Raw genomic sequence first — 72,089 nt, forward strand, 5'->3', positions numbered from 1 at the left:
CAGCACTGCTATAGATAGATTGAAAAACAATCAAGCTTCTTCTGGTTTCTAAACCAGCAAAATACATCTAACATATACTAAAAAATATGTTTACCAGCCAATGCGCAATGGCCAAAAAAGGGTCCCTGCAAAATTATTACAGGTAAAATGTATAGACATAGAGCAGTTAGGGAGGTTACAAGCCTATTGGCCTTGAGTATGTATGTATGTATAGATGTCTAGTAACACAAACAATCAAATGTTATCTGTTTTTTCTAGCTGCGTTCAATCTCATTGGTTATGTTTGGTAACTGGACTCCACACGCCAACTTAACCCCTAACAAACAGATCAGAACTAGAATGCAGAGTATGTCCCAGTGTGTCCCTTTCATTCATTGTTATCATATAGCTGACTTTTCAGTATGTACAACTGATCAATATCTTCTTTTATTGAGTCTTATAAAAACATACAGTACTTCCTTCCCAGAATTCCTTCAGCTTTGCATATGTATGAGAAAGGCATCTCCTCAACCATAATGCTTTTCTTCCAGCTAATAAACACAAGAGTACACAAGTGCCAAAAATTTGATTTTTTTTCAATTACTTTTAATGAATGAATGTTTTTAGAAAGCAACAAAAGAAATGCAAAATCAACAAGTCTTGTTTCACAGCTGAAGTTACAAAGCAAAAATTGAGTACATAGCACATTAGTCATGTATAGCGGCTGTGTGTATCAAGAAGAAGGGGCTAGGGTGGAAGAGTTAGGGGGGTGTAAGAATGAGGCAGCAAGGGAAGGGTAGGTGGTCTGAGTGGGGCAGGTGAAAATGGGGGTTGTAATGATAACATCACTCCCAGATGCACGTGACCAAAAATTAAAACATAAAAAGAGTGTAACTATCTGTTATTTATATACCTGCAAATGTACAGCCCAACAATATATACTGTCAGCAGTGTGTAAAAAAATTAAGCAAAGGGTGGGTTTTCTTGTTTTATGATTTATGTTTAATTATATATTACACTTGAGATCCCCCTTATATTATGACAGCAGTGAAATATCAATACATCTCTTCCTTTTATACATAAGACATAGCATTTACATGGGATAATCTAAGGTCATACATACCGAACTACAGGAGTCCTAAATTACTCTTCCACCGTACTTTTTATGTGGCTATGAAAAATGCTCCAAGTTGCCCATTCCAAACCAAATGTTTTTGCTTTTGGGCACAGACAAAACATGATGATGTCCAAAAATATGAGTTTCATGTTGATTTAAGCACATCAACAAATTGAAGGGACTTGGTAAAACTAAATGTAAAGAAAGATAAAAAGCTTTGCAGAATGTCTTGCATTAAGCTTTTAAGTACTAATCCAGGTACAATGACAGGTATGCTGACTTGCATTTTATCCCTAGTTTTTTCATTCCTTAACTAATCATGCCACTACTCTTCACAAATCCATTTTCTTTTTTCTTACTTCATGTTATGTTGCATTGAAGTAAGCAAAATTCATATAGAGACCCCATTCCAAATAACAGATCTCATACCTGTACTACCTAGGAGTCTGTAAACTTTTTTCCATCCCTCACACTCAAACTTACTTTAGATTCCTGTAATTTTTTAGATGTGGAAGATGTAGAAGTAAATCGGGGATATCACAACGTGCGTAAGTGTTTCTACTGTTTCCTTTAGTGTTCTTTCAATGTTATCAGAGAGAAGCAGTTACAACAATATAATACACAAGAGCTGTGACTATCCTTTAAATTATATACTTATAAATGGTGCTTAGTGATGTTGTCAGTTATAATCGGTGCACAGTAATTGCGGTCACATGACTCACTGAAACTTGTGTATTATAATTTATAATGCACCACTTGTTGCGGAGGTTATTAGAATGACATCGGAGTTCCATGACCTGTATGAAAGTCACTTGGCCTTTGGCCTTCTGCTTTTATAGGGTCATGGAACTCCTCTGTCACTTATACAATCCATTTGTATCTGGCTTACTTTACTTTTACAGTCCAGTTTGGCTCAGACTGTAAGTGAAGAAATATATTGAGGTGGGGAGAAGTGAAGGGCTTTGAAAGTTAGAAAAAGGCAAAGACACCTATAGAATGGCTATGCCTTACCTTTCTCTTTTTACTGTCAATTAGATAAAGGGGATATACACCTTTATAAAAAAAAATAAAGTGGTTGTTTTGCTTAATTGGGGGTTATTATGCTAAATTAAGCCTAATCGTGTCTATGTGCAACAATTAAAACTTCTTTGTCTGCTTTCAACTTCAGACTACATCTGTTTTAGTTTGATTACCTTGTTTGATGAAAAATGAAAAAGACAATAGACCCTGTGCGAGTGCAAAAATCCAAAGTTATTTATTGACAAACATATTACTGCTTCAGGATTCATAATGGTATTATATAATATAAAAGATATAAAAATAAATTAGCATTTGAAAAAAAAATTTACATTCTGTATAAAAGGACGTAGCGAATCCATTAAGCACATCGCTTGACATCAGTGAAAAATTCAGCTTGTTTACCATAATGATCAAACCTACAGTGTTTCCTGAAATGCCCTGGAGTATTTTCTAATGCTGTAATCCAGGTACTTCAAATCTGGTGTCTTCTTGCAAGTTTTTTAACTGAACAACAGCTAGAAGGCTCTAATTTTATAAACGCATTCCTGTAACAAAGTGCTGTGGTATAAAATTACATGCGCGCCCATCACTGAGTGCTGTTTTTTTTGTTATGTTATAAGCCACTTGACTTTTGAGATAGATCAATGTAGGGGTAGAAGCTTCCCTTTTAGTTCTATGTGGAGATGTAACAGAACTGGGTTTCACACTATATTATATGTGCCCCGAAAATAAACTTGCTCCCAAGCCACTCTATTGCATTTGCAAAAGAAGTCCCATAGGTTACGGGCAATACCTTTATCAAAAGGATTTGTATCTGAGTCATAGTGCTTTAGGTACGAGATCCGATGGTGTGACATGAACTCCCAGGTAGTGACATTGCAGGAGATAAGGTAACAGTGGCAGCCAAGTAACAGTGCTACCACAAAGGTGAAAATGCCAGTCAAGATGAAGGCCAACAGTAGAAAGATATTAACTTTAAGCCACTCTGTCCATGAAGCTTCAAACTGAAAGCCAGACCTGCAGATTGATAATTTAAAACACCTTACTGTGAAAGGATAAACATGTTACTGCATTCATTATAAACAACTATTTATTTCAGCCACTTTTCTTACAGACATAACTTACTGGAGTCTATTGCTGAGGTCATTTAAAAGGGCTCATCTACAAATGCCATCCGTAGTGCAAAGTAAGCTATTTTTTTTAAGCCTTTTGCCATGTTTTTTTCCCACAATGCTGTATTTTTCCAGCATTATTGCACATGTATACGAATTTGCATTGATAACAACAAGTGAATGAAGTACCAACATGGAAGAATTTATCGTTTTTCTCAACTCACTTGAAAGTTGCTATTAATGCAGTATATGTATGATTTATGTTAAAAAGGCATCAGGTGCAAGGTGTATGGCTCAGCTTGTAAATGAGTTCTGACTTCTACTTTATTACCAAAGTAAAAAGTGATACAGGTATGGGATCTGTTATTCAGGAACATGGATATGTATATTAACTAACGCAGTCACTAGGAGAGAAAGTGGAATAATTTAGTGCATCTTTCATCCCCATTGAAGAAATTAAGAACCTTTGTGCTTTGAGTGCTGATTTCATTACATAGGAATAGAACTGGTGTAAGAGGTGGACTAAATCATTTGGTCTTCTTCTTATACCAGCTTTGCAAGGTTTTACAGAGGGAATTTGTTTGAATTAAACTTTTTTAAAGCTGAAATATTTCAAAGGCAATTACCAATCGATAACATATAGTAATAAAGCATTACTGGCACAAGCTCTTTTTTTAAACTTACATGTCTGTGACTTGTTTACTGGCCAGTTACACCAAAAATGAAAGGTTGTGCACCTATGAAAATATATTTTATGAAAGGCAGTAAGGACAAGCCTAGAATGTGCATGGAAGTACTGCACTTTACAATTCATTTTTATTTTGGCCTAAAGCTGGCCATACACGTGGCGATCCGACGATGTTTCGTACGACCATCGGTCGCACGAAACATCGTCAGATCCGCCACACACCATTCAGGGTTGAATCGGCAGGTAAGGAGGTAGAAACAATAGGATTTCTACCTCCTTCTGCCGATTCAGCTCTGAAGGGAGAATTTTGGTCAGGCGCCTTCTATGGCGCCCGATCAAAATTTTCTAACCTGGCCGATCGACGAGCCGACCGATTTCAGCAGCTTCCTGCGACATCGGTCGGCTCGCTGACATACCATACACGCACCGATTATCGTACGAAACGAGGTTTCGTACGATAATATCGGTGCGTGTATGGCCACCTTAAGGTGCACAGAACAGATGAGCTCCAGATGCAAGTTCTTGTAAATGAGCACAGTTTCAAATTCTATTTTACTGAGCATTTTAAGTAAGACTATTCTTACCAGGTTAAGCGAAAGGCCCAAAGAAGCACTAGAAATTGGACACCCAGGTAAAGCATGAAGAGAGGATGGTTTCTTTCTCCAACACAGTTCTCAATCCAAGGACAATGATGGTCAAACCTTCGCACACAATGATGGCAGGTTTTGCAGTGCCGTGCCCTTATTGGCTGCTAAATAATAATACACATAAAGTCTGTAAGAAAACAATGGCTTAGTTCAACATCCTTAAATATTATCATTCCTGACATTTATAGGAAAGAAAATTCATGCTAACAACCTAAGAACAAAATATCTTGGAACATGTCTATTGCTTTTAATTATCACAGGTTTTTTTTTTAGCAGAAAGGAAGGCCCTTTCTTGTTCTAGCACGATAATGCCCCCATGGTTGCAAAAAGTGAGGTCTGCTTTGCACAGAACCCTGACTTCAACCCAACTAAACCCCTTTGGGATAAACTGGAATATCTGTAGGTCTGTGTGGGGCTTTTTGAGCTTCTTTGTACTTGAGAAGCCAGGGCCTATTTTAAATCCCAGTTCAGGCCAGCCACCCCAACATCATGAATAGTAAGAAATCCTTACAAACAATATTGAAATCCTTTGTACAACAGTAAAGGGCAAAGGTTGTTTTAGCAGAAAAGAATGGACACATTTTATATTATTACCCTTGGTTTTAAAATGGGAATTTTGACAGGCAGGTGTACACATTTAATTTTGCAGTACAGAATATGTTAAATATTGTGCTTCATTAAAAGTGAAATGATTTCCTATTTATTAGAGATATCTAAGTAACCTATGAATCCATAACTGTGTGCAAGAAAATTCCTAATTCCCATTGGTTTTTTTATGATACGGAGTATGGTACTTTCTATAGGCTCTATAAAGGAGCAGCATCTACTGCCATGGATGGAAAGCAAAAAGTTCAACTGGGCTTAATTTACTGGGTCAAAATACAGGCCATGAAGTCAGAAGACTAATGGAAGCGTCAGCAAATGGTGCAGGGGTCTTTTAACACTAATACAATTACAGGGAAGTTCTGATGGAGGAGGTTTGGACTCAATCTATGGTTATAGGACAACTGCATAGATGGTATGCCTTATTTTAATCAATTTTGAAATAAAAACTCAAGCAAACATCATGACCAGTGCATACTTACCTGCAATAAACAATATCCACAACGCCTCAAACGCATACCACTGGGTGCCTCTGGTATCATCACCCCCTGCTCTAAATATGTGGGCAGGGGCTTAAAGACAAAAATGTTAAATCAGAGAGTATAATGTATATACGTTCTTTCAGTCATTCTAATAAGCATAAAAGGATATGTGTTACCTTTTTGTTACAGTCAGACAGTACATAGCCTGGGTCCATAAGTGACACTGCAAAGTATAGCAGAACAGAGCACAGAACCAACAGACCAAATGACAATGGTTGTAACAGCTTCCACTGATTTTCTTGGTGATACAGATCTGAATGGCATATGAAGAAAATGTCTAATGAGAACACAAAATAAATACTGTATGAGTAAAGCTGGCCATAAACAGACATTAGCTGCTGATTCTGTCCGTGTATAGGCCCTCTCTGAAAGCTATCTGGCAAAAAAATACATTGTTCATCGTGACAGCAATTAATTGATCTTAAAAAAGAGTAATTGATAACTGTAATACCACATTATTTAATAACCTTTTAAAAGCTAGGTCTGTCATTGTAAAAAAACCTTGCATGGGAATTGCAGTAAGCTGTGTGGTGGCACCTCTTAATGCTCTAAGGGCCCCATAACTGACCAATAGGACTTTGAATTACATGCTCTACTCCCTTCAGAAGAAGTTAAGCCCTGCAAGACTGAGGCTTGTGGGAAGGACAGTAACTGATATGAATGCAGTTCATTTGCTATTGCAAACAAACATTGACAACACATGCTTTAGCGGCATCGAAAGTCATGCAATACAGCTATTGGTAACGTTAACTCTAATGAATGACCATTTGCACATATGCAGAGATGTATGCAGATACTGCTTAGAAATAAACAGGGTGGTTTCCCAGAGATCCTCATAACAATCAGAATATCCAAGGCTATTGTGATACTAATATCTACAGTTAGTATTAGTGGATGTATTTATAGTTTATGTATGTGAGTGTATAGATTGGTAGGTGTGGGTTGTGTGTGCTGGGTTTACTTGGATGGGTTGAACTTGATGGACTCTGGTCTTTTTTCAACCCTATGTAACTATGTAACTATGTTTGCCTACACTGGACTGGAACATACAAAGGGAAAAACAGCTGCATGGGTTGTGTGAGGCAACACACTAATACTAAGAAGGGCTGAAACAGCACAGACAATCTAAAAGCAGAAAGATTTATACTTTTCATGAATTTTTTGCCAGAGTGCCCTGTGCAGTGGCTAAACTAGCTATACAGCAAACCCCATTAGCAGAATAATGTAAACTCTCCTCCTTATATTAATCACCTACCTTATGCTTCTTTAGGAGCAGATGTAAGGCAACATAAATGTATTTGCAATTACATTTACAAATCACTGTAAATATTTGTTAAAACCACTGAAACTATTTCATGCATTATGGAAAGTTGCTTAGAACTGTATTTTTTGTGCAAAGATTGTAGCTCGGTTGTGAGAGTAGTCGATAGCGTATCACAGGCATGCTGTATATATTCACAAACAGGGGAAAACTACTCTAACCCACTGGCGGGGACGTTGCCTGCTTCTCACCGGTGTCATGAAGGAAAAGCACCAAAGTGACCCCCCAGGTCAGCACTGTATGCACTGTCCTCACTAGGAACCCAGCACTGAGAACACAGCGGAACATTATGGCGCTATGTCAGTAAACATCGGCCCTTCTGCCCTGCCGCCAGCTATCACTCTATCAGTCGAGACCGTCAATGACATAGCGGAACGCGGAAGTTCCGACAGACTGCTACTTTATCCAGCTCCCGAAACCTGTCCATGCGTTCCAAACCTCGAAACGCCTCCGTGCCCCACCTCTACTCCAAATACTTTCTTCCCAAAACAGAAACTAGACACAGCAGGCCGGATGTGACGTTCCACACTAGCGTGCAGTTACCATGGAGACCGCTGTAGCTTAGGAAGGGGGCGCTCATGAAAAGACTGAGAAGAAGTAGCACGGGGAGTTGCTATAGAAACAGTGCGCTGCCAGCTGAGCCGTATTAGACAGACACCATCTTAACATTGTGTAGTATGGAGAGGCAAGAGTTACAAGTGTAACAGCCAGCAGGGGTAGGGACAGACTGGCAGCCAGCGGGCACTGACTCTTACCACCCCAGTGCTCTCAGTTTCTACCTCAGCTGCCCCATAACTCGAGTATGAAACATGTTGCCCGGCAAATATCGCGGGAGGCTGGTGCCTAATGCTGTGAGTAGGCTCCCTTTCATTGTGTTGTTGTTTCACAGCTCCAGTTGTAACCACAAAGCATGTTCATCTCTGGCTGTCTTGTCCTATTGAACTGTAACTCTCTCCATTCCAGCTTTGTTGCCTTTGTGCTTGATACAGTGTCATTATAATGATGTGTATGTGTCCATTTCACTTCCAGAATTACATAGCTTCTATGGACTGCTCCTTCTGTGCTACAGAGGGCTTTATGGAGTATTAATTGGGCATTTCCCATGCACCCCCATACCCCACACTACCTCCCTAGAGAGAATTAATCTAAGGGGCACATTTACTAATCCATGAATGTCTGAAAGCGTCCAAATGCAGTTTTTTCATAATGATCAGTATTTTTGCGTTTTTTCCGTCGCCACCGCGATTTTTTCGTATTTTGCGCAACTTTTTCGTCGCCGTTACGACTTTAACGTATATTTTTTGCGTCTTTTTTGTCGCCGTCGCGCAAAATTCGGATTGGTTTTTCCGCTGTCTTCAATTGCTCAATACGAAAAAATCACGCAAAATCCAATAAAGTCGTGACGGCGATGAAAAAGTCGTGCAAAATACGAAGCAATCGCGACGGCGACGAAAAAATCGGAAAATTTTCATTTCCAATCCAATTTTTTGCCATTCGGGATTCGGATTCGAAGATTAGTAAATGTGCCCCTAAGTATTAAAGAGTGTGTGTGTTAAAACATACAAAGTTTGGTATTTTTTCAGAAAAGGTGGCAACCCTACATGTGCTCGAATGTGTTGCTTCTGAATGTAGGGGCAGTCATTTTAATATAAATGCCCATATTGGTATTTTTATACTTTTAGCTACCACATAGGAAACTTTTAGGCTGTTATTTGTGTTGTTGGATATTAGTGTTAGATGAAAGGGTTGACTTAAAAGTGGCGTAGGTGTATATTCATAAACTGTACACAACTGTAAAATTGGAACATAGATATGTGCATGTATTGATATGGTAACCCATTGCTATTATTATTACATTCATTTATAAAGCACCAACATAAGGGTACATTGCTTACAAACAAATTGATACATTAGGCAATGAGAGCCCTGCCCACAGGCTTGCCATCTTCAGTTATAAATATAATACAATTAAAAGAAGTGTTAAATATGTTAAACTATATATCCATGTAAAGTCTTAAAGGCAATTTAAATAGGCACATTTACAATGTTTAGAATGTGTGCTGAATAATGTCATTCATAGGTGTCTAAAAGTTGTTGCACATTACAGTCAGCCTGAAAAAGTGTAAAAAAAAAAATATATTCATATAGATAGAAATTCTGTTGTATGCCCGGAAAACTGTGAAGTCTTTACCACCCTCACTACATGCCCTGCTTTTATGACGTAGCATTCTGCACTGGAGGCAAAAGGGGGGGTTATAGACCCTCTGTTGAGCAGTGCCCCAATATCAATATCAGCATTGAAGCAATTTTATAGATAAATTGCGAGCAAGGTACAATTTATTTTTAAAAAGGTATACATTGCAAAAAGGTGGCAAATGTAAAACACTGTTCCTAAAATGCAACTTCTAGAAAGGTAAATGGTACTGGTCCTAGTACACGTGTATATATAAGTATAAGAATTGGGATGAATAAACTTGAATTATTGTTGCAGCTAGTTGAAATGTTTTCAAGATAGATACACTTTTAAAACTAAGAAGGTATTACATCCTTGATTAATTTCTTGTTTCATGTTGCAGGTTAATGAATGTGGACTTCATCTCGTTCTGCAAACAAATCCTGTAACTTACAAAAACAAACCGGTAATTCCAACTAAATTATATATAATTCCAGTACTTTTAGCAATAGCATACTTACATTTATTATAAAGGGATTTTACATCAATATGCTGGCTGTGAAGGAGTGTAAAATGGAGTTCACAAATTTTTATACAGGGATATATGGGATCTCTTATCTGGAAATCTAATATACAGAAAGAATGAATTAAAGAAAGGCCAGCTTCAATTTTAAGGGACATGTCAAGCCAATACATTTACAAATAACTTCATATTGGATATATGGTATATATATTTTTTTTTTTTTAAAAACTCTTTATTTAAGTTTTCCATCATTGCATCAAAATTCAGTATTGAGACAATACAAATACTGAGCATTACTTATGCAGTTTATACAAGAAAAAATGTTGGTAGCATGAACCGGGGGTTTGTGGTATAATTTTTATTTCTAAATTACACTGTTTACATACCAAATAATTCACCATTTAAAATATTATTCTTGAACCAACAAATGTATTTTTTTTGCTGTAATATTGGTGTGTAGGCAGCCATCTCAGTGCATTGTGCCTGATTCTGAGCTTTCAAAAGGAGCCAGCTCTACATATGCTTTCAGATAACTTATTGTTTCTCCTGCTCTATGGGGTTTATCTAATGTTTTTAAGGGTTCTGGCACACGGGGAGATTAGTCGCCCGCGACTATTGAAGTTATATTGTCATATATTCATCTTACTGAATGTGTAAGCTGCAGGAATCATGTTTCAAAACAGATCTACTTTAAAGAAAGTAATGGGTAGATCCCATACTCTATTTTTAGTCCTTATTTTTTTTTTATTCATCCCCATAGAGGCTTACACACCAGGCAGCTTGTTTAAGGAATGAAAGATTTTTTTTGAGTGTGGAGTTGAGAGTTGTTCCTCAACCTTTTATTATAAAAGAACTCAACCAATTTGATTAGTAATTTGACATTACAGTTAGGGTTACAAGCCTATGCCCAGGGTACAAGGACTTGCAATTTACAGATTACTTGCTTCCCACAAGTGCTGACACAAGTCCTTTTTATTAATGGCATTCATTCACATCCATTTTAGCAGCCCACACTTGTGGCTGCATATGTAATTGAGTCCTTGAGTCCACTGGAACATCACCAGATTTCTACTCATTGGTTGTTATTGGCTGTTAGAACTTAATCTTATTTATTAAAAGGAGAAGAGAAATATCTCCACAAAATGCTAAAAGAATTGGTGTCTCGCTCTGATTAACTGTAGAAGTAATATTTTTTTTTATTGTAATGAGTTACATACATAAACTGAATGTTTTTGTTTTACTTTCTTGTTTGTTAGTTTGAATTTAGACTAAGTAAGGAAGCCTCTCTTGGCAACAGAATACATCCTCACGATGCAGAAAAGAACAGCAGCAGCAAGAAGGGTATTGGACCTTTTTTAATATTTTTTATAACTCAATTTATAAACAAATAACAGCTCTAGAAATATTTTTAGCTTTCTACCTCTCAACTGAAACTTTGGTTTTGCAGTACCACAAGTATCTAAACAGTGCAAATAGCATCTTTGAAAAATACTTTATTGCTTAATTTAAATACTAATATTTTGGTTGTGTGTCCTCTCATCTGTTACTTTTTTAGTATATCACTAATTAACCAAATGTAATATGAAGTATTAAAGGCTAATTTATTTTTTTCTGAAAATTTTTATGATTTAGGGTTGTCCTGTTAAAACATTGTTGCATTTAAAACATCAATGTTATTATACAATGTTATTGTATAATTTATATAATATATTTTTTTACATTATGCTTGGGTAAAAAATACAGATGGGTAGTAAATCAGCCCCATAGTCTGTGAATTTACTTTTTTTGTATCCTTTATTCAGATGGAAGGCACTCAAGCCCTATGGTTGGAAATAAACAGACTTGCATCCCTTTAACAGCTAATGTGACTGAGGTGTTTGGCTCTGCTTCAAGATATGGAAGAGAGTCCCTTTCGCTGGCAGCCTTTACAGAACTTCCTATTCACTTATCAACAAAAACTAGGCCCAGAGCACGATCTCACTGTGGTACCCCAAACAACAACTGTGAGGATACACATCCATCAAAAGGTATTGAAAATATGAGGGATATTGTTTTAGAGGATGTTTTCATTAACTGTAGAGATTTTTATCTATACGCTATAGTTTTAAATGATTTGTATTTGACAATATAAATAGGCACATAGCCAGATAAGTGTATTTAAAGTGTGTTCTTCTGGCTATGTGATCAATTGAAAAAAGGTAGTAGTTCCTGGAACATGTTGTGATACACACCAGTAAATGGGGAATTGCAGATTTAAACACTGACATTTTATGGCTTGTTTCTATATTTATATTATGATATTTTTACCACACTGTGAATGGTGTGTGTTCTGAGACAACAGAAATGTGAACTCCCTTGATCTCCACTCTAACTGTTAGTGTTTGATGATTGGTATTTGAGTAAATGCCCTATATTGCAGTGAGCCTTTTTGCTTTGTTTTATAAAAAAATTGCACTTTTCACCACTTTGTGGTTGCGGTATTAAATTACCTCTATTACTTCAAGATATATATTTATTTATTGTGTTTATTAGTACATTTTAATTTCTTTTGTGCCACCTTAGTCTTTTTTGTGTTATTTTGCTACCAGTGTAGCTCACTCAATAAATTTATATATTGTTTATTGTTACAGACAATTTGAATTTTTTAAGGCAGTTGTCAAGATTGGAACCAGGAATATCTGTTATACGGCGAACTGCAGAAGAGAAAGCTGCCAGCCCAGACAAGCTCAGTTTAGAAAGGTAATCATTTAATAGTGACCATTATGATATTAACCAACTATGAATAACATGTTTACAGTAGAAAATGTAGCACAGAAAATTCTAGTTTAGCTTTTTAAAAAAACTACTTAAACACCTGGTTGAAAACTCAATGAATAAATTAAATCTTGCATTCCTTGTATGTTTTTACATTATTAATAAATGAGTACTTAAGCATAGAGTTTTAGACTTCACAAACACAAAGTGCCGGGCTTAGATTCAGCAGATAGGTTGGGCACTATGTGGTTGAGGGAGTATTGTTTCCTTTAAAACAGATAACAGAAACAGACTGTTAAATGCGGCCAGCTGATTGGTTGCTATGTCCCTAGATCTGATGCAGACATATCAACATTTCTTACATTAACTGGTATTTTGAACCAAAAGCTTCCCTATTAAAAAATAACCAAAAAATGGAAACAGAAGTCACAGTTGTTTTGTGACTTTTTATTCAGCACCACGGACAGGGTGCATTTATTTATAGGCAGCACAACTACATTTTACCAGCCTCACTGGCTACTTTGCTGCTTTTAGCTTTAGTGTTGTTTAGTAATTTATACACAGGAAGCTCATACACTAAGGGGCTGATTTACTAACCCACGAATCCGACCCGAATTGGAAAAGTTCCGACTTGAAAACGAACATTTTGCAACTTTTTTGTATGTTTTGCGATTTTTTCGGATTCTTTACGAATTTTTCGTTACCAATACGATTTTTGCGTAAAAACGCGAGTTTTTCGTATCCATTACGAAAGTTGCGTAAAAAGTTGCACATTTTTCGTAGCGTTAAAACTTACGCGAAAAGTTGCGCATTTTTCGCGTAAGTTTTAACGCTACGAAAAATGCGCAACTTTTCGCGTAAGTTTTAACGCTACGAAAAATGCGCAACTTTTTACGCAACTTTCGTAATGGATACGAAAAACTTGCGTTTTTACGCAAAAATCGTATTGGTAACGAAAAATTCGTAAAGAATCCGAAAAAATCGCAAAACATACGAAAAAATCGCAAAATACCGATCATTACGAAAAAAACGCAATCGGACTCATTTCGACCCGTTCGTGGGTAAGTAAATCAGCCCCTTACAGTTCTAAATATATAGTTACTTATTATAACATGTTTGTCTGCTGCTGAAATAGTGATGATACAGAAGAAAATAAATACAAGCACACTGATGGAAAAACGTGGGTTGTATTCCAGACAGTAAATGGAAACAATGGTATTTAGCAAAGATAGCTTTACAGGAACAGATGCAAATACAACATTTTTATGCTGTTCACAATGGAATAAACGCAGCTACAATCCTGGATCTCTTCCAAAATTGTCTGCTATTTCAAGACTCCCTATAATGGTGCTGAATGGGTTATCTTTTTTTTGAGTACAGGTTTAGGACCCATTATCCAGAATGCTCGGGACCAAGGGTATTCCGGATAAGGGGTCTTTCCGTAATTTGGATCTCCATACCTTAAGTCTACTAAAAAATCAATAAACATTAATTAAACCCATTAGGATTGTTTTGCATCCAATAAGGATTATTTATATCTTAGTTGGGATCAATTACAAGGTACTGTTTTATTTCTACAGAGAAAAAGGAAATCAGTTTTAAAAATCTGAATTATTTGATTAAAATGGAGTCTATGGGAGATGGGCTTTCCGTAATTCGGAGCTTTCTGGATAATGGGTTTCCGGATAAGGGATGCCATACATGTACTATTTAATGCTGTAACAACATTTTGAAAAGTGTAATATAGGCTTGTGAATGTAACGTAGCTATTAAAGTAATCTTTCTATAATTTTGAAAACACTATTATCCTCTCCAGATAAATTATTTTTGTAACTTGTATTTTTTATTATTTTTATTGTGTTTTTCAAAACTGAAATCTTTTTATGCACTTATCTGTTATATTATCTTCATCCCTTTTAGATACAGTAGAACCCCCAATTTACATCCCCGGATTTTAAGTTTTCCCGCTTTTTACACCGTTTTTTTGTGGTCCCACCAATTTTAATGCATTCCTATGGGCTCTATTCCCAGATTTTACATATGAATTTCCCGCATTTTACACTGTTTTTATCAGGCCTCTCCCTAGCAAATCGCTTAGTTTTAAGGTAAAAATACAGCTTACTTTAGGAATTAAAGTTTCCCCCATGTCTTGCGATCACAGACGCCATCTTAGGAAGGTCAGCGGCACCACTAACGCCTCATATCTCATACTGCGCATGCGTACCTATCCGGGAGCGTACAAAATACAGCGAGAGTTGCACAAGTATGGGGAACAGCTGTACAAGGTGCAGATTTTTAAAAGAGTACAGATTTTTGTTTCAGTGCTGTACAGTATTCTTTTCCGCATCTTATTAATTTATAGTGATATTCAAACTTTTAGCAAACACGTGCATTAAATGCAAAATGTTTTACAGTACTGTAAAAAGTTGTTTCAGTACTTCTGCTAAAACCTGGGAAATAACTCAGTAAAGGAACTGTGTTGCAAATAAAAAATTATTCCTGTACTTATTTCCTTTAAATCATTGACATTTATGTGTCCTTAACACATTTCCCTGATTTTACATTTTCCCTGATTTTACATCTTTTTTTTCATGGTCCCCTGAAAAACGTAAAATGGGGGTTCTACTGTATATCCACAAGGTTTGACCAGTAGGGTATTGGTATCATCAAGATGGTTGGTCCTAAATAGGAGCTATGTAATAATAGTTTTTGTCACGTTTGTGGCATTGCCACATTATATGTAGATAGATGCCCTGTTTGCCACATTTCCTCCAGTGTTATGTTTTGGTAAAATTAAGTTTCACATACCAATATACAGTTGTTTTACGTTGGTGATTAATGATGTTTTTAAAAAAAAAAAAAAAAAAACCCAAAACAGGATTATTAGTTGTATGCTTATTTTTCAGGCAAAATTTAACTGTTTGTCCCATAATTGAGGGTGAGGAACAGCTGCGACTTCTCTATTTGCATCATAACTCTATAACAAGAATACAGAATCTTTCAAGTCTACAGCACCTTATTTTCCTTGATTTGTATGACAATAATATAGAGGAAATAAGTGGACTTTCATCTCTCAGATCCCTGCGTGTCCTTATGCTGGGAAAAAACAGGTACTATTTATTATGTTCTCTTATACTGGAACTTAAAGCTACTTGGATGTAAGAGAGGCTAAAAAATAGAAATATTCTGCTAAGTAGGTCATTTTTCCATTTAAAATAATACGAAAGGGTTAATCTGCCACTCTGCCAACTCTGTTTTTGATTTTTGTTTTTGTAACAATGTCTATCATTTTATTACCTTTTATCTACATGTGTTTTGATGGAGAAATATAGTATTCAATAGTATTGTAGGGCATATGGAACTGTAACTGCCCACTGTACAATATCAGCCCCTTTACTTATGGGCCAAAGAACTGGACCAGCCATAGTATATAAATGACAGTTAAGTGATAATTGGTCCTCTCAGATTTCTAATATGTGAGATCTCTCTCAGATCTCATTTTAATGTGATAATGCAGGAGTAATCATGGCTGCAAGATTGGAGGATATACTGTACCTTTATTTAGGATTTAGCTACATACAAGCATAGCTTCTATTGAAGTATTGTTAGATTCTTACAATTGAACCTTACAGGCATACATTGTCAAAGAAAGTTTTTTGGTTAATAAGGGGTAAAAATAATACCACTAACAACAGACCCATTCATTCAACATTTATGTGTTTTAGAATTCAGAAAATCTCAAACCTGGAAAACCTAAAAAACCTTGATGTCTTGGATCTACATGGAAATCAGGTATTATAAAGAAAATGTACTTCTTTGTCATTGTGTAGAGACAAAAAAAATTAAAAAACACTGATTCATTTGAAAATCCCAGGTAGACAGTGGACAGTGGTTACACTTATGTAATGTAATGTATTTGCTTAAGAATGGAAAAGTATTTTATAGGGAATTTCAACATCCACCACACAAGATAAAAGACTCATAATGTGTCTCTGCTTTGTAACCTGTGCCTCTTCTCCTTTTTTCAATTTCAATAGCTACGCCCATGGTTACAGAGCAGCTTTGTTTATATAAACTATAGTAGGGTTTCTGAAGCAAAGTAGGATTGAAGTAACTACAGACTTGCTACAATTTAATTTTTTTCGTGTTACTGTTCCTTTAAGCTACTCTTTAGTTTGTCCTTTAAAATATATAGTAAAGTTGCATAGAATTTTGTTTTTTTTCATTATGTAAAAAACAGTTTTAGATCTGCTTTTGTGATATTATAGACATACTGTTAGCATAAACTATTCAAACCTAGGTATGTATAGAGATAAATATTTAATTTTTCCTTCTCATTTTTGTCACATAATCGTCATACTCTGTGCTGAGTTGAAGTGAGTGGATTTTAAACATCTCATATAAAGACATGCGGTATGAGATACTCTTGTTTAGATAACTGTGTAAACCAAGGGCCCCCATTAGGGGGATGGAGAGGGGGGACTGTTCTTCCAGGACCCATTAGATCCAAACCTGAACTGGGGTCCAGCTGCATAGCGCAGTTATGTAAATTGCATAACTTCCAAACTTGTTTGTGTAACTTCCATAGTTTGCCTAGAAACTTACGTAATTTCAGCTTAGCAAAAAAATCAATCCGCACGACCCTTACCCACAAAACCTTAACCAGCACCCAACCCTAACCTGCAAAATGTTGCCATTGTAGGACCCACATCCAACCCGTACTTATCTATGACAGCAGAGAAACAGTGTACATCCCCAGTCTGATCTGCACCCAATCCAGACCCACAATGGTCTCCTAAATTTCAACCTGAACCCGCCGACCCGCAAACTTTGGGTCAGCCCGCATATCAGTAACTTAGAAGCTTACATAACTTGATATCAAGCAATAGAAATGCAGATCAGCATGACAGAGGCTGGCTACTAATTATAGAGTAATCATATGAGCTATCTTTTACATTAACTTTGCAGCAGAGTAGTAACTAGTTATTGGCCCCCATGTCTAGCTGTTGGCCCCTAAACTTTGGGAACAAGACATTTTGCAGCTGCTTATCATTTAGTGCCCCAGTGGGTCCCTATAGTTTCTGTGCCGCCAGCAGTAGAACAATATGTTTCTGCTTTAGTTATGCTGTGCTTTTCAATAAAATGATTTGTGAGTTTGTATTATACTCAACCTTTTCTCCCATCAAAACCTAACTGCTAGTTGATCGTTTGTGTAGTGCACAGTGTATGTGTAGGGGTGTGTCCAAAAATGTTGGTACAGGTATGGGATCCCTTATCTGGAAACCCTTTATCCAGAAAGTTCCGAATTACGGAAAGGCCATCTCCCATAGACTCCATTATAAGCAAATAATTCAAATTTTTAAAATTGATTTCCTTTTTCTCTGTAATAATAAAACTGTACCTTGTACTTAATCCCAACTAAAATATAATTAATCCTTACTAGAGCCAAAACAAGCCTATTGGGTTTATTCAATATATAAATTACTTTTAGCCGACTTAAGTTAAGAAGATCCAAATTACCGAAAGATCCCTTATCCAGAAAACACGTGTGTACTACACACGTGTTCATAGAGGGAAGTGGGCAGAAAAATATCCTGTATGGGACCACAAAGTTTATGCAGATGGCCCTGCGTAAATAAACAACAAAAGAGTACAAGGTAAAAGCATTCCTGTCAAAATATCCTTTGTATATTCATTTGTAATTACATTGCATTAGTATAGTTCAAAAGAATTACAGCAGTCTCACATTTTGTATGTAATGCATTAATTGATATTCAAAGCTATGTTTCCTTACAGATTGCAAAAATAGAAAATGTAAGTCATTTGAGAGAATTGAGAGTGTTAAACCTTGCTAGGAATCAAATAAACCAAGTCGAAAACATTAATGGCCTAGATTCATTAAAAGAACTTAACCTTCGAGACAACAAAATCACTTTTTTGGTAAGTGAGATATGGAATTGTCAAAAAGTCTGACTGAACCATCCTAGTCCCTCCTTGCTTATTCCATCCTTGTTTATACCACTCAAAAAGTTTTTAGGATGGAACTGTGACTTCTTCTTATAACTAAACCATTATGTTCTACTTTCCTAGTAAAATAATCTGTGCCTCCTTTTCTACTTTTGTTCATTGTGCTTGCCATGTTTTATTTACTGACAATGCAGTTTTCCTGAATCCCATTGTAATTGCTGGCACCCACTAAGTTGATGTACCGCTATTCACTTGTGTTTAATCAACTTAATGTATTCAACTGCTCAGCTTTACTGCATCCAGGCTCAATGCATAAATCCCTCGTTTGCGTCTTAGTACATTGTAAATGAAAAGGAGAGCACTGTCATGCAGATTCACTGCTTTGAAAAAGTAATGTTCTGGGCATTATGTTAGACATCTGCTCGCTCCAGCCTTTATAGGTTAAAATTTTGCCTAACTATATTACAAATATTTTTTATTTTGTCTATCAGTCTATCCATTTTACCCAGTTTCATTGTTACACTGAACTGTTTGTAAGTGAGCCTTTGTGGTCAAAAACTACAGTAAACTACTGTGAGACATATTTCAATAATTACAGCAGGAATCACAGCGGCAGAGAATAAACTAACGCACTTGGCCAAACAGTGGCTCAATTCTCCATGTAATCTGGGAGACAGTGGTCCAATTGTACCATTTTACAGCTGTTACTTCACCTTACACCAAATAATTGCATATATTAAAGGAGAAGGAAAGGCTAATAAAGTGTTAATCTCAAGTTACAGGCATACCTTCAGTTCTCTCAATAGTGCCCTTAAGTCTCCCCATATTTCACCTGTTCAGATGATCAGAAGCCTCATAGTAAAAAAACCACTGAGCTCTGTAAACAAAATTCCCATAATGCCACACTCCTGCATCAAGACCGAGACCCCTGTACAGGCACAGTTTGTAAGACCACCAGGAAGCTTCCTGCTGTATGGCTCAGATAACACATTCCTAAGGGGGTAGCAGGAGAGAGGAGAGAGCTGCGCAGACTCTGGCACAGGAAAAAAAGGAGACAAGAAATCCTGTGTTTCTTTTGATAGAGGGCTTCAGTTCAGCTTTTTTGTGAGTGCTTATGGCTGTATTTACATAGACCTTTCTGATAAAGCTTACTTAGTTTTTTACATTTAAAGCAATAAATGTTTAACAAATGTCAAACAAGTGATGCCAAGGAGTTAGTTGAGACCTTTGAAAACAATATATTTCTGCACTTCCATCATAGCAGAGATAAGAGATAAGATCAGTGAAATTATTAAGCAGGGGAGAAATTGCACAAATCTCTAGACTTTCAACCTACAGACAATTCTGTCTTGTATAAGCTCTCTAATTGTTTAATATTTAAAATGCCTTTATTTACATCTAGTGCATGATCATTTAAATATGCAACCTTTTGAGCATTATGCTATTAAGAGACATGTGACTTGAAGTGTTGGTTATATAATTCTTCCATTAGAGGCACATACCATACTTGAGTAAACAACCCTAGAAGCTCCCTCTGCTTGTTTAAGATAGCAGCTGCCATTTTAGCTTTGTCTCCGTAGCTTTGGTGCTGCAGCTCTGGCTGCTGGTAGCTCAGAATGCACAGCACAGTTGGGAGGGGGAGCGAGAGATGATGGGAGGGGGAGAGAGGAGCAAACTGAGCAGACTTGTTCCGTTCAGATCAGGAAGTCTGACCCAGAAGAACATGTATGTACAAAAGAAGAAAATAAATCCTGTGTTTCTTTTGATAGAGGACTATCTGTTTTCTGTGAGTATTTAAGGCTTTATTTATGTATACCTTTCTTTTAAACCTTACTTAGTTTTTACCTTTCCTTCTCTTTTAAAAATGTAATACTAGTTTAAATCAGGTAAACTGTTAAGTTTTCTTTTTGTAACTTAAATTTTTATTAGGGTATTTAAAAGAAAAAAGAACATAGCATTAAATGTAAAATGCACCATTACATGATATCAGAGCCAGTTACACGGTAATAAAGTGATGATTCAGATTTGGTTATCAGAGCTTGCCCAGTTTTAGACAACTTAGTAGAGGCTTGCCCAGGAGGAAAATACATTAGTCAAGTGGTATTTGTCATGCCAATAAATGGCTTAGCAGTTCTGCCATTTCAGTTCATTAGGGTTGGATGCTCGGGCATTCCCAGAAGATGTGTTTGAGTGTGTCTTGTGATCCACAATTTCTCCAGCGTAAGGGAGAGTGTTTGGAAAGAGTTTATGTAATCTGACTGGAGTGTAGTGAAAAAAAGTCAGGACTTTATAAATGTATTCCTTCTGCCTGGTGCTTTTTACCATTTTCCTAGAGCTTTCCCAAAAATGTACCCAATTGTCCATATGCAAAGGTTGTGAGAGGACACTGTCCCATGTATACATATAGCTCAGTTTATATTGTAAAGAATCTGGTGGAAAAGTAAGTATATTATACATTTTAGATACAAGCCCCTTTTGGGGTAAGCCAGAGATGCCAGAGTTTCAAACTCTTTAGGAGGGTTCGACTTAGCGTAGGAGGCACATGGTTCTCTAAAGTGACGAACTTGGAGGTATTCAAACAGCTTTATAATAGAAAGTATTAATTGGATAATATTAAAAAGCAGTGCCTATAAAACTATGCAGTTTAAAGGATAAGTTCAGTGTAAAAATAAAAAAGGGCAAAATAGACAGACTGTGCAAAATAAAATATGTTTTCAATAAAGTTAGTTAGGCAAAAATGTAAGCAGTGAGCAGATGTCTAACATAATGGGCATAACACTACTTTCTCAATCAGTGACTTGAGGGGGGCCATATGGGTCATAACTTTTCTGTTAGTTTGCATTTGAATCTGACCTGCATGCTCACAAACTAACTGAACATTTATGTCCCATGTGCCCCCACCCCTAAAATCACACTGGCTAAGTAAGAGGTTAAAGAGCTAAAAGAAGTAGAGTTCTGGTTATTATGTTAAACTTCTGCTCACTCCAGCTTTTATAGATTACATTTTGCCTAACTAACTAAATGCCAAATATTGTTTATTTTGCGCAGTCTATCTATTTTACCCAGTTTCATTTTTACACTGAACTAAAGCATTTTTTGTTATTACCTATGCCTTATAGCTAAAATAGCCTTGCCTCCTCAGCCCGTTGGGCCGTGGCAGACAAAGAGATTAGTCGCTGATATGCCATCCCACCGGCTTGAATGCAAATCGCCAGTGGGATGGCATATGCGGTGCCGCGATTTCCCGAAATCATGGAAGTTGCCTGCCATTTCCATTTGTTTTTCTTGTCTCCAGCCCAAGTATATACCTCCCTACCCGTCTTCTCTCCTTGTGTCTAACTTTGGTATCAGTATCCCATCTCATCCCCTCATGTTCACACTGCCCTGTTTATACCTGCCCTGCCTGCTATAGATTGTGCTAATGATGGAACAGACTGAATTGGAGGAAATATAGATGTATTTAGCTGTGTCAGGTTACACTGCAGTGGTGATTTGCTTACGACTGTATCTGCTGTGTGTTTCTACATTGTCTCTGCAAAATCCCTTTTAGCCTGCAGTAAAATCTGCCTTTCTTTGTCTTGCTGATGTCACTAAGGGCTTGGTTTATAGGAGGGGGTCTCCTGGCAGCCACATGATTCTGTAGGGGGAGGGGAGGATTTTCATCTTGATGTGATTTTATGACACTACTGCCCAAGTTCAGTCCGCTAGTCTTATTAACCCATTTTCTTTTGGCAGCCCTTAGCTTGCCAGCTCCGTTATGTTATTTTTTGTCTTCTGTGCATTGCATGCTATAGATTCCTTGCCAGTGGCATATTTTGCAAATTCTTTAATGGTTTTACTGTTAAAGCTTTTCCATTTTTTTAGGAATATTATTTCTGCCAACAAAATAATTGTAGCCATCAATGTATGAAGACATTTTAAGTGTGTCTTAGTTAACCATGAAATCTTTGTGAAGTCAGTACAAGCTGTTTCTTTTTAGAGACTCTCTAACACCTAGTGTGCTGCTCTGCAGTGGGTCGCTATACATTCCCTACTATTGAATGAAATTGCTGAGGCTGCATCTCGGCTGCTGCTGCTGAATGCAAGGCCCTCTCTACTCCTCCTCCCTTCGCAGTGCTGTTCACCTTGTTCTGCAGAACAGATATCTGCTCTGGAACACTCCCTATTTAGCTACATGAGAGAGGGATGGAGCTGCACGCCTAGCACTAATCAAGGCTGCAGCATGTCCTCAGCAATTTACAGAATGGGTTGTACTAGCTAAGCAGATGTTACATTTCTATGTCAGATAATCCCTATTTGGTGAATCTGTGCTGCTTTCTTTCTTTTAGAGAGATGTGGATACTTTACCCAGCCTTCAGCTTCTGTATCTCAGCTTTAACAACATATCAAGGTAAGGCATTGCCTTTATTGTTCTGTTGGTGTTGTTATTATTAACACCATCAACTGAATGTATTACTCTGCTTCAGTGAGACTGAAGCTTTAGCATTTTTCATGTTCTGCTTTGTTTATAATACCTGCCCCACCCTTCCAGGGTCTTTCAGTTACTTAATTGCTCATAAGCATATAGAGAAGGATTTTTTGCTGGGTGATTTCAATTTTTTATATTTCTGTAAACTGATCAGCTGCAACTACATTCCTTGGCCTTTATTCAGGGGACAGTCATGACAAAATACCTATGGCTATATCTTGAGGTCTGGTTTATAAATTTGCTTAGTAGCTTTACAGTGTGCAGTTTTTGTCTGCAGCATCTTATCTAGGCATATAAGTGCCAACACTCGACTCCTACATAGAATTTATGGTGCTATATATAAGCAGCAGTTTTTAATGCTTTGGTTTACTTTAGTTTTATCAATATCTAATGCGTAAATAATTATTTATATTGTAATTGTTTAGTTATGTGTTTGTAACATTATCATTTCAATATGATAATTAATTTTGTGCACCAAGAAAATTTCTCTAATAATCTCTAAATAATTTCTCTAATCTTTATTATGCCTATAGTTATCTAGTAATAGGTCAATTTCTCAACATCTCAGAAATGATTTTTTTTAAAAAAATTAAGACAGGCTTAGATAGCTGTATGCTTGTGTGCTGTGCTGCATTTACTCAGTGGATATCCAACTTGTTCAACCTCTATTTTAACAGATGCTTAACAACTCTCAATTTTAATTTGTGCTTCAAGTGAAAATTTAACAGGAAACAAGATTGTACTGTTTGCGCTTAATAACTAAAAGAAGCTCTGTCTGTTGCTACTAGAACTAGCTAGTATCAGATGCTGGGAGTTTTAATTTAACAATAGTTAAGTGTGTTGGATTATGTATTAAAGGACATGTAAAGCCTACATTTGCCTACAATGTATTATATCAGTTGGGCATGTCTCTGCAACATTTGTACTACATATATCCCCTCCGTTTGCTAGCACCATCACATTTTCCTAAAGCATATAGCAGCTTTCCCCCGGTGGCCATTTTTCCTCTGATACATAATCAGATACATTTAAATCTGCAAACAGCATAAACACACAAAGACCCTTATTCAGCATACATTTCATCAAGAATACAGGCTCACACAGGGAGAACTGTCTTTTAATAAAAGTTATGCTTTGTTTGAGCTGAGCTCAGGAGAAGGAGGTTAGGAGAAAAAAATTGAAGCAGACAGCTAGAGCTGAGTTTCTATGGGAACCAGCAATGCCATCTCTTCACTGGCTGGTAGACTGGAGGGCGTGTTTAGTAATCTGAGCTTAGAACAACTGAGCATGCCCACAAGACAGAAGTTAAAGCAAATTCCTGAGGGAGGGGCTGAGTGGGTTTCAGGAGGAGAAGGAAATCTATGTGATTAAAGAGATGTTGCAGCCTTACTATTAACCTCTGGACAACCAGTGTGGCAGGTATTGAAAGATTTCAAAGAGATTGTTCACTGATTAAAATTTTGTGTGTGGGGTTTACATGTCCTTTAAGACAGTGTTTTTCAACCTTTTTTAGGCAAAGGCACACTTGTTTCATGAAAAAAATCACGAGGCACACCACCATTAGAAAATGTTAAAAAATGTAACTCTGTGCCTATATTGACTATATATAAAGTAATTCTCTTGAATAGGAATCAAATAAACACAAAGCTGCCATAGTTTCCACATACAATATTTGTTGTGGCCATAAAGTGTCCGGGTCCCATTGTTTCTCCCAGTTTATTGCAGTTATATAACTAGTGTGCGGCTGGGGGACATAATTAAATGGTAAAGGCCAGCAGCCTATGTATAGCAGATGCTCTCAGGCAAAGATGTCAGCCATCTTAGCAACAGCTTGAATCATTACCTGCAGCAGCTCCAGGCTCATTTATCCCCCCGAGTTATTTAAAAAAAAAAAACATGTCCACGGACTTCTAGTTACAAATACCTCTTATCTCATCGACACGAAAGGAGAACTCCTTCACAGGGGGCTGTGCGTGCGTGCGTGTCTGCTTTAGCACGGTGAGAGCAGAGGGTCAAAGTTTATGCCTGTGTCCAATCGCATTGCAGCACAGCCCCCTGTGAAGAAGTTCTCCTCTGGTGTTGATGCGATAAGAGGTAAATGTAACTGGAAGTCCGTGCGGGTGGAAGGGAGTGAGGGAGGGGGGAGTTAAAGCTATTCTTTTTCAGTGGAGCGCGGGCCCCCATTGGCGCAGGGCCCGATTGGGCGCAATGTTGCCTGGTGTGCCGTAGGTGCAGGGCCGGCCCTGCACCTACGGCACACCAGGCAACATCTCACGGCACACTAGTGTGCCGCGGAACAGCAGTTGAAAAACGCTGCTTTAAGAGATGACCAACTTTCTTTTTTTAAATCAATATTCTTAGCATCCTTACTACAGTGCTCGAATGTTACTCCTTGTATTCCAAGACTGCCAAACATTGAGAATGCCAATACACCTCAGCACATTATAGCTTTTCCGCTTGCCGAAAATATCCGCCCTACACCTCTCCTGGCATTAGCCTAAAGCTACCGCTACCTTCAAGCTGAAGCTAATTCTAGGGTTCATACTGTATGCAGTGTTGGTACACAATTGCACCTAATCTTGTGCATATGTAGTATTAATACTGAGCATTGGAAATAATGCCACCCTGAGCATATTCAGCACAATTGCATCCAATTTGTGTCAAAATGCAAATGCAGGCATTTTAAGGGCTGTCCTTCAGAGCGTTGATTGGGGCATTATGTTTTCTAAGACACAGAACAGAAATGGTTGTCATTTAAAAGAATATTGATATAAAGCATTATTGTTCTCAATTTATTCCCTCAAGAAGTAAATTTAACAGCTTTAAGAAGCTGGTATGTGGCTTAATTCAGAAGTTAATAGGAAAATAGGAAGGCATTTAAAAACTACATGTCAAAGAGGACAGAAGCTGCATTTGATTAATATAAACGCTTTAACAAATGTTGTAAATCAGTTATCAGGAAGGCAAAGATAGAAAATGAGAGTGCATTGCAGCTGAGACTAAGGCTGCCCAAATAGTTTAGTAATAGTAAAAAGGTGCAGGTTGAGAGTGTGGCTCCTTTAAATTTTGGTAGCAATATGGTTATAACAAATACAGAAAATGCATATGTGCTACATCCGTTTTTTTTATTTAGTGTAAGCAGTAGACGAGCAGTTCCAAGACCTGTAGATTAGAGGAAGGCTGATATAATTCCTATATTTAAAAAAGGATTACAATCTCAACTTGACAGTTCTGTATTGGGTCCACTTTTACTTAAATTGTTCATTAATTATATAGGGGAGGTTATTATAAGTACTGTATCAGTGTTTTCAACAGATCAACAGATCAATTCTATCTAGGATGTGGCATCCCTGCAGCAGGATATTGACAAACTGGCAATCTGGGCAGCTAAGTGGCAGATGAGATTTAGTGTAGATAAATGTAAGATAAATGTAAGGTTGTGCACTTGGGACATAAAAATATGCTAGCCACTTATACCCTTAATGGGACTGCACTAGGCAAACACAAGAGTTTCCATTCTGATTAGAAGAAAGTAGGTTTTACCTAAATATACAGTGAGAGCTGTGAAGCTGTGGAATTCTCTCCCTGACTCAATCATACTGGCTGATACATTATATAGCTTCAAGAAGGGGTTGGGTAGCTTTTTTTTAGCAAGTGAGGAAAGGGTTATGGAAGCTCTTACAAGTATAAGTGGATCCAGGGACTGGTCTAGTTGCCATCTTGGAGTCAGGAAGGAATTATTTCCTCCTCTGAGGTAAACTGAAGAGGCTTCAGATGGGTTTTTTGCCTTCCTATCAGTTAGTCACTTTTATAGACTTAAAAAAGTAAACTTCTTGCACATGTCTATTTTTTCTACTACTATGTTTACTGCATTTGTTGTAATTGCATCTGGCCCAACCCTTGTGGCCACAGTGACACTGGAATTGTGGGGAAAAAACTCTGCTGTCTGGATAAAAATATGGCAAATTGCTTCTAAAATTGCACTTTGTGTTTGTACTGCTGTCAGTAAAAGTTATGTAACAAGTGAGATATCAACCAGGCATTCAAGTAAAGAAACAAAACAAAAATGATCATTATAATGTATAATGATCATTTACGATTCTTCTTTTTTTTCCTGACCATTGTGTACCATGCAAAACCATGCAGGAATTATTATTATGATTTGCCAAAAAAAAATCAATAAAAATATACTGAATGTGTAACAACAAAAGAGCCTTTCTTAAGGTCCTGCATGTTTTAATATTTACATTTCTTTTAAATGTATTAAGTTAGCACAAAAATATTGTATATGCATCACTGAGAGACTTGTAAGACATGGGATAACCCTACATGGCATATTATCAAATTTGAAAGCCTTATGCATTTTTAATATAAATATTTAATTCTCTTTATCTTTTTGGGCAGAATTAATGACATCCTGTGCCTTGCTGATTCAACATCCCTTTCAGATGTCACGCTTGATGGCAATCCTATAGCTCAAGAGTCATGGTACAGACAGACCATTCTCGGACATATGCTGCAGCTACGACAGCTGGATATGAAGAGGATCACAGTGAGGATTTATTTTTACTTAGTATAAAATGATGAAGATGGTTCATTATTAACATAATACTGTGGCTTTAGCTACCTTTCCTGAAAATGATTTTGCCATTACATACAGTGGATATAAAAAGTCTACACACCTCTGGTAAAATGTCAGGTTCCTGTGCTGTACAAAAATGAGACAAAGATAAATAATTTCAGAACTTTTTCCACCTTTAATGTGACCTATAAACTGTACCACTCAATTGAAAAACAAACTGAAATCTTTTAGGCGGAGGGAAGAAAACCAAAAAAACTAAAATAATGTGGTTGCATAAGTGTGCACACCCTTAAACTAATACTTTGTTGAAGCACCTTTTGATTTTATTACAGCGCTTAGTCTTTTTGGGTATGAGTCTATCAGCATGGCACATTTTGACTTTGCAAGATTTGCCCACTCTTCTTTGCAGAAACACTCCAAATCTGTCAGATTGCGAGGGCATCTCCTGTGCACAGCCCTCTTCAGATCACCCCACAGATTTTCAATCGGATTCAGGTCTGGGCTCTGGCTGGGCCATTCCAAAACTTTAATCTTCTTCCGGTGAAGCCATTCCTTTGTTGATTTGGATGTATTCTTTGGGCCGTTGTCATGCTGAAAGATGAAGTTCCTCCTCATGTTCAGCTTTCTAGCAGAAGTCTGAAGGTTTTGTGCCAATATTGATTGGTATTTGGAACTGTTCATAATTCCCTCTATCTTAACTAAGGCCCCAGTTCCAGCTGAAGAAAAACAGCCCCAAAGCATGATGCTGCCACCACCATGCTTCACGGTGGGTATGGTGTTGTTTTGGTGATGTGCAGTATTGTTTTTGCGCCAAACATATTTTTTGGAATTATGGCCAAAAAGTTCAACCTTGGTTTCATCAGACCATAACACCTTTTCCCACATGCTTTTGGGAGACTTCAGATTTGTTTTTGCAAAATGTAGCCTGGCTTGGATGTTTTTCTTCGTAAGAAAAGGCTTTCATCTTGCCACTCTACCCTATAGCCCAGACATATGAAGAATATGGGAGATTGTTGTCACATGTACCACACAGCCAGTACTTGCCAGATATTCCTGCAGCTCCTTTAATGTTTCTGTAGGCCTCTTGGTAGCCTCCCTGACCAGTTTTCTTCTCGTCTTTTCATCAATTTTGGAGGGATGTCCAGTTCTTTGTAATCACTTTGTAGTCACTGTTGTGCCATATTTTCTCCACTTGATGATGACTGTCTTCACTGTGTTCCATGGTATATCTAATGCCTCGGAAAGTCTTTTGTACCCTTCTCCTGACTGATATCTTTTAACAATGAGATCTCTCTGATGCTTTGGAAGCTCTCTGTGGACCATGACTTTTGCTTTGGGATGCGACTAAAAAGATTTCAGGAAAGACCAACTAGAGCAGCTGAACTTTATTTAGGGTTAATCAGAGGCACTTTAAATGATGGAAGGTGTATGCTGAGTCCTATTTAACATGATTTTGAATGTGATTGCTTAATTCTGAACACAGCTACATCCCCAGTTAGAAGAGGGTGTGCACACTTATGCAACCCCATTATTTTAGTTTTTTTGGTTTTCTTCCCTCCACTTAAAAGATTTCAGTTTGTTTTTCAATTGATTGGTACAGTTTATAGGTCACATTAAAGGTGGAAAAGGTTCTAAAATGATTTATCTTTGTCTCATTTTTTTACAGCACAGGAACCTGACATTTTACCAGGGGTGTGTAGACTTTTGATATCCACTGTATTGGCTGCTAAGGTAACTCTTGCTACACTCAACCACTTAATTGGGGCAAGTTAGAAGTGATTCTTTTCTAAACAGAGGAGATCATTTAGCCTACAAGGGGAAGTGATTGTATTAGTTTCTGCTATAATCTGATTGGTCTCCTACTACACAGTCTTCTGCACTGAAAAGGAAGGACAGCTATTGACTGCCTAAGTTTCTTGTATAGCTGAGAAAGGACTTGTTGAGGCTGCCTTTTAGAGCTTACAACTGTAAGCAAAAAATAAAGCATGTATATTGGAAAGTTGCTTGTTTTTAGGATTCTATCAGAATCCCTTAACTTGATGGGATGACTTTACATCCCCTTTAAATGAGCTTATAAATGTGCTTTCCAATATCTGCTAGATGCAAGAACATAGGCTTGGTCTGTGCTGCGATTTGCTGTGTGCATCTCTTTGATGCAACACTGTATTGTACATCTGCCTTAAGTTCAGGGTTCCCTGTAAACATTTGAATTAAGTTCAATCAACACTGGACTTGAGTTTGCGGTGCTCAGAGACCACCCCATTCGCCATCTCCCCAACCCGGATCATGCACATCACCTTTTTCCTCACATACGGAGCACTGGGGACAGGACGTGCTGAAGTTTTTTGCTTGTCCCGTCCCCAGTGCTCCGTGTGAGCAAATTTTAATGTAGCTCGGCAGCATGCCGCCCCTAACTTTATGCTGCCTAGGGCCCAAGCCTTTGTGGCCTCGCCACAAATCAGGGCCTGACTGCAATTTGGATTCTGTGTTTTATGAAGCCAATTCGTACAGTATTTCTACATTAACTATGCAGTCAATAGTCAACATTTGTGAGGAATCTTATGTCTTGTTCAGTCCTTAATATTTATTTGACCAGACAATAAATTAGCATCTTGTAGTCCAATTGGCCTTTAAAACATATTTGTCTAAAGAATTCTTGCTTAAAACATGGATCCAAATTGGAAAGAAAATGTAAACCTTTAAAACGAATCACTTTAAAATTGTCCAGAGCTCTCTTGTAAGAAATTTCTTTTTCTAGTTACAAGATAAAAACTACAAATATATGAATTTGAAATAGAAGTACCACCTATGGTTCATTTCAGCCCACTGGGCTGTGACAAAAGGACTTGTTAAGGACTTTTTAAATGAAGCAGTATTCTTTTTCACTAACTCAGTTTTCAGGCAGTTGGCAAAAATGAATGGCAGTTAGCAATGTGCTTAGGGGAGCACTCTAAACATGGCTTATTCTTCTTTTAATGTAAAAAAATGAACTCTCGAATAAATAAAAGGGAAACCCTTGCCACCCAGTACAGCCCAAATCTCCCATACCTTTTAGTTACCTGGACTCTTTTAATGCCTGGACATTTGATGTCACATGGCATATCCTTCTCTCTTCTGTAGTTACTTCATTTTTTTTAGGTATTTGTTTTAGGTGAGGTGTTTAAGTAAGTTCCCATAATGCCTCGCTCCTGCACCAAGACCAAGACTGGCATACATGCTCAGTTAGTAAGACTATGAGGAAGCTTCCTGCTGATTGGCTCAGATCCATATTGCCAAGGGGGGGAGTGAGTTCTTAGCATTCTTGTGGGAAGGGGGGAGCAGAAGAGGGGAGAGAGCTGCCTGTCTCTGGCACAGGAAAACAAAAAGACAACAAATCCTGTATCTTTTTACTGAGAACTCAGTGCAGCGTTTCTGTGAGTGCTTATGGCTGTATTTACATAGACCTTTCTGAGAAAGCTTACTTAGTTTTTACCTTTCCTTCTCTTTTAAACAGCTTTATAAATAGGCCTCATGCCATAATAATGGCAAAACACTAGATGGCACAAAAGAACTAAAATAAGACTTAGAAGTCTGTACTCAGATGTAAGATTCCTACTTGCCGAGCATTTCATATTCTTCTTGCTAAAGGGGGAGTTCAGTTACAAGATATTTTAGATGCAAAACTCTAAGCAGAGATGCAGGTCTATTTAGAAGCTTCAAACAATTGCAGGCTTTACCAGAAAGCACTGGGGAATATTTCTGCCAGGTTCATTATGAGCACAGCACTAAAAAAGATACATAAATACTTTAGACACAAATATATTAGCAATAAATCAATAAAAAACAATTTATCATCTTTAATATTTAAATGTTTATTATCAACTGACCTATTCTAAGCAACTTTTCAATTCATATTTTATGGTTTATGGTTTTTCAATAATTTCTTTTCTTTTTCTACCTCTTTCTGGTCTGCAACTGAAAATACTATTGTTCCTGGTAACAAAAGTATAGATTGACTGTAAAGCTTACATTTCATTTTTTTATTTCTATTGAGGCCTTCTAAAATTTATCTTACATTCTCACATCCAAACTGGTTTCTCGTTCCTAGGGTAATTAAATAAAATAACCCTCAAACCTAATTAATGTAAAATTACTCAGAGTGCTCTTCTGAGGACTTTTGCAAGTTACATTATTCCATTTCTAGTTTTCAAGATAGAAGCAGTTTTAACTCTGCTAACATAATGAATTTGAAATAACAGTGTTACCTTCTGTTTAGTTCTCCAGATTGTCCACCGTCATCAGAAATTTAACTTGAAAGTGGAAAACCTTGTGATGTTTTGCTGCTCATAAAATGTTTTTGTTATTTTTCTGGACAGTTCTAAGCAGAGAAACACAAGATTTTTAACTTTATTTTCTGCCGACTGTGGCTAAATTTTTTTCTGACTGAAGGCAGAACTAACAGCAGGTGCCAGTGACAATGCATGAATTCAGTACAATATACAGTATCCTCTACTTTTACTAACCCGCTATATTATCTGGTCGAATCAGCTTATACTGTTGTGTAATAAATAGATTTATAAAACCAGTAGAATTTGATTTTATCTGTGCTTTACAATTCTGGAAGCAAATTCGGTTTGGTCATTAGAGAGAGAGGTACTGATGAATAAATAAGGGGTTTGGAAGATCTCTTATAAGGGGAATAGATCAACTTGGTTGGTTTACAGAGCAAACAATTGCTGATTTGGTTATAAATAAAGAGAGTCCTTTTAGGGTATATTCACAAATAAATATTTTTAAATGGTGCATTGGCTTTCAACTCAATTATAGAAAAGAGGTTTAGTCTTTAGCCGTAAATATGTTGTCTTGATGCATAACTGATATTAATGAGTGGCACTGCATTATATCAAATCACAAAATAGTTGAAAGTAAAGCCACATTCTACATCTCGGTTTGTACGAGCAGAATTTGAATAAATCAGCAGTCCACTGAGAAGTAGCCTGTATAAACAAACACTTCCCTACCCCCAGCTATAGATATTTTGATAGCCACATAAGGGAGCATTGCTGTCTTACAGAACTCCATTGCTTATCACCCTCAAATGTTGACTCTTTTTTGCTAACTAGTCATTATTATCTGTTGCACACACTTTTAGGAAGAAGAAAGACGTACTGCATCTGTTCTGGCAAGAAAAGAGGATGAGAGGAAGCGTGAAAGCCATAAGCAAGCCTTACTAAAGGTAATAATGAGTACAGGTATTGAACCCGTTATCCAGAATGCTTGGTGACTGGGGTTTTCCGGATAAGGGATATTTCCATAATTTAGATCTTTTTATATAGTCTAATAAAAAATAATTTAAACATTAATTGAAACCCAATTAAGAATTAATTATTTTAGTTAGAATCAAGTACACGGTGCTGTTTTATTAGTACAGAGAAAAAGGAAATCATTTTTTTTTGCTTATTATGAAGTCTATAGAGATGGCCTTCCCGTAATTTGGAACTTTCGGATGGCTTGATAAAGGAGCATGATGCTCTGAAACATTGCATCTGTTTCTCTACGTTTTTTTAACAATAAAGTGTTTGGAGTGCAGGACTTTTTTGGTGGATATATATTTAAACTAGATAAAAATTGCCCATTTACATCTTTTATCTTGGGCTATCATTTTGTGATGCTCTGTGTGCTCCCTCAGAGATCACCTGACAGGAAATAATGCAAAAGACAGAACTTTGTCCATTAATTGGCTGATATGACCAAACATGTATGTGTGTTCTTGGTTAGTATATGAGCATAGTGAATCATATGAGTTAGGATGTCAGCCCTTAGTACTTAAAATGTAAATTTTCTATTCCGATTTATCCAGTGACACATACATACATTTAGATGAAGAAGTGTTTTACATATAGACTGTTGTATGCAATGTATTCCCTATATCAGGGATCCCCAACCTTTTGTACTCGTGAGCCACATTCAAATGGAAAAAGTGTTGGGGAGCAACACAAGCATGGAAAAAGTTCCTGGGGTGCAAATAAGAGCTATAGTTGGCTATTTGGTAGCCCCTATGTGGACTGGAAGCCTATAGAAGGCTCTGTTTGGCTTTACACTGGGTTTTATGCAACCAAAACTTGCCCCCAAGCCAGAAATTAAAAAATGGGCATCTACTTTGAGGCCACTGGGAGCAACATCCAAGGGGTTGGAGAGCAACATGTTGCTCACAAACCACTGGTTGGGGATCACTGCCCTATATGAATAATATACATAAACTTTTGAAGAGAACTTTAATTTCCTAAAGTTATTGGCCCCTTGCTGCCTTTAAGATAGTGACTCCAGCTCATTAAAAAAGAGTATAAGCAAAAGGCAGAAATTGTTTACATGAATTGTTCTACCAGTTCTAAGAAAAGAATGAGGTTAGAAATAGAAATGTTTATTTAACACAAATCTTGTTTGAGTAGCTCTTTCTTAGAGCTTTGTTTGCCATCTGTTCACCAAACCTACATGAAGACCTTTTGGTCTCAGTCTTTTTGGTCCTTTATACAAAGAGAATCAAGTACAAATTTTGGTAGAGCCAACAGCTTTGTTGTGTTCAGTCGTGTTTTATCTCTTGTGCAAACAAAGCCCTTCTCAATTTGTTCTTCACTGGATTTTGTCCCATTACAGAATAAAGAATAAGAAAACAGGAATTACAGGTAGAATTTGTCTGGAGTTAATGGAAATCATCAAAGCATAGAGAGAAAGTAAGGTTGAATCTGGTGCAGAATAGGTGCCTAAGGTGTACAGTCGGCTTAGCCTGCCCCTGGGAAAGGGTTCTAAAATGCTTTTACTGGAGAATCCAAGAGCCTAACAAAGTTGCATATGACATAGACCAAAATAAGTGCTATATTATATTGCAACTTATAGGGCAGCAATGAGTTAGTGGGCCCCTACAGCACATGGAGCGCAGCAGAACAAATAGTATGACAAATAAGTTTCTAATTTTCTTAGAAAAACCCTTGTGTTATATTTCCTTTAACAAAGCTAATAAAATGAGGTCATTGCCGAAAAAATTTGGTTTTCTGGGCTTTAAGAATTACTTATTGTTTGCCTTAAATTAAGGCCAGTGGTATATGGGATGATTTTCAGCTTAGCAAAGAGCACTTAAAATTGCCCTCTCTTGCTGTTCACTGTTGACTTGCAGCTCGAGTAGTTTTGTTTTCCAGTCCAAAACTAACGCTGTAAACCATTTCCCAATCAAGCAGCAGGAGATAGGGAATGGTTTTGGGCAATTTTAGCAGGCTGAAGGTGTGTCAGTAGCCTAAATATAATCTGTAGTTTGTTGGATGTTCCAGTGATACCGTGTTTACCTTTAAGAAAGGGTGCATACAAAATATTATATATATACAAAAGAACAAAAGGAGCACATCCCACAAGCTACCAACTGCCCTAGGTGCTGGCTATTAATAGAAGGACAGAATGCCGCGCACACACAGGACTTCAAAGTCCCTGTGTGTGCGGCATTCTGTCCTTCTATATATATATATATATATATATATATATATATATATATATATATATATATAATAGAAAGAGTGACGCACACATAGGGACTTGATACAAAAGAAAAAGTGGTTTTATTGAAAAAATTCCAACGTTTCGAGCACAATCTGTGCTCTTCCTCAGGGTTTTGTCCCTGAGGAAGAGCACAGATTGTGCTCGAAACGTTGGAATTTTTTCAATAAAACCACTTTTTCTTTTGTATCAAGTCCCTATGTGTGCGGCACGCTTTCTATTATATTTTTGTTTTTTGACCTGCACCAAGGGCATTTGGACTTTTATAGGGTGTGCTCCTCCCTGTATACTATATTTCAAACGCCCTGGGTGCTGGCTAAAATGAGGCAATATATGGACAGAGAGCACTTAGCAAAAAAAAGTGAAAAAGTTTAAAAAAGATCTTTTTTGAATAAACTTTTTCACTTTTTTTGCTAAGTCCTTGTGTGTGCAGCTCTCTGTCCATATATTTCTATAATTTGGAAAACAATCCCTTATGGCGAAGTTTACCTTTAAATTATGATGGACTTATTGTGAGCAACTTTCAAAATAGTCTATCTTTTTTTTTTTACATCATTTTTTATATTCTCTTTGAAACTTGCAACTGAATTACCTACTGAAAGAAAATGTAATTCTTAGAATTAATATAATTTTGTACATGTAATTGCAACTAAAAGCGGTGTTTGTTGCTTTCTGCCTTTCTGGTTCTGACCTGAAGCAATGTAGCAGAATTCAAGACTCTATTTCCAACAGATTTTTCTATGCTTCTTCATATGTCTGTTAATGAGTGCAGTGGATAGCAAAGAGTACAAAAAATTATTTAAATAGAAATACATTTACAATCACAAAAATATCAAAGGAATGGATACTTTAACATTGTTAGAATTTTCTTCCATTGGTCTAGATGAATATTGTTTTTTAATTCTGAATTATGACGTTGTGTGTCTGGACTAAAATGTCTACACCATCTTCAGACACATTATTTGAGAAGTAGTAGAAGAGGAGATGAAATCTTGCTATGATATTTCATTTGGCCAGGACTAGTTGTTATTCATCTGTAGGTTTACTTATCACAGAACAAAGTATAGTTGAGAGCCCAAAGATATGTGATATAGTGCCATGCATCATGAAATGTGGAGCATTTGCTAGAAAGGGCTACACTTGGTTCCAGCTGACTCTTTGATCTGCAATGTGTTGATGTTTTAATTGCAATACAAAATGTGGAAAATCAAAGAACTGCTGGTACTGAAATGGTTAAAAATCAAGGCCATACTTGGCTTTTAAATGCATACATTACATTTTAAGTTAAATACATTATAATCTCTTTCCTGTTTGGGGTAATGTCACCATCAGTGGTTTGGGAAGGAAAATATTTCTCCAGTCTTCACCCAAATCAGATTTGTATAAATATTTATGAGTCTCTTTCAGATCAGTTTGCCCAACTATGAAGCAGTCATCACATGACAATATATACATGAACTATTGACTCTCCTATCAATACACATTAAATAACTATATTTCTATCAACTCAAAATACACAATTAAACAAAGTCACCTCAATAAAAATGATGTTTTTCTTTTGACATATGACAAATGTTACAATACTGAAGCGTTCAAATGCAGCAAGAATGTTAATGTCTGTCTCTCCTGCTAACTAGAAATATTTGCTGCCTGATGTGTATTTTATACATCTACTATATGTGACGTATGAATATCATTTGTACACAGGATTTTACCAATTACTGTATAAAGGCGGCCAAACACAGGCTTTTCTGACTGACTGGCCCATGGCACAAGAATGATTGAAACAGCAGGAAGGGAAAATAAAATACGGCTCCTTTTCACTTTCTCATCTGTCAGTGCACCACTAACAGACTAACACAGTGCATAGGCAGATTACATTTTCAAGTCTGCCCAATCTCTGAACCAACCGATATCCATAGTACTTGGATATTAGTTGGGACAGACTGGATTAATGGGGTGTTCGCAAGTTCGCGAACTTTTAGCGATGTTCGCAATTTTGGGTTTGCCTTAGCTGGAGCCAAATTTTGACCTCTCACCCCAGAGCCAGCAGATACATGGCAGCCAATCAGGCAGCTCTCCCTCCTGGACCACCCCCGGACCTCTCCCTTCCATATATAAACCGAAGCCCAGCAGCCATTTTACATTCTGCCTGTGTGTGCTTGATGAGTTAGCATAGGGAGAGAGCTGTGCAGGGGTTTGAGGGACAGTTTAGGTAGCTTTGCTGACTAGTGATCTACTTTCTACTGCTCTGTATGTAGCTGCTGTGGGCAGCTGTCCTGCTGATCTCATCTGCTGTAACCCAATAGTCCTTGTAAGGACTGCTTTTATTTTCTGATTACTGTTACTCTTCTTTTAATTGTGTACTGCAGCTCCGTCTGTGTGTGTTGGAGACAGGTGTGCTGCTCATAGTAGTGCACTAAGCACCAACCACACATTCACATCATTTTTTTTTATTTGTGTTTTTTTACTTTGCTACTGTAATTTATAGAGCCGAGTGCTATTAGTCTAGCTGTGGGGGACTGGTGTGCTGCTCCTAGTAGTTCACCCCCAGCACCAACCAGAGATCACTTTTTTTTTATTATTAATTTTTTTTTTAATTTAACTTACTGTTCTTTAATGTGTCCAGTGCTGTTTGCTGTTATTCATAGTAGTGCACCAAACACGTTACACATAGTAGTGACATTGCATTGCAATAAAATCACCTGAGCGACGTTTTTCCACCAGCAATAATATATTCCGTATCCACTACTGCGGCGTTTTGTCTTTGCGTGTGAACCGGCCGTAACCTTTACACGACTTGATTGGCATGTAGACGCCGGACGTTTTAAAGCAGTTTATTACACAAGTTTAGAAATGTAGTGTGATTTCTGCCCTTTACAGCACAAAACGCAATGCTGTGTCAACAATGTATTTTTCAGAGAAATTTTTGCCCTTGATCCCCCTCCTGCATGCCACTGTCCAGGTCGTGGCACCCTTTAAAAAACTTTAAAATCAGTTTTCTGGCCAGAAATGGCTTTTCTAGGTTTTAAAGTTCGCCTTCTCACTGAAGTCTATGGGGTTCGCAAAGTTCGCAAAAGTTTGCACTTTTTGGCGGAAGTTCGCGAACTTTTTTTGTGAGGTTCGCTACATCTCTATTAATACACACACACAGATAATATTATAAAACTGAATTTGATATGATTTTATCGGTGCATGTATTGCCACCATAACTACAATAGGGCTACAATAGGTCTTTCCACAGGTTTTTAACTAGCTACAGGTAATGTCCCACAGAGAGAAGTCACCCATGATAGATCTCTGCTACAGCGGGTGACGAATCTCTTCGAAATGCCCTTCCACTGGCAATAAAGGGACGTATGGATATCAATTAATGTGTTAATCAAGACATTTTGACATTTTTTTATCTACTGATAGACCATTGGTCAGTGAATGTTGCACCGACAGAAGATTCACTGAATCTTAGGGTTAGGGCCTTAAGCGCCTTTCCATTTCCAGCTGTTGGGCTGAACAAGCAATAGGAAGGTGACCATAGAGTGTATGGGGAGATGAGTTGGGTACCATACTGGAAAGGCCTGTAGGGTTTACATGTCGGCAACCAGTGTTTATGTGCTCCTTGCTGAAAAAAAGGTGTTTTAGGTAGTGAAGTTCTTCAGCTGGACAACATAAAAGAGAATCAACCGACTAATCTTTTCTGCACTGTAATAAACAGTGGCTTTCCAACAATCTGAAGCACGGGGAGCGGGATAGAGATCCGCTATAAACAGTGGTTTATATCAGGGTTTTTTTTAACCTTTTTCTCAGAATTAGTTTAAAGAATTAAGCACCTTATTTAATGTACTGTTTTCTATTATAGAGGATATTTCACTTTATTAAAAGGATTGTTGATACCCTTTCTAAACAGAATGGGTACCCAAGTTTGGGTGAATATTCATTGAGTTATAGCATCTGGAGCACTCAAGAAACCCATTTTCTTAAAAAATATGGTCCATGTACCTTTTAACGTAATATTCACTATACATGGAATATGTAATAACAGATATAATGACAGTTTAAAAGGTTCTAATAGTGATTTTGTGCCAGACTTTAAACCTAATGTCACTCTGTAAACTGTAATACATTTTACTGAAGCTCCATATGGTTAAAAAAGCAAAACACAATTTTATAAGACAGAAGCCCTGTAAAAGTAAAAAAAAAAAAAAAAAATTAAGAAAAATATTCCAATTTTGTTATTACTAACATTCTGTTTTATATCAGCCACTTTTTTAAAGAAGGAGCCAGAATACATGAAAGTTCTTTTGTATGTTTAATGTGGCTATTATTGCCCAGTATTAACATAGTATTAAGACCTTGTTCTTTGTCTTGTGCACTTGCACAGGTCTGACAGGAGTTTGGATCACTACTGATTTCAATGAGTAGCATTGTTCAGCTGAGAAGTTTAGCTCTGCCAACTGGCTATGCTTGAACTGATCTCAGTGAATTGAAAGAAAAAGCAATTAAATAAATTAAATATACTCTATGGTAAATTAAATGTTTAATTTGAAATATCTCGAGCTAGAGTCCTAGACATTTAAGTATGAATTCTACACAATGTACTATTGACTTTACTCTAAGACCTCACTGTAAGTGAGACCCACAAAAGGATTATGTGATAAAATATATATGAATTACTTTAATTGCTTGAGCCTACCATGGCAGTGAATTGTGAGTTCAGTTGTTCAGAAGCCATTCGATTTTATTATCCTACAATTAATAGTTACTTTGACCTGTAGAAATCAAATAAATACCCAATATAAATGTTTTGAAAATAAGTGTAATATAGAGTCACAATTACCAAGTAGTACTAAAGTCATTCATATTTCATCTACTGTTTATAAATTGGTTGAATGCTTTAAAAATCTGGGTCAAATTTCTGGGTGAAAAATTCCTGTTGCAGCAGATATGTTTAATTGTAAAATGTAAGGTGTTGGGTATTCTTCACTCTTATTTTACTGTTTTGGGGCTTACATGTGTAACAAACGAAATGTATTTAATGTACACAGAAGTACCATATATGAACTAAATGGTATAGGCTATTTAAAACTAGCTTATATTTTATTCTTTTCAAAAAAAGTTGATGGTATGGTTTTGCATTTATATGGACGAGCACAGGTCTGGACTGAGATTCAGTACAGGCTCTGGCATTTCAAGGCCCAAACAGCTCCACAAAGGGTCAATAACTAGTGACTGTCCATGGTATCTTAGAGCAGCCCCACTGGCATTTGTCAGAATCTACAGATTGCCAATCTGGGCCTGGACAAGCAACAAGTGACACATTGCTTGCTTTCAGATACTTCATACCAACAGCTGCACCCCTAGTACTGTTACTATTATCTCTGAAAAATGCCTTAGCCAAGTCAAGCAGAATGGTAACTTCTGCTTATGTGTATAAATGTGAAAAGCCAGAGATGGGAGAGGAAATGCTAGGGTAAGACCTGTAATATGACAGTTGCCTATATTGTTGTTTCTACTGTATAGAGCAGGGAAGTAGCCATTACTTTACCCAAGGTGTCTAGTTCTAAATCAATACAAGGGCAAAGTCTATATAGTAAATAACAAACAACCTATTTTTAAATATAAGAATACAACTCAAAGAGTTCCATAACCATATGAAGGCACAAGGCTAAAGGCAATGTACTTAATTGCTAGTTGCTCTGCCTCTGGTCCACCCCAGTTCCACCACTCATTCCCCCTCCAACCCACCTATTACGCCATTAACTCTGCAGCTCCCTCCAGTTTTCCCGACAGTGTAGCAGCTTGGCCATTTACATCATAGACCCACCTTTTGTCACCCCTTTTAGTCCCACCCCTGCCTCTGCGTCATCAATAAGGTGCCAAGGAAAAGGTGACTATGTTCACAACTTGATTAGTCTCCTTTTTTTGTTCCAGCAGTGCCAGGTTATGCTATTAAAGGCTAAGCAGTAGCACTCTTATCCTTCTCAGCATGTATTTTTTGGCCCATTCTGGCGTATAATGGAGACATACCTTGAAGCATTCTGGGTATGCTTTGTTTGCTGTTTCTGTTCTTGGTTAGCATATTCTTTGGAAGCCAATACAATTTTGTCAGCATTTAGCTTGCAGCCCTCTTATTGGATAATCCTGACCTATTAATTTGTTTTAGTATATGTATGTATACCTTTACTTTTATAGTGCTAGTATATGTAGCAGAAATTCTGCAGATGTGAAAACAACATTGCAATAAATAAATAAATATACACAGTAACAGTATCGGTGCCACATGTATAAAAACTCAGGAGGTTGTAAGTCCTTACCCTGTAGGGTCAGTATGCAACTGGTTCCACTCAGGGAATATCTCTAGTCTTATCCCAGTGTCATGGGAATAATCATCATTAGGGTTAAACTTACCACTATGACTATAAGAAAGACTAGTGTTAGCCTCCTCTTCTTGTATTCATTTTTTATCTGTGAGTGCCAAACAATTAAAAAAGATAAAACTGGAAGTACAAAGCAGGAAACAAATGGCTGTGTTTAAACATCTATTAGATAGGAACACTGCTTCGTGTATACTGTACTTATTCTGAAATTGTTTGGTATCCTTAAAGGCAAAATAGCTTACAGTGCACCAAGTATTTCTTGAACTGTTCTGTGATGTCTAGCAGATCCACATTCTGGAAACTGCTGTGCTATGAGGTAGAACAGAATTCCTTGATTGCCATACTTAAGTCTGTATCTATATTATCTTACTATGCTAAAAGCAGTAACCTGACTAATTTTTTCTGCTTTTGTTTAGGAGAAAAGGCGAATCGCAATTTCCAATGCTGCACGCCAATGGGATATTCAGCAAAACAGAGTTACGCCTGCTACGTCAGATCAGGAAAATGAAGACTGTATTAGCTCTTATCAAAAACCATGCCAGTTGAATGGGACTACAGCCTTTGAACTAACAGAAGAACAAAGGTTAGTTGTAAAATCATTTGAAAAAGAGAGAGTTCCCGTTACTATTTTACCTGTTTAGGCACAATTTTAAAGGGTAGTAGAAGACAGCTATCCATCAAGTTCAGTACTATTATTATTATTATTTCCAAATGAAAACTCCTGCCTAAATTCTTTTTCACCCTCCTGCTGGCCATGTTATTCAGAATGTGTGACCAAAATATGAAATTTTATGGGATTCATTATGGGATTTTTAACAAACATAAAATCTAGGCAGTGTTTTTTGTTGGCAGGGCCCACATTGTGAATCTACATGCATTATTTATTTTAAAGGGGTTCTAAAAAAGTTCCCTTGCTTTTGAATATATATAGTATAGGATCCATTATCCAGAAACCTGTTAACCAGAAAGGTCCGAATTATGGGACGGACATCTCCCATAGACTCCATTATAATCAAATAATTAAAATTTTAAAAGTAATTTCCTTTTTCTCTGTAATAATAAAACCTTGTACTTGATCAAAAGTATGATTAGGAACAGTCCTATTGGGTTTATTTGTTACAATGATATTTTAGTAGACTTAAGGTGGAAAGATCCTTTATCTGTAAAACCCCAGGTCCCAAGCATTCTGGATAACAGGTCCCATACCTGTATAGTTATATCGCCAGAAAGTTATACAGTGCTTTACAATCATTTATAACAAAAAGGGGGTCTCAACATAATTTGAAAAAACAAGGGTTACAGCATAAAGTAAGGATCCAATAATACTTTGTTTTACAAAAAATATAATATCCCCCACTCTGTATTTTTGGGTGTTTACAGCCATACATTTTGGCAGTTGAAGGACTAAAACATTACATCATATATCGGATTTAGAGTGATTACCTTAGAGGGTCAACTTTTAGATTCTACCCTACTACAGTATGCATTCCAGCTGAAGAGTACTTTATGTAATGTCTCTTGGGGCCTTTTCATTTTGCCAGAAATATTACTGGAATCTCATGAGTAATATCTGTCACAAATGAAGAACTTTTCTGATTATTAAAATCCCACGAATTCACTTATGAACATATGTATTGTATATTATGCCATCATTTTAATTTTCTTTTTAAGAGTGATCAGCTTAGTAGTATCCACTTCTGCACTTAGAAACAGTGTCTGTGTATACACATTGCCCAGGAGATTGGCCATGGTGTCGCCAGTCGTGGTTGACTGCTTTGTTTTTTGCACTTTATCATATCTCTCTTAAAATAAAAGGATAAGGACTTAATATGGCCATACATATACCTATAATATTTCTTAGGAATTTTTGAATGTGTACTGTAGATATCAGTCATATAGATAACAAAAAGTCTTCTGGTGGATTGTTCCAATCGCTATATAATATATATATATATTATATATATATAACACTTTTTATTCTACTTCAAAACTCTCAAAATGCCTTTTATTACACTTTTCAGGTCATTGGATACTGTACTCAGCAGCGCCGTGCAAGGACTTTCAATAATAGATTCCCATCTTGTTGAAGTGGAGGGAGATGTCCTGTGCCTGTATGGGTCTGGTGCTCTGGAATCTTTAGATAGGTCTTGGAGTGTTCAGACATCTGGATCAGTCAGCACCATCTCTTTTACCTTTATAAATTTTGATGAAATTGTACAGGTTTTACCAAAACTAAGAATCAAGTTTCCCAATATTTCGGTAAGAAAAAAAGCTACTGAAAGTTTGTCCTATTAATTCATTTATAATTTTATGTAAGTGGAAGCAAATAAACTTTGCATAAAGGAGGGTTCAGTTGCTGATAGTTGAATCAAGCTCCAGTAATACATGGTGCTGCTATGTGCTTGGTATCAAAGAGCACAAAAATAGCTATTGATGATTACTGATGCTTTTGCAAGCATAAGACATAAGGGGGACAATTATGGTTGACAAGACAAGCAGAGACAGTAACAACCTTTTATGAGCCCTTTAACAGTGCTAATGGGTATATACAGTATACTGCTCCTCACTACATTTCTTCACTGGTCTCTCTGCACCTTCCTGGTCGTCTCCTCCGCTCCTCTCAGAGCCTCCATTTTTTTACACCATCCACACCCACTGCGCATTCTTGTCTTAAACCTTTCTCGCTGCTCCTTACCTCTGGAACTCTATCCCTGAATCCCTCTGTAGGGAACACTCACCCACTCTCTTTAAGATAAAACTCAGACGCTCAGACCTTCTGGAGCACTAAAACATTATTTTGCCTCATTTTGCCTCTGGCGCTTAAGGGCAAATACCCATACCTAGTGCACTCTTACCTTCCAATTTGTGCCTGTATTTTACCCAACCACGTAGATTGAAAGCTTTACAAGGCAGGGGCCTCCTTCCTACTGTGTTTCATACCACGTGGCACTTACTCCCTGTGTATTTATACTTATTTATTGTATTTATTATAACACTTGTCCTTCCTGTGTGTAATTTTGCATATTGTAAGATTGTACAGCGCTGCGTACCTTTGTGGTGCTTTATAAATAAAGTTATACATACATAGATACATTTAATATACCATGTAACTGCTATTACATATTTCTTGTATTTATCCTGAATATTAGAAATGTTTGTGTTAGCATTTAGTCTTCGCAAATTCCTTTATTTGCGTTTTAACAAATACAAATAATCTAATGATATTTTAGGTTTTTGTTCTTTTTCACAGCACCTTAAATTTAAAGAGACCAATCTTATCACACTTCATCAGTTCGATGTCTTGGCACAACTTCGGAGACTGGATCAATTAACTGTGGATCCTCAAGGAAACCCTGTTGTTAACTTTACTCTGTGGAAATATTATGTTCTTTTCAGGCTTAACAGTTTTAACATACAAAAGATTAATGACTCCGAGGTGAGTATAATAATGTGCTGATTAATAACTATCTAACTTAGTCTATTTTTTAATTTTTACCAGGTTTTCGATTCTGATGCATATTATTAAGGGCTTGTAAACTTCACTGCTGGTTTTTACATTATGGAGAGCTGTATATTTGTACCATCCATGAATGACTTTTAGACTAATAGCTTCAAAAGTGATTAAATGTATCTTATTTTCATTTTATTCTTTCTCTCCCTAACTTAATCTTTCATTCAATCTTCGGTATCGTGACTTTCCTTGGGCCAGGTTGGAGCTGCAGAGTGCCCTTGAGTCCTATGGGAGGCTTCCAAAATCATGCACAGAAGGATCAAAGTCAGAAAGGTTTTCCCGCCGTTTACGATTGTTCGGATACGAAAATTTTGTAACTTTTGGATCGCCAATACGATATTATCGTGACTAATACTATTTTTTCCATAAGCATTGTTGTGATATTTGCAATCATAAAAAATTATCATATCCAATCCGAATTTTACCCATTTCGGGATTCGAACTCGTACTTTGATGAATCAGCCCCTTAAGCCTACAAAAAAATAAACTTAAATTAAACCCAAAAGGGTTGCTTTGTCTACAATAAAGATTAATTATATCTTAGGATCAAGGATAAAACTATGTTTTATTAGAAAATCATTTTTAAAAATGTGAATTATTTAATTGAAATTGAGTCTATGTAAGATAACCTTCATGTAATTAAGAACTTCTGGATAATGGATTTCCGAATAATGGTTCTTATAGCTATATAGAATATTTTCCATAGACATCTAAAAAACAGAGGTTTTAGTCTACAATTAAATTATGTTCTGTTAAAGTAAATGTTTGTTCTCCTTTTAACTTTTGTACATTATATTTACTACATTACCAATTCTGCAGTTGGGCTTTGTTACTTATTTTGTGTAGGTTTTTGGGTTATCAGTGTTCCTGTTCTGTATATAGCCTGCTTCTGTAATTGATACAGGTACAGGATCCCTTATGTTGAAACCTGATATCGAGAAAGCTCCAAATTATTGAAAGGTCATCTCCCACAGACTCCTTTTTAAATAAATAATTTTAAATTTTAAAACATATTTTCTTTTTCTCTGTAGTAATAAAACAGTACCTTGAATTGAATTCCAACTAAGATATAATTAATTGTTATTGGAGGCAAAACAATTCCACTGTGTTTATTTGTTGTTTAAATTATTTTTTTACCTATTATTTTGCAAAAGAAAAAGTATAACCATAAAGATGCACCTCCCCTTCTTGGATGTCCAAGACAAAGTTCCTCATTAAAATATAACTTTTATTCAGTATAGATAAAATGCACACCATGAGTATGTGTAATAACAGAAACATTTAAAAAATAAAATATGTTAAAATTATCAAACAGCTCAGGGTTACCTGGTAAGGGGGATCAAACTCCCAAGGGAGAAAAAAAGTCAGTAAACAATTGCACTACTGGGTTATAACACACGTGGAATGCTGAATTATATGCTAGAGCACCCTTGATAAAGCCCCAGTGAAAGGGGTGAAATGCGCATTGGCGCTTTTTAGTTTCAAATCAGGCAGGGTCTCTCTCTTTTTTATTATTTACCTGATGGGGAGCTTTTCTTTGTATGTACTAGGCACTGGGGAGTTGCATGAGGGGCAGGTTTGACCCATTTCTTGCCACTGAGACTCATTACTGGTGAGCATGGCATTGGGTCACTGTATGGAATGTGTGTGGGTTTGATTTAGTGTGATTTCACACATTGATGGCAGGATCTTTTAGCCACTTTTTTAGATAGTGATATCTGGGTTACAGTGGTTCAGGAATCAAGCATATTATCCAGAATTCCACGTGTGTTATAACCTAGTAGTGAAATTGTTTACTGACTTTTTTTCTAAAAAAGTTTTTACTTACTGTTTCCATGACAGCATTCACCATGAAGTTTCCCGCCCAATAGTGGAACAGCTTTACCAGTAGATTGGGGGTAGGAGGAGGAAGTGAACTTTAAACCTGTTGGGGGAAGTGTCCTGTTTTCCGGCCTGCAAGGAGTCTTAACACATTGGTGAATGCTATCATGGAAGTGGCCAGGAAACAGAAATTATGACAAGTAAGAAACAATTTACGGCCATAAAAAATGTATGGCTAAATAAGGGTCATAATTTCAAATGGTGCATTTTAAAATTTATATTTATGAAATATGAAGCCTCCTATTTTTATATAGAGTGTCATTGAACCTTCCCAATAGTCAAATAACCAATACATTAATTTGAGAATGTGTCTAAAATGTGTAGTATGATTACAGTGCCTACACTCTGACAATCCACACAGCTAGCTACAAAGGATTATGGTTGCTGTCCAAAGAAAGTGCTACCAATAATTATTTTAGAACTAATATGCATTGCAGAGACATACGCTTTTGAAAAAAAAAACATACATTCATAACCTCAAATAGGTTAAACCTATTTAAACCTCATAAACCTCAAATTTTAGAGCAGTTGTCACAAAAAATGCAGGGTTTTCATGATTATTAACACTTCATTATATAGCATATGTTATAGAAAACAGCTTAAAATGTGCAAACATTTACCATCTTTCAAGTCAAACTGTTTAATTGTACCTTTACTTAACTAAAGTCTTTAGTTGAGAAAACTTAACTGTCACTCATTAAAAGTACAAATCAAAGGCATTGGCCGAAGAGAGATTTTATTTCTCCTACAGATTTTACAGCAATATGTTTTCCTTAAGGACAATAGCTTTTAGATTTAAATATGTTCCTTCTGCTGAAGTGCTAAGCACGAGCAAAGTTGTTTGGTCCATTTCCGACACCCTTTTAATCTGCGTTATAAAAAGAAAAAAAAGAAAAAAAAAAAATATATATATATAGCATATCTTTCTGCCAAGAAGTCTGTCATATAGCAATTCTGTATGAGTAAATAATTCCAAAAGCAGTGCTGCTTGGAGTTAAGCTAGGTTGAATGTGGTCTTATACATGGCTAAAATTATGGCAAAAGGACTAAAAGAAGCATGTTTTTATGAATATGTATATGTGACATTGCAATGAACTGGTAAGACCCAACTTAACTTGTTCTCTCCAAACCAGTTTAATGCCCACTACCCTACCATTAAAGATTCTGCATAGCATGCATTATCTTTTTTTATTATTATTCCCTCAGTTAGTAAATTAGCTCTGTGGGCCAATAATTGCTTTACAACCAGCCTTGTATGCTATGTAATAAGTACTAAGTAATATGTTATTGCAATATTTAGGAGAATCATGGTGACACGGGAATTAACTCAGGCCTTTCTGAGTCCAGACTTACAACAAAGTAATACAGCCACAAAGCTACATAATATGCGTCTTACTTGTGTTAGTACCTGTATAATTTTCTTGGTCTGCTTGGGATCTATGATTCTTTATTTAATTTTGTGTTTTCGCTACAATAATTTCTCTCCATTATATTGATGTCTTTAAAAATAAAATACATGTTTTCTGTCCTATATGGATGAATAATTCATTTTTTGTAGTGTTATGATTGCTTTGTCTAAAAGTTATTCCTGCAGTTAATAATCTCCAGATATTGCCATATTTTAGGTCATTTCTTTTCTTGAAGAATTCATTGTACTTTTGGTGAACTAAAAGCGCTTTGTTAAAGATAAAAAATATATTTTTATCCTGTTTATTTTAATAAGAGATAATGAAAATGCATGAATTGTATCTTTTATCTGGTCAGCAATGGGTGACCAAAAGTTTTGGTTGTAACATACCGGTATATCAAGGCATAGAGGCATAATGATATATACTATCTTTACTACATATAGTTAATTTACAATATTTCTTCTTTCCTGTTCTAAGACATATATAACATAATACTGAAAGGTTTTACACTGCTTATCATCTTTGTGACTTCAAATATTGTTATAATTTACAGTACAGGGACATAATTCTATATATTGTACTAGAATGCACTAAAATATTGTTTTGACAGGTTACCCAAAATGATATTGTCCTATCTGAGAAGCTCTTTGGAATTCTTGCCTATATAGCATCGTCTGAACTGCCACAATATAGGCTTCATGCTCTGCTTGGGGAATTCAGGTAAATACCAGAGTACTGAAAATACAATTGGTTTATTAATTCATGCTTTAAAATATGTTAAAGTTTTATACACTTAGAGGGGTTGATTTATCAAAATTCAAGCTTGATAAAAGAAACTGTGAGAGCAATAAACCCTGCAACAAAATGTGACTTTTCCCTTTTTTTTTTTTCTTCAAAAAAAAGTATTTAAGGTTTCTGAAAATACTCACGTCAATTTTTGATAAATCTGCCATTTAGTATTCAGATCACACAAATAATATGTATTTTCATAAACCATCATCCAAATAACATTTAGGAGTATATCTGTTAAGCAGATAATTTCGATGACACACAAACACATATATATGCATATCTAGTACAAATCAGGCGTCAGTTTTCTCTGGGATGACATATTTATAAAACGATGTACCCTGTCTCCACCTATGTTCTCTACTAACTTCAAGTAAGCATGAGCGATAAAATATCAGTCATACCAACTTCTAATCACAGCATGAGAACATGTTAGGTATTTAACTACAACTGGATTTTATGTTTTTAGTAAATCAGCAAATACTTTTTGCAATATTTACCTACAATAAAGCAAATAGATTCTAAGGAGGAAAACTGAGCACCAAAGGCATAACACCATGTAAAAAAAACCTATTGTCTTTTTAATTGTGATGGCTCTATATAGACCAGTGGCTTCCACTTGAGATTCTCCCTAAACCCACTGTCTATCAAGGAGTGGAATGTTGTAGTTAAGCTATTTATAACAAATGTTCCTGGACTGTCCCCATGGCCCAAAGCTTTCTTTATTATTGTATTTACCTGGATGGGCCAGTCCAGTCTCGTGTAACAAGAGCAAAGGAACAAAGAGTCTTCTTAAGCTTTGTCTCCATGGATAAACACATATTTATCCATAAAAAGGAGAATAATTGCCAGCACACAGTTTCTGCCTTTAAAAATAATTGTGACGGAAATTAAGTGTTAGTACCACTCTCTCCGCTAAATATGTAAGCTCACGTGCCACGTCAGAGCCCCTCACTATATGTGAGTCCTAAGCTACCTATTCATATTCTATGTAGTGCAATTAAAATCATTAGTCCCCCAGCAAACAAGATGACTGAGTAGTAAGACCAAACAGGGAGGTTTTAAGCCCTACCTAACTGACATACACCTGTAAGTAGTTCCTTGTTCAAAATGCTGAGTGGCACGAAACACAGAAAGAAATTGCCAGAGGTTGGTCAAACTCGCGCTGTACCATTGACCAGCTGCTGGAAGCACCCAATGTGCCAGCGCTCATGCTAACCCATGTTCTAGAGAATTGTTGCCAGCACATAGTTGTTGCCTTTAAAAATAATTGTTACAAAAAATGAGTTGTTATTGATCCATGCTCTCAGAAACAACTTGGCTGGAATATTTATATGTTAAATCATGGTTCTACGTGAATTTAGTACTTGGCTATGGCCATCTGGTAGATTGTGATTTATTTGTATTAAAGGAACAGTAACATCAAAAAATTAAAGTGTTTTAAAGTAATTAAAATATAATGTGCTGTTGCTCTGCAAAAAAACTGGTGTTTTTGTTTCAGAAAAGCTACTATATAAATAAGCTGCTGTGTAGCCATGGGGGCAGCCATTCAAGCTGGAAAAAAGGAGAAAAGGCACAGGTTACATAGCAGATAACTAGTAGATAAGCCCCATATAATGGGGTTTTGTCTGTGCCTTTTCTCCTTTGAATTGCTGCGCCCATGGCTACACAGCAGCTTACTTATATAAACTATATATACTATCTTTCTAAGGCAAACACACCAGTTGTAGTAATGCAGAGCAACAGTACATTATATTGTAGTTACTTTTATACACTTTCATTTTTTGGTGTTACTGTTCCTTTAAAGGTCTAAAACTAGAAGTTGTAGTGTTTAGTGTAGTTTTCTGGAGCATTGCTTTTATTTTCTAATCTTGTTCATTAATGACTCATGCAGGGTTTTGGGGAAAAAACCTTATTAGTTGAGGTATTTTTTTACCCAAGTGGGCTTTTTTTACATAAGAAAAATGTTGGCGCCTAAAAGCTACCACTAATTACAACCTCTACACATAAGTTTCCTTTTTAATCTTTGTTTCTTTTGCTACTTAGTTTTTTTGCATTAGGCAGTTTTGTTGTATGGGTCATGTCTGATTGGATTGAAAACAATTCCTTAAAAGCCACCTGCTAGATGAAGCACTTTACTAGCCTTCCTTGCACTCCCTTATCCTATGCACTTATACCCCACACCCTTTTTGTTTCAGTTTGTTCTCCTCTTCCTAATAGACTTTAAGCTCCTTGTGGGAGGGACCTCATCCAAACGGAGTATTGTAATCTGTTAACCACTCAACCACTGATTTATCTAGTGTTACTGGTGTAAATATAAATTCCATGTTGATCTTAAAATAAATTCACTTAGAAATCATAAATATGTGTTTCCTGTACAAGTAAGCATATTTTAATTCTTCTGAATTGTACAGATGAAATCATTATGTGACAATTTTTTGTCCTTACATTTGATGCAGTGGCTTGACTCTGTAAGGGCTGATTCACTAAAGGTCGACAAAATGAGTGCTATTTATAGCATGCGTTAAAAATGTTATCACTTCTTATTTTTTGCGACTTAATGCTCGATTCACTAAAAGGACACTAGTCATAATTAAGAAGCGATGTTCTTTGCATTATTTATCTCGCAATGACATATTTTCAAGCGACATATTACGCAGCGTGCGACATATTACGCAGTGCGCGATATACTTTGCACGTAATCATTACTTTCTGAAAACTATCGTTCTGAAAATTACCATTTCCCTGAAAACTGGAGGATGCATAATTCTAGGGCCAACACATACTTGAAAAAATACTGCAAACTCCATGTTGTGCTGCCAAAAGCTCACAAACCGCAATTTTCTTTAAGTACTGCCTACTCCAAGTAGGTGTTAATATTCGCACAGATTAACACAATATTTTGCATGCTTAACACTTCATATGTGTTTGTGAATCATGCGTTAGTACTATTTCTATTTGCTAATTAACGCGATGTGTTGCGATGATGCGTTTTTTTGCGCATGAGATATGTGGATTAACACATGCAAAATGACTTTGATGAATCGGTACTTTTTTATGCTGTATGGCCCCTGTATATTCTAAGCTTTACCAGGTGTATAATTATAATAGTCCCAGGAAGTCTTCTAATACCAACTAGATTAGAAACTTGTACAGATGTTACTGAAGTGGTGCTAGGAGAGAATGCAGTCTAGAGCATTTTTTCTTAAAAATGATCTTATTAATTGCCTAACTTAAAAAAGACAAAATGTACCCTTTTATTGTTGTTTCATAATGAGCTTTCAGAAGTACTTTAGGCCCAATGTGTGTGCCTTGGTTACATGTACCACAGAGAAACTAGTATGTTGGCAAAACATTGATTCCCATATGTTGTTATTTAGTATTGTACTTGTATGTTTCCTCTTTCTGCATATAGAAAGAAACAATTCCATCACCTTCTGGAAGGAAAATCTAAGAAGATTCTTGCTACAGGTGAAGAAGTTAATGATAACAGAAGAGTAGTAGGGGACAGTCCAAGCCGTGCAACATTAAATTACATTCCACAAGATCTGCTTAATGAGAAGCTCGAGGTAATTAGCTTCTTATACTGCATTCTACTCAACAGGTATTTTTAATGTGATATTATGGATTCGTAATATTTTCAGCTGAATACCAAAGCAGATGTGAAACCTAAACTGCATATTGAGAAACATAAAGAACAGAAAAATTCATTAGAGGAATTACTAGACCTCGAGAAATTATATTTCATTTTACCAGCATTTTTTCATTCAGAGTGTTCTTCATTCAATAACAAATTTAAAAAAAGACAGCTTAAAATAGAAGTGGAGTTTTGCAATATCGGTGCATGTATGGGCAGCTTTAGGCTCGTCGGCAAAACAGACTGAGCAGATGGTGCTGCTGTTTCAATTCCATTATATTAGCAGTATAAAAACCTGCAAAAGTGTTTAGAAAAGTACTTGGGCAATTATGCAATAATTTACATTTAGTTAATCAGTCAGTGTCAATGCAGTAATCCTTTCTTTATTTCCAGTAACCCTTTTGTAGGAGAGTTTAAGTTAACTGGTAATCAAAGCCTACAACATTTTCTTCAGCGGACAGGGAGCAATCTTTGCCATGCTACTACCTAAGATGGCAGAGCCAAGCTGCCTACAAGCATGTGTGCTTCTATAGAGCACCAACTACCTATTAAAACAAAAGACTTATATCAATAATTTTGTTGCGCATATCTCCAGAAAAAGATATGGCTCATTTTTTTATTCAGATGTTGTGCCATTTTATATCTTACTTAGCAGCTGGGTTTTTACATTGATGCTTAAAGCATAAGGAAAGGTCTAGTCACTGAGGAGTTCCCAAATGTTAGGCACCTCCACCAAATAAAATCACTAGGTTTGTTTTGTGGCCCGGAGGTCCACAACCCTGTCAGGTATAGTTTAATGCATGCACAGTAGTGTAAAACTTTTCTACTTTGCATGTACAAATCTGTGTCTTTGGGAGAAGGTGGGGAAGCAAGCTAAGATGGCACTGTGATGCTGCAATTCATCTTCCCAGGCCAGTGCAGTTTTTCCTGGCAAGTACCCCTACTGCTTCAATTCACTGGGAGATGCCTAACATTTTGGCACCCCTCAGTGGAAAGGGCTTTACTTGTCCTTTAAGCAAAGATTTGCTATTATGTGATAACGTTCCTCTGATATGGTCTAAGAATAATTTTACTACTACATGTATACAGAATTTTTTTGCCTTCCCTTGTTAAAATATCTCTCCTCTGGCTGTAGATTTAATTTTCAACTTAAACAAAATTTTAAAAGAGCTGGCAAGTCATGCTTCTTATCAGCAATTAAAAGGCAAACTAAATATGATTTGCCACAAAAAAAGCTTGTTAATGAGGATCCCCAGTAGGGTTCCTTTTATGATTAAAAACATTTCCCATAGAAAATTGGCAGAAAAGGATTTAGTTCTTTTTATAAACACTTTTTAATACTCTAGTGTGATAGGGATGATCCAAGCTATGACCTAATGGTTTCAGGCAAGTGAAATCTTACTGGATGCATTGGTTAACTAAAGTTCATCAGCAAATAGCCCATAAAACAAACCTAAATGTCTTTATAATAAGATTGAAATCAGCTGGATTTAGGTGATGTTCTTCATAATAATTAAATTCAATAAAGGTCTGCGTATAGTATATGAAAGGTAAATAAAATCTTAAACTGATGCTAATTTTAGCATTGTTTTACAGCCATTTACAGACATGGCCAAAATTGTTGGCACCCCAGAAATTTTTCCAGAAAATCAAGTATTTCTCACAGAAAAGTATTGCAGTTACACATGTTTATTCCATTTGTGTGTATTGGAACAGAACAAAAAAGTAAATTGGACATAATGTCACACAAAACTCCAAAAATGGGCTGGACAAAATTATTGGCACCCTTAACTTAATATTTGGTTGCACACCCTTTGGAAAAAATAACTGAAATCAGCCGCTTCCTATAACCATCAATAAGCTTCTTACACCTCTCACCGGGAATTTTGGACCACTCTTCCTTTGCAAACTGCTCCAGGTCTCTCTTATTGGAATTTAGCTCTGGACTCATTGCTGGCCACTTCAGAACTCTCCAGCGCTTCGTTGCTATCCATTTCTGGGTGCTTTTTGACATATGTTTGGGGTCATTGTCCTGCTGGAAGACCCAAGATCTCGGACGCAAACCCAGCTTTCTGACACTGGGCTCTACGGTGCGACCCAAAACCCTTTGGTAATTCTCAGATTTCATGATGCCTTGCACACATTCATGGCACCCAGTGCCAGAGGCAGCAAAACATCATTGAACCTCCACCATATTTCACTGTAGGTACTGTGTTCTTTTCTTTGTAGGCCTCATTCCGTTTTCGGTAAACAGTAGAATGATTTGTTTTACCAAAAAGCTCTATCTTGGTCTCATCTGTCCACAAGACATTTTCCCAGAAGGATTGTGGCTTACTCAAGTACATTTTGGCAAACTGTAGTCTTGCTTTTTTATGTCTCTGTGTCAGCAGTGGGGTCCTCCTGGGTCTCCTGCCATAGCGTTTCATTTAAATGTCGACAGATAGTTGGCGCTGACACTGATGCTCCCTGACCCTGCAGGACAGCTTGAATTTCTTTGGAACTTGTTTGGGGCTGCTTATCCACCATCCAGACTATCCTGCATTGCAACCTTTCATCAATTTTTCTCCTCCGTCCACGCCCAGGAAGATTAGCTACAGTGCCATGGGTTGCAAACTTCTTGATAATGTTGCGCACTGTGGACAAAGGCAAATCTAGATCTCTGGAGATGGACTTGTAACCTTGAGATGATTGATTGATATTTTTCCACAATTTTGGTTCTCAAGTCCTCAGACAGTTCTCTTCTCCTCTTTCTGTTGTCCATGTTTAGTGTGGCACACACAGACACACAATGCAAAGACTAAGTTAACTTCTCTCCTTTTTATCTGCTTTCAGGTGTGATTTTTATATTGCCCACACCTGTTACTTGCCCCAGGTGAGTTTAAAGGAGCATCACATGTTTGAAACAATCTTATTTATCCTCAATTTTGAAAGGGTACCAATAATTTTGTCCAGCCCATTTTTGGAGTTTTGTGTGACATTATGTCCAATTTGTTTTTTTTCTTCCCTTTTTTGTTCTGTTCCAATACACACAAAGGGAATAAACATGTGTATAGCAAAACATGTGTTACTGCAATACTTTTCTGTGAGAAATACTTGATTTTCTGGAAAAATTTCTGGGGTGCCAACAATTTTGGCCATGACTGTATATGACACTAACCATAAAAATCACAAATACAACTGATACATATTGTGCTAATTATAATTAATGTAAACGGACCCAAATTTAAGTAAATTACATACTCATATTAAATTACCCTTTTATTCTGATTTTAAAAGCTGTATTTGTATTACTTGGGAGTGAGCTTGCCTAGACAGTATCCTGCCTGTGTTCTTTTGGTGATGTGCAGTATTGTTTGCGCCAAACATATTTTTTGGAATCATGGCCAAAAAGTTCAACCTTGGTTTCATCAGACCATAACACCCTTTCCCACATGCTTTTGGGAGACTTCAGATGTGTTTTTGCAAAATGTAGCCTGGCTTGGATGTTTTTCTTCGTAAGAAAAGGCTTTCCCCTTTGTTTGTTGTTACACAGCTAGTACAGCTGTACCACACAACCAGTACTTGCCAGCTATTCCTGCAGCTCCTTTAATGTTGCTGTAGGCCTCTTGGTAGCCTCCCTGACCAGTTTTCTTCTCATCTTTTCATCAGTTTTGGAGGGACGTCCAGTTCTTGGTAATGTCACTGTTGTGCCATATTTCTTCCCTTGATGATGACTGTCTTCACTGTGTTCCATGGTATATCTAATGCCTTGGAAAGTCTTTTGTACCCTTCTCCTGACTGATATCTTTTAACAATGAGATCCCTCTGATGCTTTGGAAGCTCTTTGGGGACCATGGCTTTTGCTGTGGGATGCGACTAAAAAAATGTCAGGAAAGACCAACTAGAGCAGCTGAACTTTATTTGGGGTTAATCAGAGGCACTTTAAATGATGGCAGGTGTATGCTGTCTCCTATTTAATATGATTTTGAATGTGATTGATTAATTCTGAACACAGCTACATCCCCAGTTAGAAGAGGGTGTGCACACTTATGCAACCACATTATTTTAGCTTTTTTGGTTTTCTTCCCTATACCTAAAAGATTTCAGTTTGTTTTTCAATTGAGTGGTACAGTTTATAGGTCACATTAAAGGTGGAAAAAGTTCTGAAATTATTTATCTTTGTCTCATTTTTGTACAGCACAGGAACCTGACATTTTACCAGGGGTGTGTAGACTTTTTATATCCAGTGTATATAACATATTACATTACATTATAATTTTTTCTAATGTTCAGACACTTTCATATTTTGATGTTTCTGTTCTTTTAAAAAGTCTATAGAGGTAATCTGCTCCAAACCAAGTAACTGTAGTTTATCTAGAAGGAAGTGATAAGAAGGCTAAGGGCTGTGACACACGGGGAGATTTGTTGCAGCGCGACTAATCTCCCCGAGTGTCACAGCCCTAAGAGGGCTTTTTTCAGTGATGTTAGGAGCCCTTCCTGCAATTCTCTTATCTTAAGACTTTTGCAAAAAAATGTTCTTTCCTGTTCGTTTTTGTTGCATGCTCCACATGAGACTGCAGAATCCTTTAATAAATATTTATATTGCTGAATTATGGGTTTGGTTCAAAATATATATATAGTTATAATCAATTCTAAATAGCATAAACAAAAATAAAAAAGCAGGTAATGGTGAACCTCTGAGACATAAGGGCCCACGTAGGTCTGCAAGAGCAGTTGCTGTCCCTGCAGTTTCCCCATAGTTAGGAGTCCTTCCTGCATTCTGTTCTGAATTAAGCCATGCAGGGGAACCCTGGAGCTACTGCCACCTCTGGACGAGGCAGTAGCAGGGTTCCCTTTGTGTCCAGCAACTATAGGTGCAGCACACTTGTGCATAAAGAATCAGGTGCAGACATCATTCACGTGTCAAACACTGGAAATAACGCTAGGTGGACTTTTTGTGCCAAAATGTGTGTGAAGTTACGGTACATCTGGCAAATGGGATGCAATTGTCATAGGTGCAGCACAATTGTGCCAAGTGCATTGTCCCCTTCTGTCCTCAATTACACTTGAATTCTGGGGGGGGACACTGCATTGTGGGAAAAAAACACAGTGATCGCATTCAAAATTGCACTTTGCTTACTGCACTTGCAGATGTACATGTGCCCTATAGACATGGTTTTATTCCGTGCATCAGTGCAACACATCCTGCTCAGTCATTAGTCCTCTTGGAAGATACAACAGACATTTTGGTCTGGAAAAATATATATATAACCAAGTACATTTGTAAATACTATTGTTATTATGAATGCATATACATCAAATATATAGATTTCCCAGTATGTCAGTGGCACCACAATGGCAGATTGTGATCTAGATCTTGAGCTGGTGACTAGTAGACAACTATAACAAAGTGCTCCCAATGGGCAACTGTTGATCACTATTCACAGTAAACAGTAATATTAATCAATAGTCTTTTTTAATTTCAGTGAAATTCAAATTCTGACCTTGCATTTCCATGCAGCCGTAGAAGCATCTGAACTGCTGCCATTTACTAATAATCTGTATTATATTGTGACTTTTATATTCTATATATACAGTATAATTAGCTTCGCTTCCTAAGCTCAGTAACTGACAGCAGCACAGAGCATGTGCAGAGAATCAGCAGAAAAGATGATGGGGAGCTACTGGGGGCATCTTTGGAGTCACAGATCTACTTTAGTTAAGTTTTACTTCTCCTTTAAATAGACCCTGCTGATAAAATGTTTTGGTCGGAGTAGATAGAGACTTGCTGCGCAGAATTTAAAACTCATATGTTTACTTATCTTGTATTTTAATTTGGCCTTTATAAAGAAAAGCTAAAAGGTAACTTTTAAAGAAAGAGGTTTAATCTAAAATATCTGTATTTGTCTCAATAACATCAACTTTTCTTCCTTTATTTCTTATTTTGTTTTTTAGGAAATAAAAGAAAAGAAGGCTTTCTGCCACTCCTACGTGCAGGACCTTGTGAACGAGGCTGCTGATATTAGCATGAAAAATGAATCCTTGCAGAAGTTGTGGCCCCAGATGTTCATTGAGTTAGTGAGAGATGCCGTGATTGAAGTCCGAGATAAAAACTCCTACATGAAACAATGTTTGCAAAGAATTTGTGAACAAAAATAGTACTGCTAAGCCATTGATCACTTTGCACTGCTTGGCCAAGTCTTGGATAGTCTATGTTACCTAGACACTATAATTCAGTATTCTTCCCAGTATGTAGACACATTTATTTTCCTTGAAGACAACTGCAGCTTCCTGATCTGATCCAATTTTATTGCTATTATGCTCCTGATTTTTTCCACAGTCCTAGAAATAGTCCAACCAATGTTTGGGCTTGGGTTTCAGTAAGAGATTATTGCTGCAACAAAAAAAAAATGATTAAACATCTTCTGTATTTAGTTTGTTCTGAACCATTGTTTAATAAAGGGATTCTTTTTTTACCTTCCACTATGAATCTTGCTTCATTTATAATAGCTGGCATTAAAGAGGAAATGAAAGCATAAAATGGGTTTGCTGTCTGTTTCACATTTTTTTTTTTAAAGAAAATTTAGATTTATAAAATGTACCTGCAGCTACTTGGCAACTATTATGTTAAAATCAACTAAGAAGAAGCCAGAAGTGGGTAAGGCTTTTTATCACTTGTGATATGCCCAGGAACACAGAGCTGTAAATGAGGTCCTCTATAACCGCGTAGGTTGTTTTCATAGCCTGTACTGATATGTACCATAAATCAGGTATTGGTATTACCCTGTACTAAGCACTTTTGCTGGAAAATGTTTCAAACATTTCACCATCCTCCCCTGATAAAAGATGAATAGTAGATGGCCGGAATAAAAAGAAAAGCAACGGAAAAGTCATTCTGTATTTTGGTTACTAAGGTCAGTGAGCCAACAACCAAATGCATTTTCAGTGGCAGGGCTGAGGGAAGCAAAATTATTTAAAAAAAATGAACTGATAAACTGAAAACATGCAAGAGCATAGGTCCGTTCATAACAAGCAAACTATCCCTCTAACGTAAAATGTTAATTAAAAAATGAGCAATAACACAAAATAAAGCTAATATAAAAAAATGAATAATACAGAAATAGGTTTTTCTGTTATTTGGATCTCCATACTTTAACGGGGATAAACAATACGATTTTCACGATTTATATTTGTTTGTGTCAAAATACAATTTTGTTGCAGAATAAAATACACACTTTTTTCACAATTTATTATGTGACAAAACCGACAGGTGTCCTTTTTACAATTGGAAGATCTTTATTTGCTTTGTGGTTTTAGAGGGTGTCACGAACGCCACCACAGACGTACGTGACCAGGCGGGCAGCTGTAAGGGTTAACACATCAACTACACAGTTTTTCGCTAACTCATGCAATCAAACCCCAAACAGCCCCAACCCGCCTAAACTTAACAAACTGCCACCACCGCGTTTAAAGGCCGCAAGCACCCAAATCTAGAGGTTCTATTGCACACTGACACTTTACAGAGGCAAATCACCCCAGACTCCTAGCTAAGCACTCTAGCAGACAATGCAAGTTAGTCTACAGACAACACACAACTTTCCCGCAAGCAAACAAAAGGTTAAGCAGACACACTTTCCTTATAACTAGCAAGGGGTTAAACACATTTACATACACACTCTTAAGGCATAAAGGTTCAATAGAGCACAAAGAAAAACTTATTAAATTTTATATTTAATATTCCAAAGCGGACAGTGCATATGTTATATAAAAACAGTGAATGTTACAAACAGACATACATGTTGCAGAACAGTTATAAAAATAAAAGGGGATAAAAACACAGAGAAACGTTACCGGGATCTTGTGCCCTCCTGAGGCCAGAGTTTAGGAATAGTGAACTCACAATCCAAAAAGAACATGGATGCCCCAAAATATAAGTTAACTGGCACCTGGGTCTGTGCCCTTTTTTATCCTACTCCTGGGACCCTCCCTCATTACTGTATTCATGAGGAGGGAGTTTCCCAGGGGTGTGTCACAGGACCTCCCCTGTAGAGAGCTGCACTTCTCCTGCCCGTTTCTGGTCATATAATATTGGTACTTGCCAGTACCCAATATTATTATGACAATAGGGGCTTGTCTTAACCCATATGGGGGCGATCAAAATGATACCAAACATGGGGGGTGTCTCATGTCCCAGTCCCCCAGAACCCATCCCTGCTCAGAGAGGGGTATCATTGGGAAGCCTGGGGCCTCCTCATAAATCCTATGTGAGTTATGAGGATGTGGACCCTAAAGCAGCGGAGATATGGATCCATTTCTATAATCCATATTTTCTTATAGCTGCACCCCCCCTGCTGCTTTAGGTCCCCAGTTGGCCTCTTTGATCATAGATCAAAGAAAGCAATAGCCCCAGGTTTCCCGCCCTCCAAATGGCTGGATACAGCCAGTCTGACAAGGTGGCTGTATTTGTCACCTTTCAGTTGTCCCTGGATGCATATTTAATTAAGGGTCTCTGCAGGAGACTAGATGGTGATTGGGGTTAACCCTATGCCATGCCAAGGCCAGGGTGCCTTGGCATAACAGAGGGTTTTTTTTAACCCTTGCATTTGTGCACCAATACAAAAAAGTCACGGTTTTTGCATTTTTTTTGTTCATGCCTTTTCAGTTCGGATCATTTATGGTTTAAGTGGAAATTCGTTTAGTCAAGGTTTCAAAAACCTTTAGAACCACACAAATGAGAATGTTGATAAATGGGCCTCCACCTCTGTGTATACAGAAGGTACTTCTGCAAAAGAAATCTAAACACAATTTGTCCAATACTACATAGTATATACAGTATATACAGTATTCTTAGGTCACATACCAAAATAACAAAATGAATAATAGTGTGGTTTTTGTCTAATATTGCTTAAATATAACATGATTTAGCCCCTGCTGTATGCCATCTATCCAATAGTTGATTATACACTGATTCTAATTACGATTCTGATGATTGTTTCTTACCATAAGGTATTTTTCCCTATATTGGTGTGTGTTTTTCTCAGCAGGTTACTGGATTCAGCAATGGGGTGTATCCTACAGAAGATTGTGGTATGGTGCAACTTTGTTGAGAATGTTTGATTATGTCAGTGCTTGGTATTTTTGTCATATTTGTTTAAAATCTGCATTTTTACAGCTGTCAGGTGTGGGATCCTAATTGTATTTCAGCCCCATACTTGTATGCTCCATTGAAAAATTAATGTTTTGTGGCAAAAAGTGTTTATTTATTTGAGTTTTATGCCAGATTGTCAACAGCTCCCAAGCACATCCATTACCTGCAATGTAATACAAGCCAGATAAACACACATACCATTCAGTAGAAATTCTCTGCTTTTCATTAATACATTGTCCCCATCCCACATCTATACGCAGCCGACACAAGTCATAACTGCACAATTATTCCTGGAGTAAGGAATAGGGTTCATGACTTAGGCTAATGTCCCACGGAGCATGTTAGTAACCTTCAATAGATCACTGCATAGCGGGCAACTAACCTCCAAAATGCCTTTCCACCAGCAAAAACAGGAGTCACCTTCGGTTTTCTGAAGTCACGCAAAGTTGCCCTCATGAGGAAACTTTGCATGATTTCAGAAAACCAAAGCAATGAAAAGGCCTTCCCACCAGTGATTCCTATTTGTGCCAGTGAAAAGGCTCCTGTGATAGCAGAGATTTACTTTGGTTGGCTAACATGCTCCAGGAGACATTAGCCTTATAGAAGGAATAAATAGTGCTTTTAGTGCAACTCCCATAATCTTTCCATGATTATCATAAGGTTGTATGTTTATTTTATAAATCTGTGCATTGTTAATTGGAACAAAACTAGTTTGTGGGTCGACCCAAAAGGGTACAAAACAACCTGTGTACATGTAAAGAAGGGTATGTTCAGTTATGTAAATAATTGGGAGCTCAGTGATGACTGCATGTACCAAATAGAACCTCTGTGCCATCACAACAGAAAGGACTTAATGGCCTCCACTATCACCCGATGAATCAGTAAGCAAGCTGTTTGTGATTTGAACACACTGGTTAGCTCAGCTCTAGTTAGGAACGGTAACGCTTTTTATAAACATGGAACTTTCTCTGAATTATAATTAAAGTGTTTTAAACAAAACTGCTGTAAACAACATGACACATTGTAAATCAGCATGGCTAGTTGTTTTTCAAAGGAAACCTTGTATTGATTTTATGTATAACAATTTAGAATACAATGAATTAACACAATGACAAAATAAATTGGTACAAAACAGAACATGTTGGGTGTCCCATGTGTTGTTAGCATTGTTAGAGTTACAGTAAGTAGTTTTATTAAGTTGCATTAGTGACCTGTGTCAAACTTTACAAATTGGTAGGGCTGGGATTGTCTGGGGATTATATTTAACCAATAGTATTTTGTGACAAGCTTAGGGTATTTAATATTTAGGACACCCAGTTTTTCTGTATATACTGTAGCAAATTGCAATAACCAAGTACCTTGTTCAGTGTAATGTTTTGTGTAGTTAGGGCTCAAACCTATTACATGTTAACAGAATTAGATATACTATGTGAAAGAATTTGATTTGTATTACATGATCCATCGCAGCCATTGACTTGGTAATGCATGCAGATATCATTTTCCCTTGGTCAATGTGACCCAAGTCAGTGTACTATTTGGAAAATGCCCTGTGTACTCCCTTCCTACTCTTTAAAACCAACCTCAGATAGGTTAGGTCTCTTTCTCTCTCTCTCTGTTCCCCACTTGGGCTCCTTCATGTCTATCTCGTGTCTCTCTCTCCTCTCTCTGTGCATAAGAAGTACAAGTACCGTATATACTCGAGTATAAGCCGATCCGAATATAAGCCGAGGTACCTAATTTTACCTAAGAAAACTGGAAAAACTTATTGACTCGAATGTAAGCCTAGGGTGGGAAATGCAGCAGCTACTGCTAAGTTTCAATAATCAAATAATTAATATAGGACACAGTGTGACCCCCTGTGAACTCTTCATAAAGAGAGAGATAAGAACATTTTCTTAGCCGCTGTGAATGACTTTGAAGGCATGTTGCCGTTTTGGGGCTGCTCCACCCATGACCTGGTACAACGAGCTCAATATAAAATCCTACGTAAGACTTTAGTTCATCTTTACGCTGCCTACTTAGAGACACAATATGGATATCAGGGTGTTTATGGAAAGCCAGCCAGTGGAAGGCTATAGAATTTTAAGGAAGCAGTGCTTATTATCAGTTGCGCAACCTTACTAGATGAACTCTGCTATCTCCTGTTGCCCATGGGGGATGGCTGTCAGGTTATGCTAAGAGCTGTACATGGATAACAGATGAAGGACTGATGTTTTGCCACCCCCATCCATGAGTCGATATACTCTGCGCTGACACTCGTCTCCCCCTCGTCTCATCTAATGTTATAGCAAAACGCAGCAGCAACACTAGGTACATAGGTGGAGAAAAACTGAGAGCACCAGGGAGCCCATACTGGCTATTAGGCAGAATATTCCTGATAAAAAAGAATTCGGATTAGGCCTCAGGATTAGTAAGGAAAATATTAGAGGGGATAGATGGGTAGATCCTCCTTGATCTATTACATATAAGACATCCTCCACGGACAGCCTACAGCTATAAGTCAATAAAACCAGAGAGTCCTTGAGTTACTTACTGAACTGAAACCACTCCCATGCGCGCACATGCGAACGCGGACGGGCGCGGGCGGACACGGGGGAGACACGGGTGAGACGAATGTCAGCGCAGCGTATATCGTCTCGAGTATAAGCCGAGGCTGGGTTTTTCAGCACATTTTTTGTGCTGAAAACCTCGGCTTATACTCGAGTATATACGGTATATGTAACCTTTTCTATTCCAGCTGTTACAAAACTTAGGTCCCAATACTTTGGTCCCTGTCCAGGAAAACATTGTTGGCATCTATTTCACACAAACATCATGGAACATCAATATTTCTTTATCTATAACTACGAGAGTCCATAAAAGTTCCAGTACACCTATATCGTTTGTTCCATTACTGCAGCAGGATCAGGATTTGTGGTTCTGCAACAGCTGGACTGCCACATACACCTTTCTCTGGAACATAATATACTGAATAATAACACAAGAAAAAGGGAAAGTTGTGCTCAATCACTAAATTGTAAACCATTAGGCGGGGGTGCAATGAGGCTGTGACCACAAAATACATATAAACAACCGCAAAAGATCCTCTGCACTCACCCATTATCAATATGTAGAAATAGGACATTAGGACATTTCTGTGCATTCAGCTACTAAGTAATAGGACATTAGGACATTTCTGTGCATTCAGCTACTAAGTAATAGGACATTAGGACATTTCTGTGCATTCAGCTACTAAGTAATAGGACATTAGGACATTTCTGTGCATTCAGCTACTAAGTAATAGGACATTAGGACATTTCTGTGCATTCAGCTACTAAGTAATAGGACATTAGGACATTTCTGTGCATTCAGCTACTAAGAAATGCCTTCCCCCCCCAGACCCAAAAGAGGGATTGTTTGTCCGGGGGGGAAGGCATTTCTTGGTAGCTGAATGCACAGAAATGTCCTAATGTCCTATTTCTACATATTGATAATGGGTGAGTGCAGAGGATCTTTTGCGGTTGTTTATATGTATTTTGTAGTCACAGCCTCATTGCACCCCCGCCTAATGGTTTACAATTTAGTGGTTGAGCACAACTTTCCCTTTTTCTTGTGTTTATACAGGAGCAGTGGCCAGCTCCATGTTGTAGCCCCCACTATTCCCAGCTGCAGTCAGGTGATCCCAATGGAGCCAATAAAAGGGCAACCATATGGGAGTTTTATCCTTATAAGCAAGCATGTTGCAGGTAAAACTTAGTCCCTTTGCTCAGTACTAATCTTAAATTACTTATATAGGTCAGTCAGTGTAGGACTGGCCAGAAGGGATGACTTTGACGTAGTTGGCCAGCTTGAAGTATATTGCAATGTACAGACAAACAATCCCTCTTTTGGGTCTGGGGGGGGAAGGCATTTCTTAGTAGCTGAATGCACAGAAATGCTAATGTCCTAATGTCCTATTTCTACATATTGATAATGGGTGAGTGCAGAGGATCTTTTGCAGTTGTTTATAATATACTCAATCTCAGACAATGGGCCAGATGTAGTTCCTTGAGAAAATGTTATATTTGGTTTATCACATGAAAACTTGGACAAGATTCGAGTTTTTTAAACTTAACGCTTAAAGTGATGTCTCAGTAGTCATTTATTTAGCAGTAATGTAACCTCTTTTTGTTACTTTTCCTCTTTCTATATACTGGTTACTTTTGGCAGCAAAAATGTTACTTCCTAGATAGTAACATAGTAACATAGTAAGTTGGGTTGAAAAAAGACATACGTCCATCAAGTTCAACCATAATGCCTATATATAACCTGCCTAACTACTAGTTGATCCAGAGGAAGGCAAAATACCCCATCTGAAGCCTCTCTAATTTGCCACAGAGGGGAAAAAATTCCTTCCTGACTCCAAGATGGCAATCGGACCAGTCCCTGGATCAACTAGTACTAAGAGCTATCTCCCATAACCCTGTATTCCCTCACTTGCTAAGAATCCATCCAGCCCCTTCTTAAAGTTATATAATGTATCAGCCAGCACGACTGATTCGGGGAGGGAATTCCACAACTTCACAGCTCTCACTGTAAAAAATCCTTTCCGAATGTTTAAATGGAACCTCCCTTCTTCTAAACGGAGTGGGTGCCCTCGTGTCCGTTGGAAGGACCTACTGGTAAATAAAACATTAGAAAGGTTATTATATGATCCCTTTATATATTTATACATAGTTATCATGTCACCTCTTAAGCGCCTCTTCTCCAGTGTAAACAGACCCAACTTGGCCAGTCTTTCTTCATAACTGAGACTTTCCATACCCTTTACCAGCTTAGTTGCCCTTCTCTGGACCCTCTGATGATTTTATCTACTCACCCTTTGAGTTAATACTTGTGATTTTTTTGTATTACTTTTTAAATAAAATATCTCTATATATGTTGCACTAAATCCAGGATTTGGTTCCAGGATCTGGTTGATCTTTAGTATTCAGTTTAAGAACTGAACAATTTCCTGATAGGAAAGTTTTAAGGAACTGACACATGTATCAAAGTTAATACTTGTATCAGTTCAGAAGAATGAGATTGAGCAGCAAAATAACTATCATTACTGATCTGTCAAAATAACCTTGGGCTGATAAATCAGCCTCTTAATTTATGAATAACATAGTCGGGCAAGTGAGTTGCCAACTTCAACTTTTAATTGTGTAGGTACAATAAAACTACAGGCAGGCTACACGCTGGAGCATTTAATGATTCCTCCTAGCATAGTTGGCAAGCAGTGACTATATAAAAATAGCTTGAAATGTGGAAATGAAGCCCTTAGATTGTCTAATGCATGTGCTGTACCGATATTAAATTGAGCCTGATAGCATATGCAGACGGCTTAAAACAGGTTTTCTTTTCTTTTACTGCAACTTCTAATTTATTAAAATTCCGCTGGTTTTCTGTCAGATTATAAAAATTCCACTGATTCTTCTGATCTCGCATACAGTATATCCTGTGCATATTATTTATGTTTCTAGCACAAAATGTGGTCAGCGAACAATAAACATAGACGGAGGATCCATAAACATAACAAAACCCATCTCCTGTGAGCCAGAACAGATTTACTCCTGATGTCACGGCAAAGCCCAACTCTAGTATATATGTTTATTGGTCATTCTGAAAGTAACCTTGCATTGCATGATTAGAAGGTCTGCAGTTTAAATCTGGCTAACGCTTTGTTTCTTCTTCACCACCAACAACAGCATGATCGTGGGAAACGCTTTCTCTGACTACACTGACTTCTCAAACTGAAGTGTGTCTAGACGTCCACATGACACTCTGGTATGTGTTGTAAGGCTTCTTCCATCTTCTAAATACCAAACTTATCATGTGATACGGAGGTTATCTCCTCAGTTACCTGCTGAACATAGAACCTGCTGGCACTGAAATCATTTAGCGGAGTCCATTTCTTCTGTTTCTTTTCTTCCCACTAAAATTTATTAGAAATAAAGTAATAGCAGTAATCTGACTGCAATAAAAAAAAAACTTTATGCAATTACTGAAGTTTCTTTTCTATACAGGTATTGGACCAGTTATCCAGAAAGCTTAGGACCTGGGGTTTCCCAATAAGTGGTCTTTCCGTAATGTGGGTCTTCATAACCCTAGGGGGCTGATTTACTAATCCACGAATCCGAATCCGAATGAGAAAAATTCGGATTGGAAAACGAACATTTTGAGACTTTTTCGTATTTTTTGCGATTTTTTCGTCGCCGTTACAACTTTCCCGTAAATTGTCGCGACTTTTTCGTAACCGGTACGACTTGCGCGAATTGTCGCGACTTTTTCATAGACAATACAAATTTCGTGAATTGTCGCGACTTTTTCATTGCCATTATGACTTTCGAGAATTGTCGCGACTTTTTCATTGCCATTATAACGTTCGTGAATTGTCGCGACTTTTTCATAGCCATTACGACTTTCGCGAATTGTCGCAACTTTCGTATTGAGAGCTCGACAATTCGCGAAAAAGTCGCAAAGTACCGATCATTACGAAAAAAACGCATTCGGACGCTTTTCGGACATTCGTGGATTAGTAAATGTGCCCCTAAGTCTGCTAAAAAATAATTTAAACATTAAAAAAACCCAATAGGATAAGGATTAATTATATCTTAGTTGGGATCAAGTACAAGGTACTGTTTTATCATTACAGAGAAAAAGGAAATCATTCTTAAAAATGTTAATTGATTAAAATGAAGTCTATAAGACTTCCCAAAATTTGGAGCTTTCTGGGGGCTTTGAATGGTCAAATCTAACTTCTGTTTGGTTCTAGAAGTTACTAGACCAGAGCAAATTTTTCCTGTGTTACTTCATACTCCTCAACGTTTCTCAACAAAGGGTATTTTTAAAGGGATAATATTGTCACATGACTACAGCCTAATATCGGCAATAAAAGAAACATTTTAGGCACTACTGCATGCAGTGGTAATAAAAAATCCAATATACTCTAGGCCTACGTGTTAAATGATTTTACTTTGTCTGCTTTAGCTTAGCTTCACATACCTTTCCAGGCAGCAGGGTATTACATTTAAAAAACTCTGTTTCGATAAAGGGTAATTAGTCCTGCCACTGCTCTTGTATATGTGCTGTAGTTCTGAGCGCATATAAAAGCCATAAATCACAACTGAACTGCTATTTTTCCTATAATTCCTATTTATCAGACCTAGTTCCTATATTTCAGACCAAGAAATATTCTTCCCCCATGCAAGTGCAGGGGATACATCTGATCTGATAGAGACTGGGATCCTTCATTAGAAAAAGACAAATCTACTAAACAAAAAACATTATATAACTGTATATCTTTACCTTGGTGTGCTTTGGATTTAGGCTGTTCTTTTTAGTAAGTGGTTAATTTAAAGAGCATTAAACAAAGAACCTCAGTCAGCAAACTAAACAAAATCCTATACAGATACGGGATCCCTTATCTGGAAACCCATCATGCAGAAATACGCATTCGGGCATGAGCTTTAAGGTATGGGGATTCAAATTACCCCTAATACAGCATTCTGGATAACAGGTCCAATACCTGTATAAGACATTTGTTGCCTTTTTCAGAAATTACAACAACTTATAGAGAGAATAAAAAGAAAGGAATCACTACTTTTTAGAGAGAGGGAGACATATTTTATAGCTTTCCATGAGACATGAGAAGGAGGAGGCCAGTGAGGTAATGCAATTTAAAATCTGCATGGGGAACGAATAAGGAAATTTAAATGCAAATAAAATATTGATTTAAATCGCCAATTGTAATTTTCTACCATCAATTCTCTTCCAACAGTATTTATAAGGACTGTGTAAAGAATGTGTGCAAGCAGATTTCTGATTAAATTGTATATTGTACAGGATTAAACCATCTCCGGGTCCAAAGAATGTCACATTTGTTATTTGTGAATAATGCCAAATATGGGAAATAACAGCTTTCATTTTAATTAGTGGCAATCACTGTGTTTATGGTGTAAGGATTTGAACTAAAATACCAATCATTTTCTGAAGGATAACAGAGAGAAAAAAGCATAAACTGGTGTGTAGATTCTGTATTTGATTTAAGTAGGCTGTACTGTGTGTTGGAAAGGCACTGACCTGATTGTATTGATAGTGCTGAAAAAACATATCATCAGCCATAACCACTGCACATAATAAGAGGTTAAAAGCTGTTAGTTTATCCACACTGCTACATTAAATAATGGGTGAAGTTGATGAGTGATTATGATCTTTTTTTTTGCATATTTGCATTATTTCAAATGAAAGGGTCCTGTTGTATCACTAACCTGAGCTTTCCATAGACAGGAATGGAGCAGTTTTTGGTAAAGACACACAGTGCTGTTCTGTTAAAGTGCTTGGAGAAGGCATCTGGTAATGTACAGTAAGTGATTTAGCAGCTACGGCAATGTTGTATAGTCATATGTTGTATAGTCGCTGTAGTGTTGTATAGTGAAAGGGTTAAGGGAAAATGAACTGAACATGCACTTCACTTATACCCAGCATTCATTTTGCCTTTAAAAGAAATTGATGAATACACCTACTTTGCCATAAGGAAATAATTATCATTATGTATATGCTGATTTTAGGGACAAAAACAATTTCCTTTTTATGCATAAAAATACTTAAGGTGCCCCTTTTGTGGTTATTAAACATCTAAGAGTGGGTATTTATCTGGTTTCCTACAGTGCCAGTACGAATTACTTGAATTTAATGTATATTGAAGCAAATGTGCACATTGTAAGCTTATGATCGGCTTTGGCATTCTCTATTCTTTGAAGTAATCCCAAGGCAAAGCCAAACGCGTAATAGTTAATGTCTGGGTAGTATCACGTTGCCTTAAGCTTTGTATGTAAACTTTCAGCTCGCTCTCACGTGTTACAGCTGGATAGTGACCTTGCCAAAGACAAAAAAAAAGACAAATGATACATTTTTGGTTTCACAAAACAGATGTTACACTTCTACCTTTTCCTCCTCTGTAATTTAAAGCTGTTGCCTTCCTGAAATACCACAGTTGCGTAGAAGTCAAAAAGTCACTAACATATATCTTCAGCTGGTTGTATTTATTAGTTATTGATCTCTGTAAGAATGGCTATTAAATATACACAGTAATGACAATATTTTACCTTAAATCCAGTTTGTAATGTATGCACAGTTATGGGAAATAAAATGTTTTAAAAATATATATTCACCTTATGTTTATATGGCAGAGTTCATTTCTTTTCTGGCAGTGGTACCAGTCCTAGTTTGCTTTATGGCAGGGATTCTAGCTATGCATTCAGGTAAAGAGCCTTTATCTCAGTTGTATCAATTACTTTTTATCTAAAGGGGTTATTAAAGCCATACATAGGCAATCCTGGTATTAATGTAGATTCTGTGTCAGACTGGGCCTTCTAGGCCCTTTAAGAAAATCTGAATTTCAGCAGCTGGTTGCTAAGGTCTTGTTTACCTTAGCAACCAGGCAGTGGTATGAATGAGAGACTGGAATATGAATATAAGTGTTGATGGCAGATGTCCTTGGCTAGGTCCAACTAGATCCTGGCAGGCCAGTACAAACCTAAACCAGCTGGCCAAGGGAATCTAAGAGGTAAGGAGGGAACCTTTGGCTCTTCTCTTTGCACCATTTACATGACAAGAAGGGACAGCATCAGATGAAATTTTGGACAGATTTAAGGATAGTCTTGACAGAGCTGTCTCACAAATGTGCCTTGTTTTCAAAATCATCCTGACTGCCTGACAAAGTCTGGACATCGATGGTCACCTTACTACACTGATGGTTGAAGACAATTGTGGCAGATTTAGCAATGCAAGTGGAAGAAATAAGAATGTTGAGCTGCGGCAGTGCCAACGAAAGCACTGTTGAATATTTAAACATTTAAACCATAAAGCAAACAATTTGACACTATTAAAACCTATGTAAACCATACTTTGTATTATAATAAAATGGGCTAGATAAAGGGTAACAGTTGTAATCAATGCACCAGTTGGTTTCTATAACATATGGTTAATATACAACATATTTTAGATTATTTGAAAGAGACTAAAATAGCATAAGCATTAGGAGCCACAGGTGTGCCATTTTTTGGGGGATATACAGCCATTCTTTGGATATTTTGCTGTGTAGCCACACACACAAGCGCAAACGAAGCCAACCTGACCTGGGTCCTAATCAATCATATCACTTAAAGTGCCTCCATGATTTCCGGATTTGTAGATAAACTCATATATGTTCCAGTGGGGAATATCCATCAACTATGTTTTCAGTTTTGGACAGTGTTATAATTACTCTTTGTTTATACAGTGCCGTCATTTCTAGAGTATATTCAATCATTCACACAATTGGAGCTTACAGTGTAATTATTA

At 37.0% G+C, this 72,089-nt stretch overlaps 2 protein-coding genes across 4 annotated transcripts; one reads left to right on the forward strand and one right to left on the reverse strand.

Moving 5' to 3' along the window:
• Positions 1 to 2,326: 2,326 nt before the first annotated feature.
• zdhhc12 (zinc finger DHHC-type containing 12) lies at positions 2,327 to 7,621 on the reverse strand. 3 transcript variants are annotated; one of them, XM_031897969.1, is made up of 5 exons: positions 7,573 to 7,621; positions 5,825 to 5,961; positions 5,649 to 5,738; positions 4,501 to 4,667; positions 2,327 to 3,133 (listed from the first exon to the last, which is right to left on the reverse strand). In XM_031897969.1, exons 1-5 carry the CDS (start codon positions 7,607 to 7,609, stop codon positions 2,818 to 2,820), a joined length of 747 nt encoding a protein of 248 aa, XP_031753829.1. In that variant the 5' UTR covers positions 7,610 to 7,621; the 3' UTR covers positions 2,327 to 2,817.
• Positions 7,622 to 7,688: 67 nt separating this feature from the next.
• On the forward strand, positions 7,689 to 59,080 carry lrrc49 (leucine rich repeat containing 49). Its single transcript, NM_001130330.1, has 17 exons — positions 7,689 to 7,880; positions 9,606 to 9,668; positions 10,982 to 11,066; positions 11,528 to 11,752; positions 12,356 to 12,464; positions 15,386 to 15,589; positions 16,205 to 16,271; positions 18,276 to 18,419; positions 22,775 to 22,836; positions 27,319 to 27,466; positions 32,628 to 32,711; positions 41,808 to 41,974; positions 43,413 to 43,650; positions 44,642 to 44,827; positions 48,803 to 48,912; positions 52,397 to 52,550; positions 58,553 to 59,080. Exons 1-17 carry the CDS (start codon positions 7,839 to 7,841, stop codon positions 58,754 to 58,756), a joined length of 2,292 nt encoding a protein of 763 aa, NP_001123802.1. The 5' UTR covers positions 7,689 to 7,838; the 3' UTR covers positions 58,757 to 59,080.
• The last annotated feature ends 13,009 nt before the right edge of the window (positions 59,081 to 72,089 follow it).

The sequence above is a fragment of the Xenopus tropicalis genome, chromosome 3, assembly GCF_000004195.4.
Source record: "Xenopus tropicalis strain Nigerian chromosome 3, UCB_Xtro_10.0, whole genome shotgun sequence".
Taxonomy (NCBI): Eukaryota; Metazoa; Chordata; class Amphibia; order Anura; family Pipidae; genus Xenopus; species Xenopus tropicalis.

Coding starts and splice junctions, on each gene's coding strand:
- lrrc49 (NM_001130330.1), top strand. CDS start 7,839: ATGTTGCCCGGCAAATATCGCGGGAGGCTGGTGCCTAATGCT. Junction 11,753..12,355: donor GGATACACATCCATCAAAAG/GTATTGAAAATA, acceptor TTATTGTTACAG/ACAATTTGAATTTTTTAAGG. Junction 22,837..27,318: donor AGCTTTAACAACATATCAAG/GTAAGGCATTGC, acceptor CTTTTTGGGCAG/AATTAATGACATCCTGTGCC.
- zdhhc12 (XM_012970476.3), bottom strand. CDS start 7,317: ATGTTCCGCTGTGTTCTCAGTGCTGGGTTCCTAGTGAGGACAGTGCAT. Junction 5,986..7,220: donor GCTTTTCCTTCATGACACCG/GTGAGAAGCAGG, acceptor TGTTCTCATTAG/ACATTTTCTTCATATGCCAT. Junction 4,668..5,648: donor GTGGATATTGTTTATTGCAG/GTAAGTATGCAC, acceptor ATTATTATTTAG/CAGCCAATAAGGGCACGGCA.